Genomic DNA, 72,089 nt, shown 5'->3' on the forward strand with positions numbered 1-72,089 from the left:
TAACTTTGTTCACCTTCCTATAATCGATGCACCTTCGCATAGTACCATCTTTCTTTTTCACAAACACAACCGGTGCACCCCAAGGTGACACACTAGGACTAATAAACCCCTTATCAAGGAGTTTCGAAAGTTGCTCTTTCAGTTCTTTCAACTCAGCTAGTGCCATATGATACAGAGAAACAGAAATGGGTTAAGTGTCCGACACCAAGTCAATACCGAAATCAATATCTCTGTCGGGTGGCATACCCGGCAGGTCTGCGGGAAATACATCCGAAAAGTCTCGCATTACCGGTACTGAATCAATGGAAGGATTACCTACATCAACATCTCTCACAAAGGCCAAATATGACAAACATTCCTTCCCAACCATACGTTGGGCCTTCAAATAAGAAATTACCCTGCTAGGAACAAATTCTAAAGATTCTCTCCATTCAACCTTTGTCAACCCCGGCATCGTCAACGTCACAGTTTTTACGTGACGGTCCAGAATAGCATGACATGGAGACAAACAATCCATACCTAGAATTATAAATCAACCATATCGAGTTATAAAAGATCAACCCTAGTCTCCAGTTCCCCAATAGTTACCACACACGACTGATACACACAGTCTACAGTAATAATATCGCCCACTGGCGTAGATACACGAACATGTGAAACTGAGGACTCACGGGGCATATCCAGATAATGAGAAAAATACGATGATACATATGAATAAGTGGAACCATGTTCAAATAATATAAAAGCCTACCTGTGGGACACTGAAACAATACATGTGATCACTGCATCTGAAGAAACAGCATCTGGCCTCGCAGAAAAAGCATAAAATCGGGCATGTCCGCCACATGATCGGCCTCCCCCTCTTGGGCGACCCCTAGCTGACAGAGCTCTACCCCGAGCTTGGTGGGAGGGTGGTGGAGAAACTGGTGTGAGAATAGTAGCCGGACTCCTCTGCTGAACTGGACCTCGAGTAAGGAGGGGACAAAATTTCCTCACCTGACCCAGCTCTCCACACTCATCGCACTCTCTCTCGAAGAATGATGGTGAGTTCAGTGGCGGACCTCGAGAACTAGAATAACTACCAGAAGAACCTGATATGCATGATCCCTACCCCTGATGTGAACTGTAAGAACCATGGCTGAATGATACACCAAGGTGAACTGGACGACTCGTCTGGGCGTGTCTGTAAAAACGACCCCTGCCACGGTAAAATGACCTCTTGGCCTCCCTCTCTCCAAGTTCCTGCTACGAACTATATCTATCTACCGAGCAATGTCAACTACCTCATCAAACGTATCACCATATACCCTCTCCCTAGTCATAAGTAACCGCAGCTGATATGTGAGGCCATCAATTATAACGGCCCGGTCAGTCATTTTGAGTATTACAATCCTGTTCCCCTATTTACTACTCAATTTATACTTTACAGTTGTTATGTGACTTGCCGGGGTGATTAGTTCGGGTTCGGTGACGTTTTGGAATAAATTGAAACACTTAGTTCCAAGGTTTAAAGTTTAAGTTGAAATAGCGACCGGATGTCGACTTATGGGTAAATGATGCCGGAATAGAATTTTTGTGACTCCAAAAGCTTAGTTTGGTGATTTTGGACATAAGAGTGTGTTCGTAAAATTATTTGGAAGTCTGTAGTGGAATTAGGCTTGAAATGGCGAATGCTAAAGTTTTGGGAAGTTTGCCCGGAGAGTTGACTTTTTGATATCGGGGTCGAAATCTAGTTCTGAAAATTTTCATAGCTCCGTTATGTCATTTATGACTTGTGTGCTTAATTTGAGGTCAGTTGGACTTGATTTGATACGTTTCGGCATCGAATGTAGAAATTGGAATTTCTAAGTTTCATTAAGCTTGAATTTGAGCATGATTCGGGGTTTTAGCGTTGTTTGATGTGATTTAAAGTTTCTAATATGTTTGTTTGGTATTTTAGGATTTGTTGGTATGATTGGTTGAGGTCCCGGGGGCCATGGATGAGTTTCGGATGGTTAGTGGTTCGAATTCGGACGTGGAAGAAAATCTGAAAGTTTCTGCCATATGATGTAACCGCACTTGCGGGTGTAGGAGTGCAGAAGCAAGCTCGCAGGTGCGAGCTAGGATGCATAGAAGCAGAGGGAGAAGGTGTGGAAGAAACTTCACAGGTGCTGACTCACACCTGCGCGTGGAGGATCGCAGAAGCGGCATTTGGCTTGGGAGCCGCTGGTCTGTAGAAGCAGATATTTTTGCGCAGATGCGCACCCGCAGAAGAGGGATTTTGTCCGCAAAAGTGGGAATAGCCGCAGGTGCGAAAGCACTGATCAGAATGTTAAAAACAGAGGAGACCGAGATTTTTGTTATTTCTAACATTTCCAACACGGGTTGATGCGATTTTTGAGCTAACAATCACGGGGAAACTTGAGGTAAGTCACATGTGATCATTTTTAGTCAATAATATTGGATTATCATTGAGTATTTCGACTAGATTACATGTTTTCGAGATGAAATTAGAGGATTTGGGCCTAGGAATTCCAAAATGAGAATTTGAGATTTGGAAGTCGAGTTGATGTCGGATTTTAGTAAACGTTGTATGGTTGGACTCGTGGTTGAATGGGCGTTCGTATTTTATAACTTTTGTTGGGTTCCGAGACATGTGTCCCACGGGTGATTTTTGGTTTAATATTCCTATAATTGTATTGATTGAATCGAATTAATTATGGTTAGATTCGAGCCGATCGGAGTCGAAAAACCGAGGAAAAGGCATACTACATGACTGATTGAGCGCGGTTTGAGGTAAGTGACTTGTCTAACCTTGTGGGGGAGGGGGAATTGGGGGGGATTTTCCCTTAGGATTGATATTCATATGAAAATGTTGATGTGTTGAAAGTCGTATACACGAGGTGACGAGTGTGTACACGAGCTAAATATGGAAGATTTTGTCTTTAAATTGTGTAGATCACTGTTGCATATTAATTAAATAATTTTATTCCATTATATTTATCATCATTAATATATTTTCGTATTTTAAATTTTCCTGGCCTGTTCCTGCTAAGTGATTTACCTGTTTAGTTGAAACTCTGTTTCTTTTGTTTTGCGCATTATTTGAAGGTTGGATTTTTAATTTAAATATTATTAAAATAAAGTATTTTACATTTAAAAATTTGCTATTAAAGTAAGGTGTTAAATTTGTGAAATATTATTTTTGCTGAGTTATTCATTCTTGAATATTTTGTGAGATTTTGTACTCATTGTGATTGAGCCGTGAGCTCTTTATTATGGAAACTATTGTTGTTGTTGATTTATTTTGGCAGGTTGACATATTTGGGATATTGATACGCATGCGGTTGTATAAGGTCTGGGTGTTGAAACGCATGCGGTGAGATAAGGGTGGGTTGCTACGCGTGACTAGTAGGGGAACTACTAGAAGTCATGCGGTGTGGTAAGGGTGGCTAAAACGCGGCATACTATTTCGAAAAAATTATTTTCTTAAAAAATAATTAAATGTGAAGGCTCCCGCGATGATATAAGAAAATGAGATACTGTGAATTTATTTATGATTTGGGACTACGAGGCGGTACCTCAGGAGTGCCTTTGTTGATATTTCTTTATGACTGCATTTGCCTTTGATTATTGTTGTGATTTTTCTTAAAGTTGTAAATTTTTGTTTTCTTTCTGCGAGGTATTATTTACTCTTATTTTGTGTAATTTAATGATTACATACCACTTACTTGATTCATTCCCATATTCATTTTTATCATTATTTTATTGTTAATTTTTTCACCTTGTCTTTTATTATTCCAGTAGGGCCTGACCTGACCTCGTCACTACTCTACCGAGGCTAGGCTTGGCACTTACTGGGTACCGCTGTGGTGTACTCATACTATGCTTCTACACATTGTTTTGTGTAGATCCAGGTACTTCCTACCAGCCTAGATATCAGTGAGCTACCTATGTACGGAGACTTCGAGGTATATCTGCCAACGTCCAGACTCCGGAGTCCCCTTCTATCCTTATTTTGTTGTTTCTTTGTTTTCTTTAAATTCTGATATATAGAGACACTGAGGAAATATTCTTAGACGCTTGTGACTTATTTCTACCGGGTTTTGGGAGTTGTAATTTTGAGAATTTGCAGATTTATTTATTTCAGATTTCTATTGTTATTCCGCATTGATAGGCTTACCTAGTCTTAGAGACTAGGTGCCATAACGACGTCCTACAGAGAGAATTTGGGGTCGTGACAAGTTGGTATCAAAGCTCTAGGTTCATAGGTGTTATGAGTCACAAGCAAACTTAGTAGAGTCTCACGAATCAGTACGGAGACGTCTGTACTTATCTTCGGGAGGCTATGGAACTGTTAGGAAAATATTCACTTCTTTGATTCCTTATCGTGTGTATTTGTTGACTTCAAAAATTTAAACCATTGTCTTTATATTCTCTCACAAATGGTGAGGATACGCACAACTGGATCCGATGATTAGACACATGTGCCCCCTGTTGGAGGCACAAGAGGCCGGGGCCAGGGCAGAGGTCCTGCCAGAGGCCGAGGAAGACCACGTGGTGCAGCCAGGGCACCTACACGAGCTGCTGCAAAGGAGACATCAGTAGCTCCAGTTGGAGAGCAGGCACGTGAGACGCCTGTTACTACCCCTGCATTTCATGAGACTCTTGCCCAGTTGTTTAACATGTTTGGCACTCTAGCTCAGGCAGGGTTGATTCCACTTACTCCTGCCATATCTCAGGCCGGGGGAGGAGCACAGACTCCCGCCGCTCGTACCCCAGAGCCACAGGCCTAGGTTACCATGCCATAGAGGTTATACCAGTGCAACCACTTGTCCCAGTTCGGCCCGAGGTTAGGGCTGCAATTTCAGAGGGGAGCAGCTCAGGCTCGAGAGGTACAAGAAATACCACCCCCCATATTCAGTGTTTTAGCTTCAGAGGTTGCTTAGGGTTTTCTTAAGAAATTTCATTGTAACCTCCGTACTATGGGTATTGTGGATTCCAGTGGGGTTTCCTTCACGACATTCCAGCTTAGAGGAGTGGCCTACCAGTGGTGGAGGGCATACGAGTTGGATAGTCCGGCTGAGGAAGCTTCACTCACTTGGACTCAATAATTAGATATATTCTTGAGGGAGTATGTTATTCAGAGTCTTAGAGATGCATGGCGCATAGAATTTGAGCAGTTGCAGCAGCGTTCTATGACCGTGTCAGAATATGCAGTCCGATTTAGTGATTTGTCTAGGCATGAACCAGCCTTAGTTGCTACTGTTCGAGAGCGGGTTCGTCGATATATTGAGGGGCTCCACCCTAGTATCATATTCAGTATGGACCGAGAATTGGAGATGGACATCACATACAAACAGGTAGTGTCAATTGCAAGGAGATTGGAGGGTATACGAACTCGGGAGAGAGAAATGAGGGAAGCTAAGAGACCTAGGGATTCTGGCATATATAACAGTTCTCGTGCCCCAGCTACAACCCGTCATGGTAGAGGCTATGTTAGTCGTCCTATTCATTCAGCACTTCCAGCTTCCAGCGGTATTCCGGCTACTCCCAGACCTTAGTTTTTATATTATGCACTGCCAGTATCTACTGTACCTCCTGTACTGGGTGCTTTCAGTGGGCAGTCCAGTCGATTATGCCCAAGCTAGTGCCAAGAGTGACGTCCTTCGAGGGCTTGTTTTGAGTGTGATGACACTCGTCATATCATGGGCTTCTCAGGCCATGATCATTGCACCAGTTGCTACTCCACCTACACAGCCAGCTAGAGGTGGTGTCAGACAGGTAAAGGTCACCCTAGAGGGGGAAGTTGGGCCATATATTATGCTCTTCCTGCTAGGACGGAGGTAGTTGCATCTGATTCTGTTATCACGTGTATTATTCTGGTCTGTCATAGAGATGCATCACTCTTATTTGATCTGTGCTCCACTTATTCTTATGTGTCATCTTATTTTGCACCGTATTTGGGTGTATCCTGTGATTCCTTGAGTACTTTTGCTTATGTATCTACACCCATAGGTGAATCTATTATTGTTGACCGTATGTATCGGTCGTGTTTGATTGTTATCAGTGGTTTTGAAACCAGAGCTGATTTATTATTGGTCAGTATGGTGGATTTATATAATATATTGGGCATGGACTGGCTGTCGCCATATCACTCTATCCTTGATTGTCACACCAAGACGGTGACATTGGATATGCCAGTTTTACCGTGGCTAGAGTAGAGAGGTACCTCGAATTGTGTTCCTAGTAAGGTTGTTTCATTTCTTAAGGCTCAACGAATGGTTGAGAAGGGGTGTGATGCGTATTTGGCTTATGTGAGAGATGTTAGTGTTGATACTCCTATCGTGGAGTCAATTCTTGTAGTAAGAGATTTTCATGATGTATTTCCAGTAGATCTTTCGGGTATGCCACCCGATAGGGATATTGACTTTGGCATTGATTTGTTACCGGGCACTCATCCCATTTCTATTCCATCATATCGAATGGCCCCGACAGAATTGAAAGAATTAAAAGAGCAGTTACAGGAGTTACTTGATAAGGGCTTCATTCGGCCCAGTGTATCACCTTGGGGTGCTCCTGTCTTATTTGTGAAAAGGAAAGATGGTCCTATGCGGATGTGTATTGATTACCACCAGTTGAACAAGGTTATAGTGAAGAACAGGTTCCCATTGCCTCGTATTGATGACCTATTTGATCAGTTTCAGGGTGCCAGAGTGTTCTCAAAAAATGATTTGCGGTCAGGATATCATCATTTGAAGATTCGAGAACCTGATATTCCAAAGACTGCCTTCAGGACTCGGTATGGTCATTACGAGTTCCTTGTAATGTCATTTAGACTGACCAACACCCCAGCAACATTTATACATTTGATTAATAGTGTATTTTAACCCTATCTTGACTCCTTCATCATTGTGTTTATTGACGATATTCTGGTGTACTCCCGGAGCCGAGAGGATCATGAACAACACCTGAGGACTGTGCTTCAGACTTTGATAGAAAATAAGTTATATGCAAAATTTTTAAAGTGTGAATTCTGGCTTGATTCGATAGGATTTTTGGGTCATGTGGTAACGAACAAGGGGATCTAGGAAGATCCGAAGAAAATTGAAGCAGTATAGAGTTGGCCCAGACCGTCATCAGCCACTGAGATCCGGAGTTTTCTTGGCTTGGCGGGGTATTATCGCCGATTTGTAGAGGGTTTTTCTTCTATTGCTGCACCTATGACCAAATTAATCAAGAAGGGTGCTCCGTTCAGGTGGACCGAGGAATGTGTTGAGAGCTTTCAAAAGCTCAAGACAGCTTTGACTATAGCCCCAGTATTGGTATTGCCTACAAGTTTAGGGTCTTATACTATATATTGTGATGCGTCGCGCATTGGTCTCAGCGCAGTGTTGATGCAAGACGGTAGGTTGATCGCCTATGCGTCAAGACAATTAAAGGTATATGAGAAGAATTATTCGGCCCACGACCTTAAGTTAGCAGCTAATGTACATGCCTTGAAGATTTGGCGGCATTATTTGTACGATGTCCATTGTGAGGTCTACACCAATCACTGGAGTCTACAACATCTGTTTAAACAGAAGGATCGTAACTTGCGGCAGCGGAGGTGGTTGGAGTTGCTTGAGCATTATGATATCACCATTCTCTATCATCCCGACAAGGCCAATGTAGTTGTCGATGCATGAGTCGTACGATGGAGAGTTTGGGCAGCTTAGCATATTTACCGGCACCAGAGAGGCCTTTAGCCTTATATGTTCAAACCTTGGCCAACTAGTTTGTTAGATTGGATGTCTCCGAGCCAAGCTGAGTTTTGGCTTGTGTGGTTTCTCATTCTTCTCATTATGATCGTATCAGAGAGCGTCAGTATGATGACCCCCATCTGCTTGTCCTTAAGGACACAATTCAGCACGGGGATGCCAAGGAAGTCACTATTAGAGATGACGGTGTATTACGGATACAGGGCAGGCTATGTGTGCCCAATGTAGATGATTTGCATGAGTTGATTATCCAGGAGTCTCACAATTCGCTGTACTCCATTCATACGGGTGTTACAAAGATGTATCAGGACTTGCGATAACACTATTGGTGGAGGCGGATGAAGAAAGACATAGTGGAATATGTAGCTCGGTGCCTAAATTGCCAGCAAGTGAAGTATGAGCATCAACAACCAGGTGGATTGCTTCAAAAGTTTGACATTCCATAATGGAAATGGGAGCGGATCACTATGGATTTCATTGTTGGGCTCCCACGGACTCAGAGCAAGTTCGATGCAGTTTGGGTGATTGTGGATAAATTGACCAAGTCAGCTCATTTCATTCCTGTGGTTACTACTTACTCTTCGGAGCAGTTGGTTTAGGTTTATATTCGCGAGATTATTAGGCTTCATGGAGTACCGGTATCTATCATCTCTGACCGGGGTACGTAGTTTACATCACGGTTCTGGAGAGTCGTACAGTGAGTGTTGGGTACTCGGGTAGCGTTTAGTACAACATTTTGCCCTCAGACGGACGGGCAGTCTGAACGCACTATTCAAATACTGGAGGATATTCTTCGTGCTTGTGTGATATATTTTGGGGGTGCTTGGGATCAGTTTTTGCTACTTGCGGAGTTTTCTTATAACAACAGTTATCAGTCTAGCATTCAAATGGCGTCGTATGAGGCTTTATATGGTAGGAGGTGCCGGTCTTCAATGGGTTGGTTCGAGCCGGGTGAAGCTAGTCTATTGAGTACGGACTTGGTTCAAGATGATTTGGAAAAGGTTAAATTAATTCAAGATCGGCTTCGTACAACCCAATATAGACAAAAGCGTTATGCGGATCGGAAGGTTCATAATGTTGCATTCATGGTTATTGAGCGGGTCTTGCTACGAGTTTCGTCCATGAAGGGTGTTATGAGATTTGGGAAGAAGGGCAAGTTGAGCCGTAGGTATATTGGGCCATTTGAGATTCTTAAAAGAATTGGAGAGGTGGCTTATAGACTTGTACCGCCACCTAATATCTCTGCAGTTCATCCAGTGTTCCATTTTTCCATGCTCCGAAAGTATCACGGCGATCCATCTCATGTGTTAGACTTCAGCTCAGTCCAGTTAGATAAGGATCAATCTTATGTTGAAGAGCCAGTGGCCATTTTGGACAGACAAGTTAGAAATCTAAGATCGAAGAACATTGCTTCAGTAAAAGTAAAGTGGAGGGGTCATCCGGCCGAGGAAGCAACTTGGGAGACCGAGCATGATATGCGCATCCGCTATCCTCATCTTTTCACCACTCCAGGTATAATTCTAAACTCGTTCGAGGACGAACGTTTGTTTAAGCGGGGGAGAATGTAACGACCCAGGCGGTCGTTTTGAGTATTACAACCCCGTCACCCCATTTACTGCTCAATTTATGCTTTACAGAAGTTATGTGACTTGCCAGGGTGATTAGTTTGGGTCCGGTGAGGTTTTGGAATGAATTGGAACACTTAGTTCCAAGGTTTAAAGTTTAAGTTGAAATAGTGACCGGATGTCGACTTATGGGTATACGACCCCAGAATAAAATTTTGATGATTCCAATAGCTCTGTATGGTGATTTTCGACTTTGGAGTGTGTCAGGAAAATTATTTGGAAGTCCGTAGTGGAATTAGGCTTGAAATGGCGAAAGTTGAATATTTGGAAAGTTTGACCGGGGTGTTGACTTTTTGATATCATGGTCGGAATCCAGTTCTGAAAATTTTCATAGCTCCGTTATGTCATTTATAACTTGTGTGCAAAATTTGAGGTCAATCAGACTTGATTTGATAGGTTTCGGCAGCAAATGTAGAAGTTGGAATTTCTAAGTTTCATTAAGCTTGAATTGGAGCATAATTCGTGGTTTTAGCATTGTTTGATGTGATGTAAAGTTTCGACTAAGTTCGTATGATGTTTTAGGACTTGTTGGTATATTTTGTTGAGGTCCCGCGGGCATCGGGTGAGTTTTGGATGGTTAACGGATAGAATTCAGACTTGGAAGAAAATCGGAGAGTTTCTGCCATCTGATGTAACCGCACCTGTGGGCGAAGGAGCGCAGAAGCGAGCTCGCAGGTTCGAGCTGGGATTCACAGAAGCAGAGGGCACAGGTGCGGAAGGAACTTCGCAGGTGCGGACTTGCACCTGCGCGTGGAGGATCGCAGAAGCGGCATTTGTCTTGGGCGCCGCTGGTCTACATAAACGGATATTTTCGAGCAGATGCACACCCGCAGAAGCGGAATTTTGTCCGTAGAAGATGGATTTGCGGCAGAAGCAGCAGCTTGAACGCATAAGCGGAAGTCACAGAAGCGTCTTAATGAGTCGCACGGTGCAAAAGCACTAATCAGAATGTTAAAAACAAAGGATTCCCAAATTTTTGTCATTTCTAACATTTACAACATGGGTTGAGGCAATTTTTGAGCGAGAAATTATGGGAAAACTTGAGGTAAGCCACATGTGATCATTGTTAGTCAATAATATTGGATTCTCATTGAGTATTTCGACTAGATTACATATTTTTGAGGTGAAATTAGAGGATTTGGGCCTAAGGGTTTCAAAATGAGAATTTGAGATTTGGAGGTCAAGTTGATGTCGGATTTTAGTAAAATTTGTATGGTTGGACTCGTGGTTCAATGGGCGTTCGTATTTTGTAAATTTTGTCGGGTTTCAAGACGTGGTCCCCATGGGCAATGTTTGGGTTAAATTTTGGATTTTTTTAGAAAATTTATATTTGCATATGGAATTTATTCCTATAATTGTATTGATTAAATCTAATTAATTATGATTAGATTCGAGCCGATCGGAGTCGAAAAATCGAGGAAATGGCATACTACATGACTGATTGAGCGTGGTTTGAGGTAAGTGACTTGGCTAACCTTGTGTGGGGGAAATTTCCCTTAGGATTGGTATTGATATTAAAATATTGATGTGTTGATAGTCGTGTATACGAGGTGACGAATGTGTACACGGGCTAAATATAGAAGATTTTTTCTTTAAATTGTGTAGATCATTGTTGCATATTAATTAAATTATTTTATTCTATTATATTCATCATCATTAATATATTTTCGTATTTTAAATTTGTCTGACATGTTCCTGCTAAGTGATTTACCTGTTTAGTTGAAACTCTGTTTCTTTTGTTCTGTGCATTATTTGAAGGTTGGATTTCTTAATTTAAATATTCTTAAATTGAAATAATATTTAAATTTAAATATTATTAAATTATTTTATTCTATTATATTCATCATCATTGATTTATATTTGGTAAATTGAAATATTTGAGCACTTGAGGTGCAGATTGTGATATATTGTGATATTGATACGCATGCGGTGGTATAAGGTCTGGGTGTTAAAACGCATGCTGCGAGATAAGGGTGGCTTGATACGCGTGGCTAGTAGGGGAACTACTAGAAGTCATGCAGTGTGAAAAGGGTGGCTAAAACGCGGGATGCTATTTCGGGAAAAATATTTTCTTAATAAAAAATTATATGTGAAGGTTCCTGCGGTGATATAAGGAAATGAGATATTGTAAATTTATTTATGATTTGCGACTACGAAGCGGTACCTCTGGAGTGCCCTTGTTGATATTTCTTTATGGTTGCATTTGCCTTTCATTATTTGTTGTGATTTTTCTTAAAGTTGTAAATTTCTGTTTTCTTTATGCGAGGTATTATTTGCCCTTATTCTGTGTAATTTAATGGTGACATACCACGTACTTGATTCATTCCCATTTTCATTTTTGTTATTATTTTATTGTTAAACTTTTCACTATATCTTTTATTATTCCAGTAGGGCTTGACCTGACCTCGTCACTACTCTACCGAGGTTAGGCTTGGAACTTACTAGGTACCGCTGTGGTGTACTCATACTACGCTTTTGCACATCTTTTTGTGCAGATCCGGGTACTTCTTACCATCCCAAATACCAGTGAGCTACCTATGTACGGAAACTTTGAGGTATATCTGCCAATGTCCGCAGACTCTGGAGTCCCCTTCTATCCTTATTATGTTGCTTCTTTATTTTCTTTAGACTCTGATATATAGAGACATTGAAAAACTATTCTTAGAAGCTTGTGACTTATTTCTACCGGGTTTTGAGAGTTGTAATTTTGTGAATTTGCAGATATATTTATTTCAGATTTCTATTGTTATTCGACATAGGTAGGCTTACCCAGTATTAGAGAATAGGTGCCATCACGGCATCCTACGGAGGGAATTCGGGTCGTGACATCAATGAACCTCCTAATCCTCTCCCTATCAGTGGGAACCAACCAAACTGCATGACGAGCCAACATAGAAAATCTCATCTCATACTGCATCAAAGACATATCATCCTGACGTAACTGCTCAAACTGCCTGCGCAGCTTCTCTCTGCGGCACTGCAGCACAAACTTCTCCAAAAAGAGAACGGAGAACTCCTGCCATGTAAGTGGTACTGAACCAATCGGCCTGCGCCTAACATAAGCTTCACAACAACTGAAGGTTCGGCAGCCTCTCAAAGATAAGTATAGATATCTCCGTACCGATCCGCAAGACTCTACTAATCCTACTTATGACTCGTGAGACCTATGTAACCTAGGCTCTGATACCAACTTGTCACAGACCAAAATCTCACATGTCGTGATGACGCCTATATCAATACTAGGCAAGCCGTCAATATCAATAAACCACCATATCTTTTAAGTTTGAAAAACATAATAGTTAAATTCAACGGAAGAAATCTCATAATACAGATATAATCACTCCCAAAACCGAGTGTCACTGAATACATGAGCATCTAAATGAATACAAAGTCTAACTAATAAAATAATTGTCTGAAAATATAGAATTGTACAATAACTAAACAGGAAGGGAATCAAGTTTGCGGACGTCAAGCAACTACCTTGATAGTCCCCAACAGAAATAACTCCAAAATCTAGCAGCCATCGTATCCGGGAGCACCTGGATCTTCACACGAGGTGTACAGTGTAGTATGAGTACAACCAACTCAATAAGTAACAAGACTAACCTCTGGGCTGAAAGTAGTGACGAGTTCTGCAGGTACAGTCCAGTATAAATAATGGTACAAAAATGTAGGCATGCTTTCAAGTTCAACAGTTAAACTCAGTACAAGTGAAATAGATCAATATTGCATGATATGAGGAATATGACATCTTAGTATAAAGACCTCATATAAATACGGGTCACAAATTATTCGGTCACTCGGTACTGTTTATGGCCAATTCAGCCCAGGGAAATTCCATCACGTATATATACACACATCGACTGACATTCAGTCATTCAGTGTCGTATAAGGCCAATCCAGCCCTGGGGTAATTTATCTCCAAATGTAAATGTTACGGACAAGATCCATGTCTTCGAAAAATGCATCACAATATAAATAAGTAAGCCAAGTTCATCCCGAATATATAATCATCTACGCTTACTAGGGGTGTGTATAGACTCCCAGGGGCTCCTTCATCCCAAGCACTATATAAAGCCGATATGGCCTACTGCGGCGTGCAATCCGATCCCATAATAATAATAAATCCTATAAGGCCTGCTGCGGCGCACATAATAATGATAAAGCCTATAAGGCCTGCTGCGGCGCGCAGCTCGATCCATAAATATCCTCACAATGGATGAATATGACTGAGTATAAAATGTACATTTTTAAAATGTTTAATTTAACAGCAACACGACCCAATTATTTCCAAAATATCGGCACGTAACTTAAACATGATATTTGTTAAGAGCCTCAACTCAATTTCTCTAACACGTGGAAAAACATTTAGATAATAACATGATTCTTTAATTTTTACAACTTCACAGAATTTATTCAAGTTATTTCAATGGTGCACATCCACACGCTCGTCAACTATCGTGTGCGTCACCTCCAAACAATTTATATAACACCAATTCGAGAATTCATACCCTCAAAACGAAGTTTAGAAGTGTTACTTACCTCAAACCGTGTAATTTCTTACTCCGGTATGCCCTTGCCTCGTGAATTGGTCTCCGGAAGCCTCGTATCGAGCTACAATTAATTTGATTCAGTCAATACAAATTATTGGAATTAATTCCATATGAAAATACTAATTTTACAATAAAATCCGAAATTTAACTCAAAAATCGTCTATGGGGTCCACGTCTCGGAACCAGACAGAAGTTACAAAATCTGAAAGCCCATTCAACCACAAATCCAGACATACAATTTTACTAAATTTAGACATCAACTCGACCTCCAAATCCTCCAATCTTATTTTCAAATCTCTAAGTTCAAATCCCGATATATATCTCAAAAACACGTAATCTAGTCAGATTATTCGATGATAATTCAATATTATGAAGTAGAAATGATCACCAGTGACTTACCTCAAGTTTTCCTTGAATTCTCTCTGAAGATCGCCCCAAAAACCGTGCTTGAAGGTCCAAAAATGGCAAAACTCGGAACCCCTTTGTTTTTTACATTCTTCCCAGGATTTTCACACACGCGATGAGTTTTTTTTGCACCTGCAGTCCTCGCACCTGAGGCACAACTCTTGCGCCTACGGTGTCCGCACCTGCGATGATTTCTTCGCGCCTGCGGCATCGCACCCGCAGCATAATTTTTCGCACCCGCGGTGCCTGACCAGCCCATGCATTTTTCGATTCTGCGACTAATTCCTTGCATCCGCGAGCTCGCACCTGCGACCCTTTTTCGTGCACGTGCGATCACACCAGATGCCCAGCTGCTTCGGCTCCTCCTCCAAATCCAATTACCACCCGTTACGCATCCGAAACTCACCCGAGGCCCTCGGGACCCCGTCCGAACATACCAAAAAGTTCCATAACATAACACGGACCTACTCGAGGTCTCAAATCATATCAAACAATATCAAAACAATGAATCGCACCTCAAATAAAAAATCTATGAACTTTGAACTTTCAAATTCTATTTCTTGTGCCGAACTAAATCAAATCAATCCGGAATGACTTCAAATTTTGCACACAAGTTATAAATGACATAATGAAGCTATTCCAATTTCCAGAATCATATTTCGACCTCAATATCAAAAAGTCAACCCCCCGGTCAAACTTCCCAAATATTCAACTTTCGGCATTTCAAGCCTAATTCCACTACAGACCTCCAAATACTTTTCCGGACATGCTTCTAAGTCCAAAATCACCATACAGAGCTATTGGAATCATCAAAACTCTATTTCGGGGTCGTTTACACATAAGTCACCATCCGGTCAACTATTTTAACTTAAGTTCCACCATGTAATTTATTCTTCCAAGCTAACTCCGAAATATCTTAAAATCAAAACCGATAATTCACACAAGTCATAATACCTCGTAGGAAGTTATTCAAGACTTCAAATAGTTGAAAGGAGCGTGAATACTCAAAACTACCGGTCGGGTCGTTACAATCTCCCCCACTTAAACATATGTTCGTCCTCGAACGTGCCAAGAGCTGTTCTTAAGCCTTTAAATCATTGTTCCTCCTTACCATGAACATACCTGGGGTGATCCCACATCACCCTATTCTATATAGGCATGACAACCTAACACAACTGAAAATTATTAATTTAACCTTAGGCCAAAACTTTGGACTTCAATTTCCAACATTCAGAATTTCTTTTCAAGACCTGAATCTCACATCTACACGCTGTATGAGTTTGAACACGCTGTACCAAGCCATAACCGTAACCCTAGATATAATCGCATAACATACTACACAACTCGCTTACTTGTTGCACCATTTCTGATCACAATAACTACTCAAACCAAGTAAGTACTAGTATAAAACCCCGCATTCAACAGTACTTCAATCCAAAACCTCCGTACACTACCAATGATGAAAGAAACAATCAACAATTCATAACCTCTTACCAGATCAACAAGCCATGGAGCTCTCTCGCCCCAACCAGAACCACAATCCTCTCTTAAGCCTACTTTCAATATTATCCTCCCAATATACCGGAATCAAACCTGATAGTATCCATTCTAGGTCCAATGACCTTATACTATTAAACACAAATATCCTATTGACATGCCATACCAATACAATTCAATCCACAACTGTGCAACCTTGTACCCAAAATAGAAGATGTCTCAAAGTAGAGACCTGTTTTGTAAGTTCAATAAGCACCACCACAACTTTAATGTTATAAGATCATTATATATAGTTGAACCAAGACACATAAATTTAATAACAGTAACCAGCTCTTCTAGAGTTCCCATTAGCATCATTCGCACGGATAACTCACGTGCTATAGTATCAATATCTGGACCCACACGGATAACTCACATGCCAATAATATCAGTATATGGATTCGCACGGACAACTCATGTGCCAATAACATAATTCGCCTGGCATGGTCATAGGCCTCCAGTCCAAGCATATCATAGAGGAGAAATCAAATAAGTACACATGTATATGATAAATGAAACAAGATTCACATACTCCTGGACTGGTATAAATAGCACGCCATAGTGTAAGCATGTGCAAAGTCTGCTATCACACTTCCAATCGACAATTGTTTTTTAAAGCAAAATTAGTAACTGCCCCGTTTATTTAGGGAATCATCTTCTTTGTAACCTCAAGTATAGCCCAGATAGTTCTCAACAAAGGTACGAATACAGAAAACATTATAACTTTACGCTTAACAATCAACTCTAGGAATATAATAGCCTAAGTATTCTTTCGAGTATAAATACCTGCCCCGATGCCTGCACATTGGCTCAAACCTCACATATATGCACACTTATAGCGCATATCTATCACAAATAATTAATGCAACTAGTGCCTCCACCGAGTTTTAAATAAAATAGTAGCCTCAAATAGGCCGCAACCCTAAACAATATACTTTTGATAGCTCCAGTCTCCAAATTCATTGAACACATGAATCACCGTAACTCATCCCAACTCTAGCGCTAAAATGACTAACATACCTTCCATTCACGAAAATTCCATAAGGAATACTTTCATAATTCTTTCGTGCCACATAGCAATAATTTGAATATCAGCAGTCTATCAACCATGTGAGTACCGCAATACTAATTAAAGATCCGTGAGTCAAAATACAATGCGCCTTCTGAAATACGCACCCTTCTCATACAACACCAAGTAGTAGTAGTAGTAGTAGTAGTAGTAGTAGTAGTAGTAGTAGTAGTAGTAGTAGTAGTAGTAGTAGTAGTAGTAGTAGTAGTAGTAGTAGTAGTAGTAGTAGTAGTAGTAGTAGTAGTAGTAGTAGTAGTAGTAGTAGTAGTAGTAGTAGTAGTAGTAGTAGTAGTAGTAGTAGTAGTAGTAGTAGTAGTAGTAGTAGTAGTAGTAGTAGTAGTAGTAGTCTAAGGACGTTTCATTAACCTTCATGATACTCTGAAATATAAAATCCATAATGATATACAAAAATGCCACAAGTCTCGACACCATCCAACTTAAATCTCAGATTTTAGCCATAAACAAATCCGCCAAAAATTCTCAATTGTTACATATTAATCTCAAATCCATTAGAACTTTCTCGAGAGTCACCCCCTTTGTTCAATCCACATTACACCGCCCAAATGGGCCAAAATACACGTGCCCCATTAGCACAACACTCAAAGAAGTAATTCTACTTTAATACCACCTATCAAATTCATACTTCGTGCGCACTACATCATTCACAAATAACAACTCACTCATCCCAAAATTTTCATATACTCATAAAGCGCAATATAACCCTGTATCCAGAAATTTCCTTGCTCGAGTCATTCTCGAACTCCGCCTCTGCAAGTCATCACTGATTTCCAAGTATACTTCAGACCAAAATAAAATATTTTACACACAACCATGAATTAAATTGTCAATAGCAGGCTCTCCCACTTGGCTCAAAACCATAGATTAAAATACTTGATAACTCACAATACCCATACTTTATTACTGCCTTAATACCGCAGTCAGTTCAACAAAAATTCTTCTCAAGCTCAAGACACACCAACCATAGAATACCTCAATCATCTGCTAATCTCGCATTCATTCTCTTAACACTCAAGTCAACTTTCTCAACCAGATTCAAATTCAAGTCTCAACACATACACCCCGCTGGCAGAAAAGAAACTCTCTATTCAAATCATAAGAAACACATTAACATAAATTACTCCGTAGGAGATAACCCATCTGCTTAGTCTCAAATTGGCATCTTGTTATACCCTTTCGCAGCCACAATTACTATGAAATCACTTAATCTTTATGAGTCCAAACTCATTAACCACACACGAGAATTTAATTTATCCCAAAATTTAACAACGTGAAAGATCTTTCAAAACATTCACACTCGAGATTATACGTCACATCAAAATGAAAATAAAGCACCCAATGACCTTCCTTTACATTTCAAGGAAACAATTCTTGTCATATTCAAATCATCTTAACACATCCCGCAGTTACATCATACTCATCACAAAGCCATTCCACCGCACATAGAGCCACAAATTTCACTCGTAAGGACATTACCGTACATATGAGTCCAAATGTACAGGTTACAACTGAAGCTATAGAGTCTAAGCTGCGGTCTAAACCTGGCCTCAAGTCCTCCAGTCTGGCCCATTATCAAAACACATAATACATATCACAAATCTCGTTCATGGAATCACAAGCCGGTGATGCACAACTAATACTGAGCGCTCATATGCGCATACGAAATGCGTGGAAGGAATTCAAAGAGTTATGTTTCAAGATGAATCAATTATGCATGATAGAATACAAGAAAGTGAAATTTTCCTAAGGGTTCGGTAGCCTCTCGAAGATAAGTACAGACGTCTCTGTACTGATCCGCTAGATTCTACTAAACCTGCTCATGACTCGTGAGACCTATGTCACCTAAAGCTTTGATACCAACTTGTCACGACCCAAAATCTCAACTTTCGTAATGGCGCCTATCTAAATACTAGGCAAGCCGAAAACCTCAATAATCCACCATATCTTTTAAATTTGAAAACAAAATAATTAAATTCAGCGGAAGAAATATCACAATTTCAAATATAACACTCCCAAAATCCCGTGTCACTGAGTACATGAGCATCTAATATGAATACAATATTTGACTGATAAAAATCACTGTCTGAAAATATAGAACAGTACAATAACTGAAGGAAAGAGAGATAAGGTCAACGGATGCCAAACAACTACCTTGATAGTCTCCAACTGATAGTACTCTGAAATCTAACAATCTTTGTGTCCAAAAGTACCTGGATCTGCACACGAGGTGCAGAGTGTAGTATTAGTACAACTAACTCAATAAGTAACAAGACTAACCTCTGGACTGAAAGAAATAATGAGCTCCGCAGATACAGTCCAGTATAAATAATGGTACAGAAATGTAGGCATGCTTTCAAATTCAGCAGTTAAACTTAGTACAAGTGAAATAGATCAATACTGCATGATATGAGGCATATAACATCTTAGTAGAAAGACCACATGTAAATACTGGTCATAAATTATCCGGTCACTCGGTACTATTTATGTCCAATCCAGCCCAGGGGTGTTCAAACCCGTATATATTTATATACATCGACTGACAGTTAGTCACTCAGTACCGTATAAGGCCAATCCAGTCATGGGATAATTTATCCCTAAATATAAATGATACGGACAAGATCCATGTCCAGACAACTCATTATAATACAAATAAGTAAGGCAAGTCCATGCCCTGGAAAAATCCATCCCAAATATATATATAAGCAATAAGTAAGGCAAGTCCATGCCCTAGGAAGTCCATCCCGAATATGGATGATCATCTACGCTCACTAGGGTTGTGTACAGACTCCGGAGGGGCTCATTCAGCCCAAGCATAATACAAAGCCAATATTGCCTACTACAAGTGAGCAGTCCCGATCCGTATAATAACAAAGCCTATAAGGCCTGCTGCAGGCGGGCAACCCCAATCATAAAATAGTAAAGCCTATAAAGACTGCTGCAGGACGGCAGCCCCGATCCATAAAATAGTAAACCCTATAAGGTTTGCTGCAGGCGGGCAGCCCCGATCCATAAAATAGTAAACCCTATAAGGCCTGCTGCAGGCGGGCAACCCCGATCCATATAATAATGATGTATAAAGCCATTATGGCCTGCTGCATTGCGCAGCTCAATCCCAGAAATATCCTCACAATAGACAATTATTACTGAATATGAAATGTATATTTTTGAACAATTAATTCAACAACAACACAACCCCATGGGTCCCAAAATATTGGCATGTATCCTAAACATAATCTTTAATAGGAGCCTCAACTCAATTTCTCTAACTCGTGGAGAATGTTCAGATAATAACACGATTCATTAATTTTACAACTGCACAGGATTTATTCAAGACATAATTTATATGGTACACGTCCACATGCTCGTCACCTATCGTGTATGTCACCTCCAAATAATTTATATCATACCAACTTCGGGGATTCATACCCTCAGAACCAAGTTTAGAAGTGTTACATACCTCAAATCGTGTAATCCTTTGTCTCGTGAATTGGCCTCCAAACGCCTCAAATCTAGCCATAATTAATTTGATTGAGTCGATACAATTTATTGGAAATAATTCCATAAGAAAATACTAATTTCCCATAAAATCTAAAATTTAGCTCAAAATTTGCCCGTGGGGTCCACGTCTTGGAACCCGACAAAAGTTATAAAATACTGAAACTCATTCAACCACGAGTCTAACCATACTAATTTTACCAAAATCCGACCTCAACTCGACCTCCAAATCTTCAAATCTTATTTTCAAATCTCTAAGTTCAAACCCCCGATTTACACCTCAAAAACATGTAATCTAGTCGGATTATTCAATGATAATTCAATATTATGAAGTAGAAATGATCACAAGTGACTTACCTCAAGTTTCCCTTGAATTCTCTCTCAAAATCGCCCCAAAAACGGGCTTGAAGGTGCAAAAATGGCAAAACTCAGAACCCCTTTATTTTTAACATTCTGCCCAGGATTTTCGCGCTCGCGATGATTTTTTTCGCACCTGTGGTCCTCACACCCGCGGCATAACTCTCGTGCCTACGGTATCCGCAACTGCGATGATTTCTTCGCGCCTGCGGCTTCGCATCTGTGATGGATATCTTCGCGCCTGCGGCAAAATTTTTCGCACCCGCGGTGCCTGGCTAGCCCATGCATTTTCCGCTTCCGCAACTAATTCCTCGCATCCGCGAGCTAGCACCTATGGCCTTTTTTTGCGCATGTGCGATCACACCAGATGCCCAGTTGCTTCAGCTCCTCCTTCAAATTCAAATTCGATCCGTTATGCATCCGAAACTCACCCTCGGTCCTCGGGACCCTGTCCGAACATATCAAAAAGTTCCATAACATAACACGGACGAACAACATCAAAATGATGAATCGCACCTCAAATCAAAAATATATGAACTTTGAACTTTCAAATTCTATATCTTGTGCCGAAACATATCAAATCAATCCGGAATGACTTTAAATTTTGCACACAAGTCATAAATGACATAACGAAGCCATTCCAATTTTCAGAATCAGATTTAGACCTCGATATCAAAAAGTCAACCCCCCGATCAAACTTCTCAAAAATTCAACTTTCGGCATTTTAAGCCTAATTCCACTACGGACCTTCAAAAAAATTTTCGAACACGCTCCTAAGTCCAAAATCACCATACGTAGCTATTGGAATCATCAAAACTCTATCCCGGGGTTGTTTACACATAAATCACCATCCGGTCAACTATTTCAACTTAAGCTTTCAACATGAAATTTATTCTTCCAAGCTAACTCCGAAATACCTTAAAACCAGAACCGACAATTCACACTTTTAGTCATAATACCTCGTAGAAAGTTATTCTAGACTTCAAATAATTGAAAAGAGCGTAAATACTCAAAATGACCGATCGAATCGTTACATGCTGCCACCACCCTCAAAAATAGATTGGAAAAAAGGAACACAAAGGTCGCTCCAAGAAAGTGAAAGAAAAGAAACACAGGGGCTGAGGGCTCACCAGACCAACTATACGTTATGGCAATATCGATTAACAATCAATCAACTACGTCCGATCACAAATTAGTCAGGTCGGCTATAGCATTCTTTGTTACCACTCTTTGTTTCAGCTATATTAAGGACATTTCTTTTCAAAACCAAATAAGTAGTATTTTAAGTCAAGTAGGGATTATTTATAACACTAGTCTTAGGGTACGCGCTTTGCGTGTGTATCCTATTTCAATGAATATATAATTTTAAAAAATAATATGACTATTATTAAATAAAATATTTGAGTTATTGAACAAAAATTAAAAAATATTAGCTCTTAATAATAAATGTTGATCCAATTTAGCTAGTTCACTAAATAAAGAAATCTTGTCCAATAAAAGTCAGTTATGTCATATTCTGATTTATGAGAACTTTGGGAATATATTATGAAATTATTATTATTTTGTTACGTAATACTGAAAATAAGTAACAAATTAATACTATAATATAACTAATTTTGCTCAACTTTTTTAATTTCTACCACCGCTGATGCTCTTCTTATGGAAACAAATTTGTGTAACTTAAGAGTTTGATCAACTTGAAAAAATAACTTCACTAACATGAGATTTTGAAAAAGAATTAAATTGGATTCTTTTGCTAATTAATTAATTCAAAGTGTTGATTATTTATTATTAACATTAAAAGAATAATTGTTTTTGCATTGGGGATTTTTAATTTTATAATAATAGGGAAAATATAGATAGTTTTTTATCTTCTTATGTAATATTTAAAAAATATATTTGATAATTAAAATATTTATTAAGTATAAATATCTCACTATCCCTTAAAATTCTAAGTTATTACCTATAAAAAGAATGAATGCCTAAACATATTTCAAAGGGAATTGCCGTAAGAAAATAGAAGGAAAAGAAAACATATTCCTAGTTCTCGAAGACTATATTTATTTTGAAATTCTAAGTATTAAACTTTATACTAGTTTGAAAAGGAAAGATTTCATAACCAGAATTTTAGTTATGAGTCTTATATATTTTAAATAAGGAAAGATTTAATAAATAATATTTTATTTGATTTGAAAGTTCTACATATTAGGAAAATATTTAAATTACTATTTTGTCCAGTGTGAACCCTATTTTAAAAGGGTAATAAATGCGAACAACATATCGCTAAAGACTTTCGTGATTTTACTATAATACAGATAAGAGATTCTTTAAATCTCACGATTATCTCAGTTCAAGTTCCTAACCACTTTGAAAAGACTCCTCACAAACACCAGACCCAATGTAAGTGCAACAAAAAACTAATCCTTAAACCTGGACTATATAATGGAAATTTTGTGCTAAAATACAAAAATCTCACACATCAGATCACGTCATAGGCAACAGAGAGAATGCCAATTAGAATGTCTTCGATTACAAATGTCTTCGATTAAACCATGCAATGAAGAAAAGTGCAGTCAACAGAACAAGGACACAAGAACTCACCAGACCCTCAAATGCCTTTTGGATCAAGCACCAAGACTAATAAAAACTGAATCTTTCCGAGAAGTTTTACCACATAAGTTCTTGTCGACCTGAAAAGAAAATTTTCAAACTAAGGGAAAAACATTTAGTGTGTAGCAAATGCAAAAGTAGGACCAAAATCTTCACAATCTAAAACTAAAAGGAATTTGGGTTTACAAATTCTTCATGAAAAGGGAAAAAGACTAAATTAGACAACTGGGAAAACAAAACTAAAGCTAAACCCTAGAACAATTTCAACCTAAAAATGTTCTCAAAATAGGAAAATGAAAACCTAGTCAAGAATTGGATTACAGTAAGCCTAAAATGCGTAAAGTTCATATTTTTCTAACATATAAAACAAGAAATAGCACAAAAAAGATTGAATTAAACACTATATTGTAATTATGCAGCAAAACAATAAAGGAAAACACAATCACAGAAAGCAAAATATACTCGGAAAAAATTTCAACAATAATTGAGGTAACTAATAACTTTAAAAAAAGAAAAGACATGAACTTTACCTTGATTAGTTGGTTCAAAATAATTGGAAAACCCCCTAATTGAGAGCTTCACTTTGGAATCCCAAAAGCTCAAAGTTTTGCTTCTGCCTCCCAAAACAACTTGCTATATTTCTAATTGCTGGTAACTCTAAAACTCCTTTTCTGCTCTTATTCGAATTATTTAAAAACTAATTTTAGTGTACGTGCGTTGCATGTGTGCCGCGTCAATTGATAAATATACTAATATAAAACAATATTGTAAAGTAGAAATTTATATATATATATATATATATATATATATATATATATATATATATATATATATATATATATATATATATATATATATATATATATATAATGCAACATTTGCTTAATGAAATGATTTTTACAATTAAAATCTTGGGAATTTAACTTGGGTTACAAACTTAAAGAATTTGTCAAGTTGATTTCAAAGTCGTAAAATCCAACATGGAATTACTCTATGTTGGAATAGTTTGTGCTTTTATACAAAGTGTTGGATATATAAAGAAATAATTCAAGAGTTTTTATGTATAAAAATATTCCTAAAATTACTAAGTAAAAAAGGTAAAAATACATTCCTAAAATTTCTAAACTAAATAAAAAAAACATATTAATTGATCCCAAATTATAAATGTTAGGAAGATAATTGAATAATATATTAATTGATTCGAAGTCCTAAATATTAGGAAAATTACTAAATGGTTGTTTTATCTAATATAAAATTTATTTCTAAAAGGTAAAAAAGACGAACGACATTTCTCTAAGGGGCTTCGTACTATAATATAATATAGTTATTGAACAAAAATTAAAGAAAAAACTATAAGTTCTTAAATATGATGAACGTTGATCTCATTTAGCTAGTTAGCTCGATACATAAATGATATAAGATCTTTAAAAAAATAACTAATATTAGAGCTAATACTTTATAAAAGATAACTTAAATATAGGAAGTTATAATTTATTGAAATAATTATGAAAAGAGAGAAAAACAATAACGATAACATTTTTAATACCTTTTTTTCTTATGTTGTTATATTCTTGTTATTTCGGGTTTGTATTTTTAACATACTATGACTGATTTTTCTCTATTTTATTATTTCTTTCACTATCAATACTCTTTCTGTGAAAACGAATTTATGTACCTTAAAAATTTTATCTACTTGAATCCTAAGTAAATAAAGTAAACTTGTTTTTGGCGAATAATAGGTAAAAGATTTGTATATAAGAAAAATAAATTATGTATTATACCAATTAACATTTGAGTAAATGTAACATTTTATTCTTTAAAATGAATAAATGGCTATTATTATAGTGTTGATGTCACGACCCAAACTCTCTCCGTATAACGTCGTAACAACACCTAGTCTCTACGACTAGGTAAGCCTAACAAATTGCGGAAATAACGATACGAAAGTAAAACTTGGCAACTAACAGCAGTGGCTAACTGGATAACTAGTAACAATGCCGCTCGGCATGTACAATAACCAATACTCTATAATACACAGTCTTCCCGAAACCCGGAACATCGTAAGTCACAAGCTACAAAAGGAAACTAGTATCTTTATACACCAGAGTCTAACAAAAGAAGTACGGAAGATAAATGACAAAGGAGAGATGTAACGACCCTGCCGGTCGTTTCGGGAGTTATAGCCCCGTTTCCCCCATTTCTGCTTCTTTATGTGTTATTCAGTTGTATCATGTTATACCGGTTTAGTTTGTTTGGGTCCAGAGTAGTTTCGGAGTGGAATGAGAGACTTAGTCTCATATTTAGAAGTTTAAGTTGGAAAGTCAACTGAATATTGACCTATGCGTAAACAATCTGGGATTTGAATTTTTATGGTTCCATTAGCTCCGTTAGGCGATTTTGGATTTATGAGTGTGTCCGGAATGTAGTTGGAGGTGCGTAGTGGAATTAGGCTTGAATTGGCAAAAGTTAGAAATTTGGCGATTTCGGTCAGTAGTGAAAAATTTGATATCGGGGTCGGAATAAAATTTCGAAAGTTGGAGTAGGTTTGTAGTATCACTTGTGACGTGTGTGCAAACTTTGAGGTCATTCGGACGTGGTTTGGTTGGTTTCGGCATCGATTGTCGAATTTGAAAGTTTAGAACTTCTTAGGCTTGAATCCGAGGGTAATTTGGTAATTTGATATTGTTTTGAGTGATTCGAAGGATCGACTAATTTTGTATGTTGATATATAACTTGTTGGTATTTTTGGTTGAGGTCCTGAGGGCCTCGGGGTGATCCGGGTGGTTAACAGATTTTTTTGAAGTTGGAAAATGCAGCTGAAGCTGCTGCTACTGATATTTCCGCACCTGCGGAGGGGAGAACCGCAGGTGCGAGATCGTAGGTGCGGGCAGTGCTGGGCTAGGTAGGATGCGCAGGTGCGAGTTGGCCAATTTCCGCTGAAGCGGAATGTGAGTGCGCAGGTGCGCGATCCGTCCGTAGATGCGAAACCTGGGATGCTAAGTGAGTTCCGTACCTACGATGGATTTTTCGCAGGTGCGGTGGCGCAGGTGCGAGAATTGGTCTGCATGTGCGAAAGGCCTTGGCAGAAAATATAAAAAGGAGACTTTGCGGATTTTGGTCCATTTCTCACCATTTTCGGTAGGTTTTAAAGCTTTTGGGAGTGATTTTGAAGAGGGATTCAAGGGGATACCAGTGAGGTAAGTTGCATGAGCCCTAATACTCGTATATATAATGCTTTTCCGTTGTTTAATCATGTAATTGGTGGAAATCAGGGGTGCAAATGAGGGGTATGAAACCCTGGATTTAGTATCATTTACTATTTTGAGGTGACACACATGCTATGTGACGGGCATGTGGACGTGCACCATTGGGGATTGTGACTTGGTCCGTCTCGTTGCAACTGTAAAGTTGCATATTTTGTTGAAACTATATGATACTTATGAGTTTTATAAATGTGTTTCTGTAAATTGGGCGGAATGTCATATTTGGGCCTTGTGCTAGTGCTGCTTGGACCCTTAGGGGCCTTTTTCTTACTACCTTCTCACTGTTTTTTGATTAAAAATATATACTCAGTCATGGTTATACATGTTTACTGCATAACTCAGTTTTATTACTCTGTTTTGATGAATATAAATGTTGTTTTGGATTGAGTACCCTGTTTTTACTGAGAGCCCGAGTTACTTGAGAGGTTTATGACTGAGGGAGGCCGAGGGCCTGATTTGTGAGGATATTTATGGGATCGGGTTGCACGCCGCAACATGTTTGATATAGGCTGAGGGCCTGATTTATTTATGCCATGATTTGACTTGATGTAGCGCTTAGAGAAAGGAGGCCCTCCGGAGTCTATACACACCCCCAGTAAGCGCAGGTACCTACTAAGTGCGAGTGTCGAGTGCCGAGTGCTGAGTGATTGGGAGGCATGAGTGATTGTGAGGTATGCCCGAGAGACATGAGTGATTGTGAGGTATGCTTGAGAGGAATGCGTGATTGTGAGGTATGCTTGAGAGGAATGCATGATTGTGAGGTTTGCCTGAGGGGCCGTATAGGAGTGATGTTGCTAGAGGGGCTGATTATGATTTCATCTTTTTTTGTCACCTTTGCATTGAGCCTTTATTTGAAAAACTGTTGAAAAATATCTTTAAATTATTTTTACTGGAACTGGGTTTAAACGAGATGATTTGATTCCAACCCCGATTGTTTTTAAAGCATGTTGTATTTTACCGAGATTTCATGATATGAACTTTATATGCTTTATTGCTCGTCACTACTGCTTAGTCTTTATTTATTGTTGTTACTTAATTTGTTGGCGTATTCACGTTACTCCCTGCACCTTGTGTGCAGATCCAGGTATAGCTAGATACGGTAGCGGCTGTTGACTACTCCGATTGCAGATTTTCTCGGGGATAGCAAGGAAGCTGCCTGGCGATCGCAGCCCTGCTCTTCTCCCTCTTATCTTCCTTTAATTGTAATTAGCTATTTTCCAGACTATGTTAGTCTCGGTATTGTCAGACAAGTTGTAGTAGATGCTCATGACTAGTGACACCCCGATGTCGGGGTTTTCTTTTTCGTACTTGTGTTTTGATCTGAACTCCTTTACGAAGGTTTTTATGTTAAATAGAATTAAGATTATCCTTGAAATGAAAATATCGGTTTGTTTTGGAAAATGAGTCTGCTTGCCTAGTTCCACGATAAGCGCCACCACGACAGGGTTAGTTTGGGTCGTGACAAGTTGGTATCAGAGCCTAGGTTACATAGGTCTCACGAGTCATGAGCGGGTTTAGTAGAGTCTTGCGGATCGGTACGGAGACGTCAGTACTTATTTTTGAGAGGCTACAGAACCCCTAGGAAACTCCACATCCTTGAATTCTTGTCATGCAAATCTGTTAATTCTAGTAACTAAACATCTGTTGTTTCATTCTCTCACAGATGGTGAGGACGTGTACTACCGGCCAGGAGGGCCAGTCACCAGTACCACAGCCAGGGCCGCGAGAGGCCGAGGCCGCGGTAGAGGCCATGGTAGGGGTATAGGTGCAGCCCGTACAACAACTGGGGTAGTACATGTAAATCCCCTAATAGTCCCAGATCAGGACCAGGTTCCAGTTGTTGATGCACCAGCTCAAGCACGACCTGTGCCTATTGTGATTCCATGCCTTTAAGAGGCCCTAGCTTAGATTCTGACAGCATGTACTGGCCTTGCTCATACGGTCTCTATCTCGACGACAATAGCCACTTCTCAGGCCGGGGGAGGCACATGCACTTAGACTCCCATCACTCGCACACCCGAGCAGGTTGTTCAGGGACTCCACACACCAAGGGCACCACCAGCCCAGCCGGTTGCAGCTGCTCAGGATTATGTGGTTCCTACTATGCTTGAGGATGATCAACATAGGTTGGAGAGGTTTGGGAGACTCCAACCACCACCTTTCAGTGGCACAGAGACAGAGGATGCCTAAGACTTCTTGGACAGATGTCAGAGGATACTCCGTAAAACTAGTATTCTAGAGACTTGTGGGGTCTCATTCACTACAATTTTATTTTCTGGGGCTGCACTCAGATGGTAGGAGACTTACGAGAGGCGTAGGCCTGTTGGCGCAACACCCCTTAATTGGCAGCAGCTCTCCGTGGTCTTTTTGGAGAAGTTCGTGCCTCAGTCCCGTAGAGAGGATTTGCGTAGATAGTTTAAGCAGCTTCATCAGGGTGATATGTCTGTGACACAGTATGAGATGCGTTTCTCCGAGTTGGGCCATCATGAGATCTGGTTGGTTCCCACAGACCGAGAGAGGATTAGCAGGTTTATAGATGGCCTCGGTTTTCAGCTTCGGTTGCTTATGACCAGAGAGAGGGTGTCTGGTGCTACCTTTGATAAGGTTGTCGACATTGCTAGGAAGATTGATATGGTTCGCGGTCAGGAGAGGGTTGCGGATTCAACGGTGCTCCTTTTGGGGGTCCGTTTCAGCACGGTAGAGGTCGTCATTTCAGACAAGCTTAGTCAGCTTGGCCATTTTACCATGGTGCATCATCTGGCCATGGTTCTCACAGTTCTTATCAGGGCCACTCATCACTCGGTGCCCTTACAGCTCAGAGTTCATCCCGTGATCCACCAGTTTAGGGCTCCTTCATGCCAAGTTCTTCTACCAGTTATCCTGGTGCTAGGGGTTCCTTTCAATTCCTGCCACCAGCATTAGGGTTTTGAGTGTGGGGAGTTTGGCCATATGTGGAGGTAGTGTCCTCGCCATCATGGAGGTCTATCTCAGTAGAGGAGTCATACATAGACTTTAGCACTAGTTACTTCACCACCCGCCCAGTCAGCTCGGGGTAGAGGTCAGTCAGCTAGGGGTGTCTCTAGATAGGGAGGCAGATCAGGAGGTGGTCAGGCCCGTTTCTATGTCCTCCCTGCCAGACAAGATGCTATTGCTTTAGATGCTATGATTACAAGTATTGTATCAGTTTGTCACAGAGATGCCTCCATATTTTTTGACCCTGGTTCCACGTATTCATATGTTTCCTCGTATTTCACCCATTTTTTGGATATGCCCCGTGAGTCTTTAATTTCATCGGTTTATGTATCTAGTTATGTGGGCAACACTATTGTTGTGGACCGCGTATATCGGTCATGTGTGGTGACTATTGGGGGTCTGGAGACCCAAGTGGACTTTTTGCTGCTCAATATGGTTGACGTTGATGTGATATCAGGTATGGATTGGTTATCTCCATGGCATGCTGTTCTAGATTGTCATGCTAAGACCGTGACCTTGGCGATGCCGAGATTTTCGAGGGTTGAGTGGAGCGATTCTGTAGATTTTGTACCAAGTAGGGTGATTTCATATTTGAAGGCTCAGCGTATGGTTGAGAAGGGTTGCCTATCTTATTTGGCTTTTGTGAGGGATGTTAGTACATAGACTCCTACCATTGATTCTGTTCCGATGGTAGGTGATCTTCCGGATGTGTTTCCTGCAGACCTACCAGGCATGCCGCCTGATAGGGATATTGACTTTGGTATTGATTTAGTGCCGGGCGCTCAGCCCATTTCTATTCCACCATATCATATGGCATCGGCGGAGCTGAAGGAATTGAATTACAGCTTCAGGAACTCCTTAATAATATGTTTATTCAGCCTAGTGTGTCACCTTGGGGTGCACCGGTTCTATTTGTAAAGAAGAAGGATGGTTCCATGAGAATGTGCATTGATTACAGGCAGTTGCACAAGGTCACATTCAAGAACAATTATCCTTTGCCTCGTATTGATGATTTATTTGACCAGCTTCAGGGAGCGAGGGTGTTCTCCAAGATTGATTTGAGGTCCGGTTATCACCAGCTGAAGATTCGGGATTCATATATTCTTAAGACAACTTTATTACGAATTCTTAATGATGTATTTTTGGCTAACCAATACCCCAACAATGTTCATGCATTTGATGAACAGTGTATTCCATCCCTATTTGGACTCATTCATTGTTGTATTCATTGATGACATCTTGGTGTATTCTCGTAGCTAGGAGGAACATGCTTAGCATTTGAGGATTGTATTACAGAGATTGAGGGAGGAGAAGCTTTATGAAAAGTTCTCCAAGTGTGAGTTTTGGCTCGGTTCAGTAGTATTCTTGGGGCACGTGGTGTCCAGTGAAGGTATTCAGGTGGATCCGAAGAAGAAAGAGGCGGTGCAGAGTTGGCCTAGACCGTCCTCAGCCACGGATATTAGGAGCTTTATTTGTTTGGCGGGTTATTATTGTCGCTTTGTGGAGGATTTTTCATCTACTACTCCTCCTTTGAACAAATTGACCCAAAAGGGTGCTCCATTCAGGTGGTCGGATGAATGTGAGGAGAGCTTTCAAAAGCTCAAGACTGCCTTGACCACAACTCCAGTGTTAGTTCTGCCATCAACTTCAGGTTCTTACATTATGTATTGTGATGCCTCGAGGGTAGGTATTGGTTGTGTTATGATGCAGGAGGGTAGGGTGATTGCCTAAGCCTCGCGCCAGTTGAAGACCCATAAGAAGAACTATCTTGTCCATAATCTTGAGTTAGCAGCCATTGTTCACGCCTTGAAGATTTGGCGTCGTTATTTGTATGGGGTTCATTGTGAGATCTATAAAAATCACTGGAGTCTGCAACATCTATCTAAGTAGAAGGATCTTAATTTGCATCAGCGGAGATGGTTGGAGCTTCTTAAGGACTATAATATCACTATTTTGTACCATCCGGGTAATGCCAATGTGGTGGCCGATGCTTTGGGTCATCGGGCGGAGAGTTTAGCATATCTTCCAGCAACAGGGAGACCTTTGGCATTAGATGTTCATGCCTTAGCGGACAAGATTGCGAGAATGGATATTTCAGAGCCGAGTCGGGTGTTGGCTTGTGTGGTCTCCAAATCTTCTCTTTATGACCGTATCAGGGAGCGTCAGTATGATGACCCCCACTTGCTTCGGAAGTTGATTCTTGAGGAGGCCCACAGCTCACGGTATTCCATCCATCCGGGTGCCGTGAAGATGTACCAGGATTTGAGACAACACTATTGGTGGAGGCGGATGAAGAAGGATATAGTTGGGTTTGTAGCTAGGTGACTCAATTATCAGCAGGTTAAGTATGAACATCAGAGAGCGAGTGTCTTGCTTCAGAGATTAGAGATCCCAGAGTGGAAGTGGGAGTGGATCACCATGGACTTCGTAGTTGGGCTCCAACAGACTTCGAGAAAGTTCGATGCTATTTGGTTAATTGTGGATTGGCTGACCAAGTCCACGCACTTCATTCCAGTTGGTACTACTTATACTTTAGAGTGGTTGGCGGAGGTTTACATCCAAGAGATTGTTCGCCTGCATGGTGTCCCAGTTTACATCATTTCAGATAGAGGTACTCAATTCACATCGCAGTTTTAGAGGGCCGTGCAGCGAGAGTTGGGTACTCGGGTTGAGTTGAGCACAACGTTTCACCCTCATACTGACAGGAAGTATGAGCGCACTATTCAAATATTGGAGGACATGTTGCGCGCTTGTATCATTGACTTTGGGGGTTCATGGGATCAGTTTCTGCCACTCGTGGAGTTTGCATGTAAAAACAGTTATCAGTCGAGTATTAAGATGTCTCTGTGCAAGGTTTTATATGGGAGGAGGTGTAGATCTTCAGTTGGATGGTTTGAGCTGGGTGAGGCTAAGCTCTTTAGTACAGACTTGGTCCAGGATGCATTAGATAAAGTGAAATTGATTCAAGAGCGGCTTCGCATTGCGTAGTCTAGGTAGAAGAGCTATGCGGACAGGAAGGTCCGTGATGTATCTTTCATGGTTGGGGAGAAGGTTTTGCTGAAGTTATCACCCGTGAAGGGTGCTATGAGGTTTGGGAAGAGGCGCAAGTTGAGCCCCCGGTTCATTGGGCCTTTTGAGGTGCTTTAGAGGATAGGGGAGGTGGCCCTTGCCACCCAGCTTGTCGAGTGTGCACCCAGTATTTCATGTTTTCATGCTCTAGAAGTATATTGGAGATCCGTCCCATATTTTGGATTTCAGCACGGTTCAGTTGGAGGGTGATATGACTTATGATATAGAGCCAGTGGCTATTTTGGATCGGCAAGTTCGAAGGTTGAGGTCAAAGGATATAGCTTCGGTGAAGGTGCAGAAGAGAGGTCAGCCTGTGGAGGAGGCCACCTGGGAGACCGAGCGGGAGATGCGGAGCAAATATCCACGCCTATTCAAGACTCCAGGTATGTTTCTAGACCTGTTCGAGGACGAATAATTGTTTAAAAGGTGGAGGATGTAACGACCTGGCCGGTCGTTTCGGGAGTTATAGCCCCATTTCTTCTTCTTCAGGTGTTATCCAGCTGTATTATGTTATACCGGGTTAGTTGGTTCATGTCCGGAGTGGTTTCAAGGTGGTTTCGGAGTAGAATGAGACACTTAGTCTCCTATTTAGAAGTTTAAGTTGGAAAAGTCAATCGAATGTTGACCTATGTGTAAACGATCTTGGATTTGAATTTCTATGGTTCCGTTAGCTCCGTTAGGTGCTTTTGGACTTAGGAGTGCATCCGAAATGTGATTTGAAAGTCCGTTTGGCGATTTCGACCGGCAGTGAAAAATTTTATATCGTGGTCGGAATGGAATTTCGAAAGTTGGAGTAGGTTTGTAGTGTCATTTGTGACGTATGTGAAAATGTTGAGGTCATTCGGACGTGATTTGGTTGGTTTCGGCATCGATTGTCGAATTTAGAAGTTTGAAGTTCTTAGGCTTGAATGCGAGGGTAATTTGGTGATCTGATGTTGTTTTGAGTGATTCGAAGATTCGACTAAGTTTATATGTTGATATATAACTTGTTAGTATTTTTGGTTGAGGTCTCAAGGGCCTCGGGGTTATTCCGGGTGGTTAATGGAATTGTTTGAAGTTGAAAAATGCAGTTGAAGCTGCTGCTACTGATATTTCCGCACCTGCGGAGGGGAGAACCGCATGTGCGAGGTCGCAGGTGCACGTGGGGAGTTCGCAGGTGTGGGCAGTGCTGGGATAGGCAGGATGTGCAGGTGCGAGTTGGAGGTCGCATCTGCGAGCCCGCAGATGCGAGACGTGGGGCGCATATGCGATAGGGCAGAGTTGGCCAGTTTCAGCTGAAGCAGAGTGTGAGTGTGCAGGTGCGCGATCCACAAGTGCGAGGTTCGTCTGTAGATGGGAAACCTGGGATACTAAGTTGGCCTCGGCAAAAAATATAAAAAGGAGACTTCGCGGATTTTGGTCCATTTCTCACCTTTTTCATTCGGTTTTAAAGCTTTTGGAAGTGATTTTGAAGAGGGATTCAAGGGGATATCAGTGAGGTAAGTTGCTTGAGCCCTAATACTCGTATATATAGTATTTTCCCGTTGTTTAATCATGTAATTAATGGAAATTAGGGGTGAAAATTAGGGGTTAGGGCTTGGGATTTTGGAGAGTTTGATTTATGGATTTGTGGAACCAAAAGAACTCGGATTTTGATAAATTTCGTATGTATGGACTCGTGAGTGAATGGGATTTTTAGTTTTATAAATTTTGTCGTATTTTGAGTTGTGGGCCTGGGGGCCATGTTTGAGCCATTTTCGGGTTTTGGGCTATTTCGATAGTTGTTTCTTGTGGAATTCATTCCATTAGCGTATATTGATGGTATTGTACTGATTGTGAATAGATTCAGAGCATTTGGAGGCTGAGTAGAGAGGCAAGAGCATCGCGGAGTAGGGATTTGATCGGTTTGAGGTAAGTAACGATTGTAAATCTAGTCCTGATGGTATGAAACCCGGAATTTCGTATCATTTATTATTTTGAGGTAACGCACATGCTAGGTGAAGGGCATGTGACCATTGGGGATTGTGACTTGGCCCGTCCCATAGAAAATGTAAAGTTGCATATTTTGTTGAAACTATATGATACTTATGAGATTTAGAAATGAGTTTCTGTAAATTGGGCGGAATGCTATGTTTGGGCCTTGTACCAGTGCTGTTTGGACCCTTAGAGGCCTTTTTCTTACTACCCTCTCACTATTTTCGATTGAAAATCTATACTCAGTCATGGTTATACCTGTTTACTGCAAAACAGAGTTTTATTACTCTGTTTTGATGCATATAAATGTTGTTTTGGGTTGAATGCCTTGTTTTAACTGAGATCCCGAGTGGCTTGAGAGGTTTATGACTGACTGACCGAGGGCCTGATTTATGAGGATATTTATAGGATTGGGCTGCATGCCACAACATGTTTGATATAGGATGAGGGACTGATTAATTTATGCCATGATTTGGCTTGATATAGCGTTGGGCTGAAAGAGCCCCTCCAGAGTCTGTACACACCCCTAGTGAGCGCAGGTACCTACTGAGTGCGAGTGCCGAGTGCTGAGTGATTGGGAGGCATGAGTGATTATGAGGTATTCCCGAGAGGCATGAGTGATTGTGAGGTATGCCCGAGAGGCATGAGTGATTGTGAGGTTTGCCCGAGGTGCCGTATACGAGTGATGTTGCCCGAGGGGCTGATTTTGATTTTATCATTTTTGCTCACCTTTGCATTGAGCCTTTGTTTGAAAAACTGTTGAAAAATATCTTTACATAGTTTTTACTGGAACTGGGTTTAAACGAGATGATTTGATTCCAACCCTGATTGTTTTTAAAGCATGTTGTATTTTACCGAGATTTCATGATATGAACTTTATATGCTTTATTGTTTGTCACTACTGCTCAGTCTTTATTTATTGTTGTTACTTATTGAGTTGGCATACGCATGTTACTCCCTGCACCTTGTGTGCAGATCCTGGTATAGGTGGACAAGATAGAGGATGTTGACCTTTCCGGTTGCGGATTTTCTCGGGGATAGCAAGGTAGGTGCCTGGCGATCGCAGCCATGCTCTTCTCCCTCTTATATTCGTTTAGTTGTATTTAACTATTTTTCAGACTATGTTAGTTTCAATATTGTGAGACAAGTTGTAGTAGATGCTCATGACTAGTGACACCCCGATGTTGGGCTTTTCTTTTCCGCACTTTTGTTTTGATTTGAACTCCTTTACGGAGATTTTTATGTTAAATAGCATTGATATTATCCTTGAAATGAAAATATCGCTTTGTTTTGGAAAATGAGTCGGCTTGCCTAGTTCCACGATAGGCGCCATCACAACAGGGTTAGTTTGGGTCGTGACTAGAGAATAGATGGGGGACTCCGAGGTCTACGGACGCAACAGATGTACCTTGAAGTCTCCGTACAACAACAAGTGCTCTTTGCTAGTAGTGGGGCTGATAAAAGTACATGGATCTGCAGACAAAACATGTGCAGAAGAGTAGCATGAGTACACCACAACGGTACCTAGTAAGTGCCAAGCCTAACCTCGGTAGAGCAATGACGAGGTCAGGTCCGGACCCTACTGAGATATAATAAAATGACAGATAATATAATAAAATAAAGTAAAACAGAGAATTTAACAGAAGGAATTCACAGAGAAATAACAACACACAAACAATGTGATAACACAGGGGCGCTCCGGAGATACCGTCTCGTAGTCCCAAAATTAAATACTCAACAGGGGATCTCCCGAAATACCGTCTCGTAGTCCCAAAAGTAAATATTCAGGGAGAACTCCCGAGGAACCGCCTCGTAGTCTCATAAGTAAATGTGCAGGGAGAATTCCCGAGGAACAGCCTCTTAGTCTCAAAAATAAATGCGCAGGGAGAACTCCCGAGGAACCGCCTCGTACTCTCAAAAGTAAATGTACAGAGAGAACTCCCGAGGAACCACCTCGTAGTCTCAAAAGTAAATGTGCAGGGAGAACTCCCGAGGAACCGCCTCGTAGTCACAAAATAAACACACAGCTCGAAACGATAAATACCATAGTTAACAACAAGATTTCTACAGTTATACTGATAAAGAACAAGAAAAAACAGGAAATAAACTAAGCATGCTTCACGGAGTTCAAATAAGCAATTAAAGCACGTAGACATACGATATTAGACAAAACAGGATAGCTACATATGTTGGAATAGCTCAATTGAGAATGAAAATAGACTAATACTCATTTAAACGGTATAACTCAAATTAAAGGAAAAACAGATTACTTAGTAAAATAAATCGGGTTTTACAACAAATAGCCCGTGTACGTACTCGTCACCTTACGTATACGGTGCTCACATATCACAACAATACCAAATCCTAAGGGGATTTCCCCCACACAAAGTTAGGCAAGACACTTACCTCGAACCAAGCTCAAATCAATCTGTAACAAAGCGTTTTCCACGAATATCGACTCTGAATGGCCCAAATCTAGCCAAAATCAATTACATATTATAAATATAACTATAAGAAACTAATCTAGTTAATAAAATCAAAGCTAAAGCAAGAAATTGGAAAATCGCCCCAAAAAGTCTCCCCGGGCCCACATCACAAAATCTGGTAAAAGTCACAGAATACGAACACCCATTTACTCACGAGCCCAACCATACAAGAATTTCTCAAATCCGACCTCAAATCGCCTTCCAAATGGCAAAAACTTAGTCTAGAAAATTTCTACCATTTTTACCCAATTTGCAACTCAAATCCTTAATTAAAAGGGTGGAATCAACTATAGATTAATGAGATATAACCATAAAAGAGTTAAGAATCGTTACCCACAAGCGTTCTCTGGAAATCCCTCGAACGTTTTCCTCAATCCGAGCTCTCTAGGTCCAAAAATGGAGAATGAAATTAAACCCTCGCACTTAGCCCTTTACTGCCCAGCGATTTCGCACCTGCGGAATTCCCATCGCAGGTGCGAATTGCACTTAAAACCTCAGTGTCCACTTCTGCGATCAAAGGGTCGAACCTGCGTGTGCGCACCTATGGACCCATGTCCGCTTCTGCGGTCTTCTCCGCTACTGCGGGTCATTGAGCGCTTCTGCGGGCATCACAGATGCGGTACCTCCTCCGCACCTGCGACCCCAGACAGCTCCTCTTCTTTCCGCCTCTGCGCTTGCCTCTCCGCACTTGAGATCCCGCACCTGCCGTCTCCCCACCGGAGGTGCGAAAACACCAGAACTCAGATAGCTTCAGCAATTGCATAAGTTCAAAACTCTATCCGTTAAGCATCTGAAACACACCCGAGGCCCCCGGGACCTCAACCAAACATGCCAACTAGTCCTAAACCACCATACAGACTTAGTCGGGCCCTCAAATCACATCAAACAATACTAAAAATACGAATCATCCTCCAATCCAAACTTAATGAACTTGTAACTTTAAATTTCTACAACTGATGCCTAAACCTATCAAACCACGTCCGATTGACCTCACATTTTGCACACAAGTCGTATTCAGCACGACGGACCTACTCCAACTTCCGGAATCAGATTCCGACTCCGATATCAAAAAGTCCACTACCGGTCAAAATCTCCAAAAATTCGACTTTCGATATTTCAAGCCTAAATGAGCTACAGACCTCCAAAACACAATTCTGACACGCCTCTAAGTCCAAAATCATCCAACGGAACTAACGGAACCGACGAAATTCTATTATGAGGTTGTCTTCACCCAGTTCCGACTACGAATAATATCCTAAGGCTTAGGCTTCCGTTTAGGGACTAAGTATCCCAAAATACTCTGAAACCAAAAATAAAACCTCCCGGCAAGTCACATACGCAGAAAAATATACGGGGCAAGCAGTTAATAGGGGATCAGGGCTATTACTTTCAAACCGACCGATCGGGTCGTTACAATTGATGTTGTAATTAATTTCAAAATATTCAATATCTTCTGAACCTGAAAATTTAAGCAATTTAATTTAATTAACTATTATATAGTAAACTTAGTTATGATAGTTAGCAAACAAATTAGATTGCCATCTATTCTCTACTTTTGAGAGGTGGTTTCTTCTTTTTATTTTCATTTTTACTAAAAGCAAGATGATTTTTCTCTTCACTTTAGACAAGTTTCAACTTTTTAAGAAATTTGGGGCGTTCATTTCATTAATTCTAAACCCCCGTTTGGTCATAGATTTTGCCAATAATTTTCTAAATTTTAGCAAATATCTATTGTTTTATAGATTTAATCCATATTTTGGAAAATTTTCAAATCCCAAAACTCAAAACCATCTCAAGAGTTATTTTGGCCCAAAATATTACCTTTTGATTTTTTAAAAAAAGGTCAAAAATTGTCCTAAACTTTTGTATTTTATAAAAAATTTATTTTCTATTATTATGACCCAACTAATCCATATCTACCCAACTTTTCCCTCATTAAACTCACGCGGCTTTGCCCTTCTCTATAAACAGTAGAAATCCTTCGCCAAAGTTGTTGTGTCAGTATGTGGCAATCCACCGTAAAGATAAAATTTGAAGGTGATTTGCCAAAATCTACTAATGTTTGTATAAATTTTCTTCAGATTTGTTCCGCTTGTGTTGTATGAATTTTGTTCATATTTTTTCGCTTGTTTTGTAAGTATTATCTTCAAAGTTGTTGGATATTTTTGATAGATTTTAAAATTTATGGATATAAGTCGCATTTCGTATTAAAACACACACTAATATCAAGAAAGCATGACGATTAGCAAGTTGTAGCCTAATAAATAGGGAATATGGATAAACATAAAAAACACATATGACAGAATCACTAATGAAAAGCATCATTTCAGTGCAAACAATCTTTTTTTTTTAACAACAAAATTGTGAGACATTGTAATAGTGAAGAACAAAATAGTAATATTGTACAACAAAACATGCACTATGCGAAATATAAAACTTAAAAGTAAACACATATCACAACAATGAAAGGGATATGAATGGGTAATATACCTCATAGGCCATTTAATAAGGGTCAATGTCATCCAAAATCTTGCAAATTACAATATAAAAGGAGGAATTAGCATATCCCAAAGTAATAACATACAGATGAAGTATCCATCAACTCACTAAGTTGATGTAAAATCCCTGTGAAAATATATCCAAATAGTTGGATTATTATTTGTCAAGATTTAACGAAAAAAAGAGCTAGATAGTATGAGAATGCTATGTCATGATCAAGTGGAAGACATATGCTAACGGAAATAAGCTTTTATATTCGGAACGAAAGATATCGGTATCCTCTGAAAAAAAAAAAAAAAATCAAGATGTCTGTATATGTGATAAATTCAATTTAATCTCTAGACCTTTACATAGATAAATAATGACGTAATTAAGGTGAAAACTGTTTCCAATCAAAGACAATTAATCTAAATGAAATCAAATTGTGTTCCTAATTAGCGTTGGAGGTCTCTACTTTTCCGGAAACAACCGATTGGATATAGAAATTTTCAAGACCAATTGAAGTTTTTTTCTTATTAAAAGTAAATCGGAACAATCCTGTCACGACCCAAACTAACTCCTGTCGTCATGGCGCCTATCGTGGAACTAGGAAAGCCGACTCATTTCAAAATAAACCGATATATTCATTTCAAGGATAATTTCAAGGCTATTTAGCGTTAAAAAACCTTCGTGAAGGAGTTCAAATCAAAAATAAAAAATGCGGAAAAAAAAGCCCGACATCGGGGTGTCACTAGTAATGAGCATCTGCTACTATTTGTCTGACAATATCAAGACTAACATAATTGGGAAAATAGCTAAATACAACTAAAGGAAGATAAGAGGGAGAAGAGCAGGGATGTGGTCGCCAAGTAGCTACCTTGCTCTCCTTGAGAAAATCTGCAACCAGAATAATCAACAACCACTACCGTGTCCAGCTACACCTGGATCTGCACACAAGGTGCAGGGAGTAACGTCAGTACGCCAACTTAGTAAGTAACAACAATAAATAAAGACTGAGCAGTAGTGACTAGCAATAGAGCATAAAAAGTTCTTATCATGAAATCTCAATAGAATACCACATGCTTTCAAAATCAGGATTTGAATCAAAACATCTCGTTTAAACTCAGTTCCAGTGAAATCATTTAAAGATATTTTTCAACAGTTTTCAAACAGAGGCTAAATGAAAAGGTGAGAAAAATGATGAAATAATAAACAGCCCCTCGGGCAAAACATCACTCATATACAGCCCCTCGGGCAAACCTTACAGTCACTCATGCCGCTCGGGCATACCTCACAGTCACTCATGCCACTCGGGCATACCTCACAATCAATCATGCCACTCGGGCATACCTCCTACTCGGGCATACCTCACAATCACTCAAGCCTTCCAGTTACTCAGCACTTGTCACTCGGCACTCAGTAGGTACCTGCGCTCACTGGGGTGTGTACAGACTACAGAGGGGCTCCTTCAGCCCAATAGCTATATCAAGACAAATCATGGTATAAATCACTCAGGCCCTCGGCCTGTATCGAACATGCTGCGGCGTGCAGCCCGATCCCATAAATATCCTCACAAATCAAGCTCTCGGCCTCACTCAGTCATAAACCTCTCAAGCCACTCGAGCATTTTAGTAAAAATATGGCATTCAACCCAAAACAACATTTATATGCATCCAAATAGAGTAATAAAACTGAGTTATGCAGTAAACAAGTATAACCATGACTGAGTATAGATTTTCAATCAAAAATAGTGAGAGAATAGTAAGAAAAGACCCCTAAGGGTCCAAACAGTACTGGCACAAGGCCCAAACATGACATTCTACTCAATTTATAGAAACTCTTTCTAAAACATATAAGTAGCATATAATTTCAACAAAATATGCAACTTTACAGTTGCTACGGGACGGACCAAGTCACAATCTCCAACAGTGCACGCCCACATGCCCGTCACCTAGCATGTGCGTCACCTCAAAATAGTAGAATGATACGAAATCCGGGTTTTCATACCCTCAAGACTAGATTTACAATCGTTACTTACCTCAAAACGGTCAAATTTCTACCCTGCAATGCTCTTGCCTATGGACTCGGCCTTCAAATGCTCCAAATCTATTCACAATCAGTACAATACCATCAATATACGCTAATGGAATGAATTCCACAAGAAAAATTATCCAATTAGCCCGAAATCCGAAATTGGCTCAACCTCGGCCCCAGGCCCACATCTCAAAATCCGATAAAAATTTACAAAACTAGGAAGCTCGTCCATTCACGAGTCCATACATACAAAATTTATTAAAATTCGACAACAAAATCCCCTTCAAACCTCAAAATTCCATCTTAGAAACTCTTCCACTTTTCTCCAACTTTTCACCCCAAATCACAATTTAACCAAAATCAAGTGAGAAACACTTACCCCAATCAACTCCCTTAAAATCCCTTCAAACATCGCCTAAATCCATGGTCTCTAGCTCAAAATATGAAAAATGAGCCCAAACCCTCGATTTTGGAATTTAACACTGCTGCCCAGATTTTCCTTAATCGCGATCGCGGAAAAGTCCTCGTGATCGCGAAGAAAAACTTTGCCCCCTCAGAAATCTACTCTACGCGAACACGTAACACCTCACGTGACTGCGATGCACTAACTGCTCAAACCTAAGTGATCGCATCCTACCTCACGCGATCGTGTAGAGCAATCACCTCACCTCTTCACCAGCTCGATACCTCTATGCGAACGAGACACTGGCCACACGTTCGCAAAGCAAAACTTCACACACTCATGCGATCGGGTACCAGACTATTCGATCGTAGAGAACAACTCGCCTTTGCCCCAAATAAGCCTACGCGATCGAGGACTTGACCACGCGATCGCATATAAGGAAACCAGAAAGTTCATACCAGCAGATCAGCCATTTTGCAAAGTCTAAAAACGATTCGTTAACCATCTGAAACTCACCCGAGGCCCCCAGGACCTCAACCAAACATACAAATTAATCTAAAAATACCATATAAACTTAGTAGAACCTTTGAAGTACTCAAAACAACATCAAAATATCAAATTTTCCTCGGATTCAAGCCTAAGAACTTCTAAATTTCCAAATTCGGCAACCGATGCCGAAACCAACCAAACCACGTCGGAATGACCTCGAAATTTGTACACACGCAAAAATGACTCTACAAACCTACTCCAACTTCCGGAATTCCATTCCGACCCCGATATCAAATTTTTCACTGCCGACCGTAATCGCCAAATTTCCAACTTTCGCCAATTCAAGCCTAATTCTACTTCGGACCTCCAAATCACATTTCGGACGCGCTCCTAAGTCCAAAATCACCTAATGAAGCTAATGGAGCCATCAGAATTAATTTTCGAGATCGTTTACACATAATTCAACATCCAGTTGACCTTTCTAACTTAAGCTTCTAATAAACAGACTAAGTGTCCCAATTCACCCGATATATCATAATATAGCTGAAGAACACAAAAATAAGTAGAAATGGGGGAAACGTGGCTTTAACTCCCGAAATGACCGGCCGGGTCGTTACATCCTCCCCCTCTTAAACAATCGTTCATCATCAAACGGGTCTAGAAACATACTTGGAGTCTCGAATAGGCGTGGATATCTGCTCCGTATCTCCCACTCGGTCTTCCAGGTGGCCTCCACCACAGGCTGACCTCTCCACTGCACCTTCATTGAAGTTATATCCTTTGACCTCAACCTTCGAACCTGCCGATTTTAAATAGCCACCGACTCCACATCATAAGTCATATCACCCTCCAACTGAACTGTTCTGAAGTCCAAAACATGGGACGAATCTCCAATATACTTCCGGAGCATGGAAACTTGAAACACTGGGTGCTCATTCAACAAGTTGGGTGGCAAGGCAAGCTTATAAGCCATCTCCCCAATCCCTTGAAGCACCTCAAAAGGCCCAATGAACCGGGGGCTCAACTTGCCCCTCTTCCCAAACCTCATAACACCCTTCATGGGTGATACCTTTAGCAAAACCTTCTCCCCAACCATGAAAGATACATCATGGACCTTCATGTCCGCATAGATCTTCTGCCTAGACTGCGCCGTGCGAAGCTTCTCCTGAATAAATTTCACCTTATCTAATGCATCCTGCACCAAGGCTGTACCCAAGAGCCTAGCCTCACCCGGCTCAATCCATCCAACCGGAGATCTACACCTCCTCCCATATAAAGCCTCGTACGAAGCCATCTGAATACTCAACTGATAATTGTTGTTATATGTGAACTCCGCGAGTGGCAAAAATTGGTCCCATGAACCCCCAAAGTCAATGACACAAACGCGCAACATGCCCTCCAATATCTGAATAGTGCGCTCGGACTGCCCATCCGCCTGAGTGTGAAAAGTTGCGCACAACTCAACCTGAGTACCCAACTCTCGCAGCACGACCCTCCAAAATTGCGAAGTGAACTGATTACCCCTATCTGAAATGATGGAAAATGGGACACCATGCAGGCGAACAACAATCTCGAATGTAAATCTCAGCCAACCGCTCTGAAGTGTAAGTAGTACCAACTGGAATGAAGTGCACGGACTTGGTCAGCCGATCTACAAAAACCCAAATAGCATCGAACTTCCTCGAAGTCCGTGGGAGCCCAACTACAAAGTCCATGGTGATCCGCTCCCACTTCCACTCCGGAATGTGTAATATCTTAAGCAAGCCACCCGGTCTTTGATGCTCATACTTAATCTGCTAATAGTTGAGACACCGAGCTACAAACCTAACTATATCCTTCTTTATCCGCCTCCACTAATAGTATTGTCTCAAATCCTGGTACATCTTCACGACAACCGGATGGATGGAATACCGCGAGCTGTGGGCCTCCCCGAGAATCAACTCCCGAAGCCCATCTACATTAGGTACACATATCTGACCCTGCATCCTCAACACACCATCATCACCAATAATCACATCCCTAACATCACCTCTCTGAACCCTGTCCTGATGAACAAGTAAGTGGGGGTCATCATACTGACGCTCCCTGGTATGGTCATAAAAAGAAGAACTGAAGATTATGCAAGCCAATACCCGAATAGGCTCCAAAATATTCAATCTAAAAAATTGGCCCGCTAAGGCCTGAACATCCAATGCTAAAGGTCTCTCTGTTGCTGGAAGATATGCTAAACTCTCTCCGGTGACTCAAAGCATCGGCCACCACATTGGCCTTGCCCAGATGGTATATAATAGTGATATCATAGTCCTTAAGAATCTCTAACCATCTCCGCTGACACAAATTAAGATCCTTCTGCTTGAACAGATGTTGCAGACTCCAATGATCAATATAGATCTCACAATGAACCCCATACAAATAATGAAGCCAAATCTTCAAGGCGTGAACAATGGCTGCTAACTCAAGATCATGGACAAGATAGTTCTTCTCATTGGTCTTCAACCGGCGTGAGGAATAGGCAATCACCCTACCCTCCTGCATCAAAACACAACCAATGCCTATCCTTGAGGCATCACAATACACGGTGTAAGAACCTGAAGCTGATGGCAGAACTAACACTAGAGTTGTGGTAAAAGCAATCTTGAGCTTCTGAAAGCTCTCCTCACACTCATCCAACCACCTGAATGGAGCACCCTTTTGGGTCAATCTGGTCAAGGGCGAAGTAATAGATGAAAATCACTCCACAAAGCGACGGTAGTAACCCACCAAACCAAGAAATCTCCTAATCTCCGTGGCTGAGGACGGTCTGGGCCAACTCTGCACTGCCTCTATCTTCTTCGGGTCCACCTGAATACCCTCACTGGATACCACGTGTCCCAAAAATGCTAATGCACTGAGCCAAAACTCACACTTGGAGAACTTTGCATAAAGCTTCTCCTCCCTAAATCTATGTAATATAATCCTCAAATGCCGAGCGTGCTTCTCATGGCTACGAGAGTACACCGGGATGTCATCAATGAATACAACAACGAATGAGTCCAAATAGGTCTGGAATACACTATTCATCAAATCCATGAACACTGTTGGGGCATTGGTTAGCCCAAAAGACATCACTAAGAACTCATAATGGCCATATCGGGTCCTGAAAGTTGTCTTAAGAATATCTGAATCCAGAATCTTCAGCTGGTGATAACCAGACCTCAAATCAATCTTGGAGAAAACCCTCGCTCCCTGAAGCTGGTAGAATAAATCATCAATACGAGTCAAAGGATACTTGTTCTTGACTATGACCTTGTTCAACTGCATATAATCAATACACAATCTCATGGAACCATCCTTCTTATTTACAAATAGAATCGGTGCACCCAAGGTGACACACTAGGCCGAATAAACCCCTTATCAAGGAGTTCCTGAACATGCTCTTTCAATTACTTCAACTCCACTGGTGCCATACAATATGGTGGAATAGTAATTGGCTGAGCGCCCGACACCAAATCAATACCAAAGTCAATATCCCTGTTAGGCGGCATGCCTGTCAGGTCTGCAGGAAACACATCCGGAAAATCACGTACCACCGGAACAGAAACAATGATAGGAGTCTCTGCACTAACATCCCTCATAAAATCCAAATAAGATAGGCAACCCTTCTAAACCATACGATGAGCCTTCAAATATGAAATCACCCTACTTGGTACATAACCTACAGAACCATTCCATTTAACCCTCAGAAATCCCGACATAGCCAATGTCACCATCTTAGCGTGACAATCTAGAACAACATGACATAGAGATAACCAATCCATACATAATATCACATCAAAGTCAACCATACAGAGCAGCAAAAAGTCCACTTAGGTCTCCAGACCCCCAATAGTCACCACACATGATCGAGATACGCAGTCCACAACAATAGTATCGCCCACATGAGTAGACACATGAACAAATGAAACTAAACACTCACAAGGCAAATCCATAAAATGGGCGAAATACGAGGAAACATATGAATATGTTGAACCAGGGTCAAATAATACTGAGGAATCTCTGTGACAAAGTGAGACAATACCTGTAATCACAGCATCTGAAGCAATAGCATCTGGTCTGGCAGGGAGGGCATAGAAATGCTCCTGGCCACCCCCTAATCTACATCCCCCTCTAGGGCGACCCCTAGCTGACTGACCTCCACCCCGAGCTGACTGGGCGGGTGGTGAAGTAACTGGTGCTGAAGTCGAAGGCCGACTCCTATGATGAGATAGACCTCCATGACGACGAGGACAATTCATCCACATATGCCCAAAATCTCCAATCTCAAAACAACTCCCTGGTGCTAGTGGCGGGAACTGAAAGGGGCTCTGAGCACCGGGATAACCAGTAGAAGAACCTGGCATAGGGGAGCCCTGAACTGGTGGAGCACAGGACAAACTCTGAGCTGGTGGAGCACTAAGTGATGAGTGGCCCTGGTAAGAACTGTGAGAACCATGGCCTGATGATGCACCACGGTGAAATGGCCGAGCTGACTGAGCTTGTCTGAAATAACGACCTCTATCGTGCTAAAACTGACCCCCAAAATGAGCACCGCTGAATCCACCCGGACCAAAAGGCCTTTTTGCCTCCCTCTCAATCCTCTCCTAACCGCGAACAATCCCAATCTATCGAGCAATGTCGACAATCTCATCAAAGGTAACACCAGACACCATCTCTCTGGTCAAAAGCAACTGTAGATGAAAAGTGAGACCATCAATAAACCTCATGATCCTCTCCCTGTCCGTGGGAACTAACCAGATCGCATGACGGGCCAACTCGGGGAACCGCATCACAGACATATCACCCTGGCGAAGCCGCTCAAACTATCTGCATAGTTCCTCTCTGTGAGATCGAGGCACGAACTTCTCCAAAAAGACCACGAAGAACTGCTACCAAGTAAGGGGTGCTGCGCCAACAGGACTACGCCTCTCATAAGTCTCCCACCATCTGTGTGCAGCCCCGGAGAACTAAAAAGTAGTGAATGGGACCCCACAGGTCTCCAAAATACCAGCAGTACGGAGTATCCTCTGACACCTGTCCAAGAAGTCCTGAGTATCCTCTCTCTTTGTGCCACTGAAACGTGGTGGCTGGAGTATCCCAAACCTCTCCAACCTACGCTAATCATCCTCAGGTATAGAAGGAACCACATAATCCTGTGCAGCTACAACCGGCTAGGCTGGTGGCCCCTCTGGAGTTTGAAGTCCCTGAATAACCTACTCGGGTGTGCGAGCGATGGGAGTTTGAGTGCCTCCCCCAGCCTGAGAAGTGGCTGCGGTCGTCGAGATAGAGACCGCCTGAGCAAGGAGGGTACACGCTATCAGAATCTGAGCTAGGGCCTCTTGAAGGCTTGGAATCACAATAGGCAAAGGTGGTGCCTGAGCTGGTGCATCAACAACTGGAATCTGGTCCTGATCTGGGACAACTGGTGGATTTGTAGGTACTGCATTGCCCCAGCTGCTGTACGGGCTGGCTCCTTTGCCCCTACTACGGCCTCGTCCTCTCGCGGCCCTGGCTGGTGGTACTGGTGGCTGGCCCTCCTGACCGGTAGAACGAGTCCTCACCATCTGTGAGAGAATGAAACAACAGATGTTTAGTTACTAGAATCAACAGACTCGCATGACTAGAATTCAAGAATGTGGAGTTTCCTAAAGGTTTTGTAGCCTCTCGAAGATAAGTACAGACATTTCTGTACCGATCCGCTAGACCCTACTAAACCCGCTCATGACTCGTGAGACCTATGTAACCTAGGCTATGATACCAATCTGTCATGACCCAAACTAACCCCTGTCGTGATGGCGTCTATCGTGGAACTAGGCAAGCCGACTCATACCTAAATAAATCGATATTTTAATTTCAAGGATAATTTCAAGGTTATTTAGCGTAAAAAACCTTCGTAAAGGAGTTCAAATCAAAAACAAAAATGCGAAAAAGAAAAGCCCGACATCGGGGTGTCACTAGTCATGAGCATCTACTACCATTTGTCTGACAATATTAAGACTAACATAGTCTGGAAAATAGCTAAATACAACTAAATGAAGATAAGAGGGAGAAGAGCAGGGGTTGTGGTCGCCAAGCAGCTACCTTGCTATCCCCGAGAAAATCTATAACAAGAATAATCAACAACCGCTACCGTGTCCAACTACATCTAGATCTGCACAAAAGGTGCAGGGAGTAACGTGAGTACCCTAACTCAGTAAGTAACAATAATAAATAAATACTGAGCAGCAGTGACGAGCAATAGAGCATAAAAAGTTCATATCATGAAATCTCAATAGAATACCACATGCTTTTAAAATCAGGATTTGAATCAAAACATCTCGCTTAAACCCAGTTCCAGTAAAATTATTTAAAGATATTTTTCAACAGTTTTCAAACAGAGGCTAAATGCAAAGGTGAGAAAAATGATGAAATCATAAACAACTCCTCGGGCAAAACATCACTCATATACAGCCCTTCGGACAAACCTCACAGTCACTCATGCCTCTCGGGCATACCTCACAGTCACTCATGCCACTCGGGCATACCCCACAATCACTCATGCCTCGCAGTCATTCAGCACTCGGCACTCGCACTCAGTAGGTACCTGCGCTCACTGGGTGTGTGTACAGACTCCGGAGGGGCTCCTACAGCCCAAGCGCTATATCAAGCCAAATTATGGATTAAATCACTCAAGCCCTCGGCCTATATCGAACATGATGCGGCGTGCAGCCCGATCCCATAAATATCCTCACAAATCAGGCCCTCGGCCTCACTCAGTCATAAACCTCTTAATCCACTCGGGCATTTTAGTAAAAATAGGGCATTTCAAACCAAAACAACATTTATATGCATCGAAATAGAGTAATAAAACAGAGTGATGCAGTAAACAAGTATAACCATGATTGAGTATAGAATTTCAATCGAAAACAGTGAGAGAATGGTAAGAAAAGGCTCTTAAGGGTCCAAACAGCACTGGCACAAGGCCCAAACATGACATTCATCCTAATTTACAGAAACTCTTTCTAAAACATATAAGTATCATATAATTTCAACAAAATATGCCACTTTACAGTTGCTACGGGATGGACCAAGTCACAATCCCGAACAGTGCACGCCCACACGCCCGTCACCTATCATGTGCGTCACCTCAAAATAGTAGAATGATACGAAATCCGGGTTTTCATACCCTGAGGACTAGATTTTCAATCGTTAGTTACCTCAAACCGGTTAAATCTCTACTCCGCAATGCTCTTGCCTCTGGACTAGGCCTCCAAATGCTCCAAATTTATTCACAATCAGTACAATACCATCAATGCACGCTAATGGAATGCATTCCACAAAAAAAACTATCAAATTATCCCAAAACCCGAAATTGGCTCAACCCCGGTGCCCGGTCCCACATCTCAAAATCCGACAAACATTTATAGAACTAGGAAGCTCGTCCACTCACGAGTCCATACATACAAAATTTATTAAAATCCGACAACAAAATCCCTTTCAAAACCTCAAAATTCCATCTTAAAAACTCTTCCACTTTTCCCCATTTTTTCACCCCAAATCACAATTTAGATAATACAAATCAAGATATAATCATGGAATTTAATCAAAATCAAGTGAGAAACACTTACCCCAATCAACTCCCTAAAAATCCCTTCAAACATTGCCTAAATCCGTGGTCTCTAGATCAAAATATGAAAAATGAGTCCAAACCCTCGATTTTGGAATTTAACAATGCTGCCCAGAGTTTCCTTAATCGCGATCACGAAGAACAATTTCGCCCCCTCAAAAATTTACTCTACGCGAACGCGTAACACCTCACGGGAATGCGATGCACTAACTGCTCAAACCTACGCGATTGCATCCTACCTCACATGATCGCATAGAGCAATCACCTCACCTCTTCACCAGCTTGATACCTCTACGCGAACGCGGCACTGGCCATGCATTCTCGAAGCACAACTTCACACACTCACGCGATCGCATCCCAAACTATACAATCGCACAGAACAACTCACCTCTGCCCTAAATAAGCCTACGCAATTGCAGACTTGACCACGCGATCGCGTATAAGGACAGCAGAAACTTCATACCAGTAGATCAGCCATTTTGCAAAGTCCAAAAACGATCCGCTAACTACCCGAAACTCACCCGAGGCCCTCGGGCCCTCAACCAAACATACCAACCAATGCTAAAATACCATACGAACTTAGTCAAACCTTCGAATCACTTACGGATTCAAGAATAAGAACTTCTAGATTTCTAAATTCGGCAACCGATGCCGAAACCAACCAAACCACGTCCGAATGACCTCAAATTTTGCAAAAACATCACAAAAGCCTATACGAACCTACTCCAACTTCCAAAATTCAATTCCGACCCCGATACAAATTTTCCACTACCGACTGAAATCGCCAAATTTCCAACGTTTGCCAATTCAAGCCTAATTCCACCTCGGACCTCCAAATCACATTCCGGACACTCTCCTAAGTCCAAAATCACCTAACGAAGCTAATGGGACTATCAGAATTAAGTTCCAAGATCATTTACACATACATCAACATCAGGTTGACCTTTCAACTTAAGCTTCTAATAAAGAGATCAAGTGTCCCAATTCACCCGATATATCATAATATAGCTGAAGAACACAAAAAGAAGAAGAAATGGGGAAAATGAGGCTATAACTCCCGAAATGACCGGCCGAGTCGTTATAAATTCATAAGTAGGACAAAATGTTTCTTCCAAAACTCAAAGGTCTAATACATGTATTATCTTAAAAGCCAGAAATTTGATTTCCAATGAAGGAATTTAAGAATCTATACCTATCATAACTCCTATGATTTTAGAAAAAACATAGTTCATTAAGTACATGTACACTATTTAAAAAATGATTTTTATATCTTAGAATCCCAAATTATTTATAGTCAATTTCCTAAAGCCATAAACCAAACAATACACCTAAAACACCATGGAGGTATCAAGAAAGAAGAAACAAAAACACATAATATAAGAATAATGATTGTCACGACCCAAAATTCCCACCTTCGGGACCGTGATGGTGCATAACATTTCACTTGCTAGGCGAGTCAACGTTAGAATAATATTAGCCATTTTAACACAAATTTTAAATTAATTAATAACAAAGAAACAAATGCGTAAATAAAGTCTGAAATAAAGTGAATACTCCATAATACTAGCGATGTATGAATACAACCTCATAACTGGTGTCACAAGTGCACGAACTTCTAAAATAATACAACAAGGGTCTAAACGAAATATAGTTGTCTGAAGGAAAACACACAACTAAAATAAAGTAGAAAACGACTTCAGAGCTGCGAACGTTGTGCAACTATACCTCAAGTCCCCACTGGTAGCTGAATCTAAGAAAATCTACGGTACGCCGCTGGGACCAACTTCGAAATCTGCACAAGAAGTGCAGAGTGTAGTATGAGTACAACCGATCCCATGTACTCTGTAAGTGTTGAGCCTAACCTCGACGAAGTAGTGACGAGGCTAAGGCAAGTCACTTACATTAACATGTACGCAATAATAATAGAAATAAAAGAAGTAACTCATTTCAACAATTGAAGCTAACTCGATAGTCATAACCAACAATATAATTCTTCAATAAATTTCCGTTGTAGCGTGCAACCCGCTACAACAATATAATTCTTCAATAAATTTCCGTTGTGGCGTGCAACCCGCTTCAACAATATAAACTTAAAATATAATCTGTTGCGTCGTGCAAACCGATCCCCCAATATATTTCTTTTCATTTCCGTTGCGGCGTGAAACTCGCTCTAACCATATAATTTAACAACACTTATATATAATAAAAATACTCCAATAAATACCACATTTAGTAAGAAATTATTAGGCAACAATGCACACAATATTTACAAATTATTTAGGAACAAGTAATGATAAGTAACAATTAAGTCACATAAGTCAATTAAACATGTAACAATTATAACATGGATTCAAGGCATAATATTGAGCAAGGAATATGAGAGAAACAATTAATATAATAATTAATTCATGTCTTAAAATAATTTATGAATTCAAATAATTATGCAAACAATTAATTTGACGACGTATAGACATTCGTCACCTCGCCTATACGTCGTTTATATGACTTTCATATAACAAATCATTCAAGGGTTCTATTCCCTCAAGTCAAGGTTAACCACGACACTTACCTCGCTTTGCAACCTGATTCTAGATTCCAATAAACTTTTTCCTCACAAATTTGTGTCTGAAATCCTTTAATCTAGTCATAAGCAATTCAATATACTCAATACAAATCATTGGAATTAATTTCATATGAATTTACTAATTTTTCGGATTAAAATTCGAAATTCATTTTAAAAATCGATAGTGGGACCCATGTCTCGAATCCCGAAAAACTCACAAAATCTGAACACACGTTCCGATACAAGTTCAATCATACAAATATTATCAAATTCCGACATCGTATTGACCTTCAAATCTTTATTTTACATTTTTGGATGATTTTATAAAAAAATGATTTTTCTTCAATAAATTTACGGATTCATGATATAAATGAGTATGGAATTATGAAATATAATCAATATAGGATAAGGAACACTTATCCCAATGTTTTCCTATGAAAATCGCCCAAAACTTACCTTACCCGAGCTCAAATTCATGAATAATGAAAAATGGGGCGAGATCCCATTTCCAAAACTTAAGTTCTGTTGTCCAGGTTTTTACTCATCGCGATCGCGGGAATCTATTCACAATCGCGTAGAACAATTTCTGACCAAGTCCATTTTTCTCTTCGCGATCGCGGGAATGGCTTCGCGATCGCAAAGCACAAATTGCACAGGCTGCCAATTTCCATTACACGAACGCGATATCCCATACTCGAACGCGAAGCATAACCCCGCAGACTTCGCGATCGCGGACCGCTTCATGCGAATGCGAAGAACAAATTTGAGCGCCCCAACTTGTGCCTCATTTCCTCTTCGCGGACGCGATCAATTCTACGTGTTTGCGGTGCACTGGGAGCTAACCTTCCGTGATCGTGTGCCTATCTTCGCGAACGCGAAGGGAAAAAATCACGGCTCACAATTTCTTCTTCGCGATCGCGAAGCACCATGCACCAGATGACAGCTGAAGCTCAAAAACCAGATTTTTCCAAAGTTCTCCATTTGAGCATCGTGATGGAACCTAGTCTTAGGGACTAAGTAAGCCTAACATTAATTGAAACAACATTATTTAAATAACATCTAACAATTTGAAATAGAAATTTCTTAAAATATACAATTTCCAAAACCCGGTAGTACAAGTCATAAGCTCTACAAAGTATTTACTAGAAATCTTCTAAATAAAACTATCCAGAAATAAGAATTAACAGTGCAAAATGAAAACTTAAAGGTGACTCCGAAGCCTGCGAACGCAGCAACCGGTTTACCTTGAGTCTCCATAGCAACGAACCGCACAACGACTAACTAATAATACTTGGATCTGCACAAAATAATGTGCAGAAGTGTAGAATGAGCACACCACAGTGGTGCCCAGTAAGTATCAAGACTAACCTCAGTGGAATAGAGATGAGGTATAGTCAAGACACTCACTAGTCTAATAACCTGTGCAATATAATATATAAAATAATAGGAACCAAATAATAATAAGGAAAATATTAAATAACCAGTGATATGCACAGTAAGACAATAAAATCACCGTAAATATCTCTCAACAATTGATATATGTAATTACACCCGTCAAATGAAGTTCTTCAATTAAATATCTTTCACATATAATTCTTACAAATAAAACTCTTTTTCAAATATAATTTCCTCAAATAAATATCTTTCAAATACAATTCTTTCATATAGTTCTTTTTTTTTTTGAATAAAAACCCTTCCAAATAATATTTTGAATATAATTCTTTCAATTAAAAAGTCACCATGTGACACCTCATTTCATAATCATAAAAATACGGGTCTCAGCCCATTTTTATATTTTTGGTAAACACGGGTCTCAACCCATTTCCATATTTCCACGGCACCTCGTCCCATAATTAAATCATCATATTTTTTCGGTACCCCATGCCCACTTTTCATATTACAGCTGCACGAACAGTTCACGTACCAATATTATTATCGTATATAAGATCTACATGATCAATTTATTCCCAATAAAGTATTTTTAAATTATTTTAAATCAAGTAGGAAATCAACAAAGGAATGAATTTATTTTAGAAATCATTTGGGTGGAGAAAAATAACATTTCAATTAAAATAAAATACCCGATAGTTGCTGATTTGGATGTAAAACTTATAAGAATTAAAGCATACAATAATTTCTTTTATTCAAAATAACTTAACCTTAACGATTAGTAAAAACTAGAAACACAAATCCTTAGAGTCTCATACAAGAGCCAAAGCCAACACATTACAACCAGGAATACAAATACATAATAAAATCAAATAATACCTCACAGAAGAACAGAAGAATTTACATATCACGAAAATATAAAATAACCAAAGGCAAGTGCAACCATAGAAAAATATCAACAAAAGGGCACTCCCGAGGTACCGCTTCGTAGTCCCAAGAGTAAATATGCAACAACATCAACAATACCCCCAGGCCATCACAAATCAATCCCCGACATATCTCACCTTGTCTCGCCTTGTGCGCAATAGTAAAGTGAATGCCCGCCTTGTCTCGCCACACGCGCACAATAATGCTCCCATCTTGTCTCGCCATATGCGCAAACCCACACACACACACACACACATATATATATATATATATATATATATATATAGAGAGAGAGAGAGAGAGAGAGAGAGAGAGAGTCCGCCTTGTCACGCCGCATGTGCATAAATCAATAGTAATAATAGCACGGCAGAAATCTCGTGCAAACACCCGAACAAAACTTCCCAACAATATAACGTGCCAATATCATATCCCATAAATTGCACTTCAAGTGCTCAAATATTACAACATATCACATATTTGCACATCAAATGCTCAAATATTATAATTTATCACAGATTGCACTTCAAGTGCTAAAATATTACAATTTATCATAAATTTCACATCAAGTGCTCAAATATTACAATTTATCACAGATTGCACATCAAGTGCTCAAATATTACAACTCGACACCAAATTCAACAATACATTATTTTCCACAATAAGGAGCCAATGGCTCAACCATAATGTGCACAAAATCTTAACAAATATATCTAGGAGTAAACAACTCAACAAAATAATATTTCATATAAAAATCAAGGTGGCAATCACACTAAATCATCATATAAAAATAAATCCAACAAAACAAGGATTTAGGTAAGACGATTAACGGATTTAATAAGTGCCAAAAATTTCCAATTTTAATATATAAGTGCTTCTAAGGATTTTTAACCAATATAATTTGCACATATAACCCAAGTACGTGCTCGTCACCTCGCGTACATGGTATTCAATTATACAAATTGCACATAACCTCGTCACCTCGAGGTTAGGCAAGATACTTACCTTTTTGAAGTTATGCCGATATTCCAAAATTGCCTTTTTGCTTAAATTGACCTCCGGACAGCTCAAATCTATCCAATTCAATTGTATAACTTCATTAAATTTCATCGAAAATAATTCCGAATAATAAAACGTCGACTTAAAAATTTATTCCAAAAAGTCAAGAAAAGTCTATAGGGGGACCCGCTTCTCGGAACCTGACAAAAGTTTCTTGAAATCCGAATACCCATATCGATATGAGTTCAACCATACCAATTTTATCGAATTCCAATAACAAATTAACCTCCAGATCTTAAATTTAAACCAAGAGGGTTTGTCACAATTTTTCCAACTAAATTCACGGATTAAATGTTAAAAACAACAATGGATTCGGGTAATTTAAGCAATATTGAGTTAAGAACACCTACCCCGTTGTTTCCTCTGAAAATCTCCCAAACATCGCCTCTTCCCGAGCTCCAATCCGTCAAAAATGGAAAATGGGACGAAGTCCCATTTTCAGAACTTAAACTCACTGCCCAGTCATTTGCTCTACGCGATCGCGGACAAACACACATGATTGTGAAGCACAATTTTCCATTGTCCAGAAAAGATCCTACGCGATCGATGTGTCCTTCACGCGATAGCGATGCACAGGATCCCAGCTCTACACGATCGCATCCCTTTTCACATGAGCGCATAGAGCAAAAGCATCACCCACCTTCCTCTAAAGTTCCCCTATACGAACGCGGCCTTCCCCACGCGTTCACGTAGCACAGACTGGCCCAACCTACACGATTGTGGTTGACCACACGCGATCGCGAAGAACAAAATCTACACTGCCTCAATAAGCCTACACGATCGTGAGTGCCTCACGCGATCGCATAGAACAATTCTCACCTCTGCCAAAAAAAGCCTATGCGATCGCGAAGCTTCTTACGCGATCGCATAGAAGGAAACCAGTGGCAGAAAACCAGCATTCTTCAGGAGTTTACCATGTCCAAATTTCGATTCGTTAGCCATCCGAAACTCACCTGAGACCCTCGAGACCTTAACCAAATATACCAATAGGTCCTAAAACATCATACGAACTTAGTCGAATTCTAAAATCACCTCAAACAACATCAAAACGACAAATTGTACCCCAAATCAAAATCTATGAACTTTGAATTTTCAAATTCTATATCTTATGCCGAAACACATCAAATCAATCCGGAATGACTTCAAATTTAGCACACAGGTCATAACTGACCTACCGAAGCTATTAAAATCTCCAGAATCGAATTCCGACCCCAATATCAAAAAGCCACACCCCGGTCAAACTTCCCAAAAATTCATTTTTTGGCATTTCAAGCCAAATTCCTCTACATACCTCCAAATAATTTTTCGAACATGCTCCTAAGTCCAAAATCACCATACGGAGCTATTGAAACAATCAAAATTCTATTCTGGAGTCGTTTTCTCAAAAGTCAATTCTTAGGTCAACTCTTTCCATTTAAGCTTCTAACTAAAGATTGTTCTTATAATTTAGTTCTGAATCTTCAGTAATTCAAACTCGACCACATCCGCAGGTCATAATACATATTGCGAAGTTGCTCGAGACCTTAAGTCACTAAACGGGGCGTAAATTCTTAAAATGACAAGGCGGGTCGTTATAGTTCAAAAGGTCTGTAGGCTACCCAAAACTCACCCGAGCCCTCATGGCTCTAAACAGTACATATGAACTTGCTCGCACGATCAAAACACCAAAATAATTCCTAGAACTACGAATACGACTTTAAATTAAATGAAATTTGTAAGAAGACTTTAGAATTTCTATTTTAACAATCGGGCATCCGAATCACGTCAAACCAGCTCCGTTTCTCACCAAATTTGGCATTCATAAATATAGTAATGGAGCTATACCAGGTTTCGAAACCAAAATATGGACCCGGTATCAAAAAGTTCAAATATTAGTCAAATCACTTAAGTCATTAAACCTTTAAACCTAAAACTTTCGACAACATGCGATAACTCGAGCTAGGGACCTCCGAATTCGATTCCGGGCATACGCCCAAGTCTCAAATCACGATATGAACCTACCGGAAGTGTCAAAATATTGATCCGGGTTCATGTTCTCAAACTATTGACCAAAGTAAACCCAATTGCGTTTTAAAGCTCTATTTCATATTTTAATCAATGTTTAACGTAAAAACTTTCCGAAAAATTATACGGACTACACATACAAGTCGAGGGATAATTAATAGTGCTATTTGAGGTTTTATAACACAGAAATAATTATGAAATTTAAATATGACCTATCGAGTCATCACATTCTCCACAACAAAAACAAACGTTCGTCCTCCCTATTGCTAATGTATATCTACTATGCATGTACGACTCGGACTCCCAGGTAGATGCTTCTACCGGCTGAACTCCCTATTGCACCCTAACTAAAGGATAACTCTTAGACCTCAACTGTCGGGCCTGCCGGGCTAGAATAGCTACCGACTCCTCTTCATAAGTCAAATATTTGTCCAATTGGACTGAGCTGAAATCTAATACATGGGACAAATCACCATGATATTTTCGGAACATAGACATATCGAACACCAGATGAACTGCTGATAAACTAGGTGGTAGTACAAGCATGTAGGCTACTCCACCCACCCTTTCAAGAATTTCAAAGGGTCCAATATACCTAGGGCTCAACTTTCCCTTCTTTCTGAATCTCATTACACCTTTCATAGGTGAAACCCGGAGCAATACTCTTTCTCCAACCATGAATGCAATGTCACGAACTTTACGGTCGGCATAACTCTTTTTCCTAGACTGTGTTGTACAAAGTCAATCCTGAATAATCTTTACCTTACCCAAGGCATCCTGTACCAAATCGGTACCCAACATCCGAGTCTCTCACGGTTCAAACCAGCCAACTGGCGAACGATACCATATCCCATATAATACTTCATATGGAGCCATCTGAATGCTAGACTGGTAGATATTATTATAGGCAAACTCCGCAAGTGGCAAGAACTAATCCCAAGAACCTCCAAAGTCTATAACACAAGCGTGAAGCATATCTTCTAATATCTGAATAGTGCATTCTGATTGTCCTTCTGTTTGTGGATGAAATGTTATACTCAACTCAACTCGCGTGCCTAACTCACATTGTACAACCCTTCAAAAGTGCGAGGTGAACTTTTTACCTTGATAAGAAATGATAGACACGGGCACACCGTGAAGGCGGACAATCTCGCAGATGTAAATCTATGTTAACCGCTCTGAAGAATAGGTAACTGCTACTGGAATGAAATATGCTGACTTGGTTAACCTGTCCACAATGACCCATACTGCGTCAAACTGTCTCTGAGTTTGTGGGAGTCCAACAACAAAATCCATAGTGATACGCTCCCACTTACACTTATGAATTTCTAACTTCTGAAGCAAACCACCAAGTCTCTGATGTTCGTACTTAACTTGCTGACAATTCAGACACCGAGCTACATATGAAACTATATACTTTTTTTATTCTCCTCCACCAATAATGTTGCCGTAAATATTGATACATTTTTTGCGGTACTTGGAAGAATAGAATACCGGGAACTGTGGGCCTCTTCAAGAATTAATTCACGAAGCCCATCCATATTAGGAACACAAATACGACCCTGTATCCGCAGAACTCCATCATCTCCCACATCAACCTGCTTGGCACCACAGTGTTGCACTTTGTCCTTAAGGACAAGCAAATGTGGATCATCATATTGTCGCTCTCTAATGTGCTCATATAAAGAAGGCTGAGCGACTATGCAGGCTAGAACTCGACTGGGTTCTAAAACATCTAACCTCACGAATTTATTGGCCAAAGTTTGAACATCTGCAGCTAACGGCCTCTCACCAACCGGAATATACGCAAAGCTGCCCATACTCATGGCCTTTCCACTCAAACCATGGGCCACCATATTGGCCTTTCTGGGGTGACTCAAAGATCTTAATTGAGGCAGCTAACGGCCTCTGTAGGCTACAACCATCTTCTCTACCTCAAATTGAGATCTTTTTGTTTGAACAGATACTGTAGACTACGATGATCAGTAAATACCTCACACGAGATACCATAAAGGTAATGCCTCCAAATCTTCAGCGCATGAACAATGGCTGACAATTCTAAGTCATGAACATGATAATTCTTCTCATGAACTTTCATCTGCCGTGACGCATATCCAATCACCCTACCATCTTGCATCAATATTGCACCAAGCCCAACGCGAGATGCATCACAATACACCGTATAAAATCCTGAACATGTGGGTAATACCAACATTGGCGTTGTAGTCAAAGCGATCTTGAGCTTTGGAAAGCTCAACTCACACTCGTCTGACCATCTAAGTGGGGCACCCTTCTGGGTCAATTTGGTCTTAATAGTTGTTCATAATCAATTATAGAATCATCAATTAATTTAATGCTAACAAAATTCTCATTGCAAACCTTCACAATACTGATAACGAGATGCGATGCATGAAGACCTCATAATTATTTACCCTAATTAACGAGTCACATTTAACGCCACCTGGGTGGGTACCTACCTCATAGGTTAAAACTCAATAGTTACAACATGAATTTGGCAAGTATGCACAGAGAATTTCATACAAGAATTTTTAAATAAGCCTAACAGGCATGACTCCTTATTATTGCAATAGCACAAATTTAATTTCACAAGGGAGAACTTAAACACAAGAATTTTCCTCACAAGGATCTTGTCCTTACATAACTTCCAACGTAGCTCGTTGCCCGGTTTAAACATATCAATTTATATTAAAATGCGAGGATCTTGTCCTCAGTTTTGAATCACGAGTAATATGCACATTGTGCCAATCGCAAATTTCCATTTTCTCCCTTTAAATAATTTCGGTTACACAAAATCACAACACATAATGAACCCCACGCCGGTAGGGCATATAATTTACAATTTATAATTAATTATCCATAAATTACATCAAAACTTACCGAAATGAGTAACAGAAAGCCACCTTTAGCCTCGCAACTCTTATTAGTGACCAACACAGAAAGATAGGTGTAGTTATCTCCATAGAATCTCCCAACAGGAGTAAACACAAAAGTAGATTATAGAATTACGGATCTCATCATAAGTGGAGCACAATAGGAGGACTCGTCTCGATACTCGGAACACAATCAAGTTAGAGAAATTATTCCTTTTTATTAAATTGAGGTCATAGTTGTAACGACACCATCTGATGTAGTGACCTCCGCCATACCATAAAACAAATATATCAATGGTTGGGCCTCCACCTCTAGGACGCCTTCTACCCGCCTGTTCTCCACCCCTAACTGGTCGTGCGGGAGGTGTAGTAACTGCAATAGGGCACGTAGCCTGAGTGCTTTGATAAAATATGTCTCTCCCAAGTCTGGGATAATTTTCTCATGATGTGCCTAGTATCATCGCATTCATAACAACCCCTTTGCGGGTTTGCTCATACTGAGTCTGTGCCAGATAACTATTATAACCATTGTAGGAAACTCATACCAGTTATGCATTAAAAGAACTTACGGGAGCACTCCGAGTAATCCGATGTGCGGACTGGGCTGGCCGACTGCCCTCGCCCTCGCCATAATGATTTATACATGCAGAGTAGAATCCACTGAATCCCCCAAAACCTCGAGACATCTTGGTCTCCTTAGTTTCCTTTTTCCTCACCCCGAAAACGTTCTAATATCTTGGCAATTTATACCACTAGCAGAAATGAAGTATCAGCCTGTAGCTCCCGAGTTGTACAAAATTTTATGATCATAATTGAGTCCTTTAATGTGTTTGTGGACTCACTCTCTGGCTGTTGGAAGAAAAGTAGGAATATGACAAGTTAACTTATTGAACCTGATGGAATATTCTGACACTCTCATGCTGACCTGACGCAACCGTTCAAACCCTATACGCCACGCATTACGGAGAGTCCAGGAAACAAACTCGTTTAAAAGTGTTTCTGAGAACTAAGCCAAGTGGGCGGTGTTGCATTGGCTAGTCTGCCCTCTTCATATGCTTGCCTCGAACACCTGTGGAGAATTATCTAATCCAAGGCCAATTTCTTCTTTTGTTATGTTGACTCAACAATGTTGAGTTCACCCATTACTTAACATACTCTTCGCTTCTTATTTTGGGTAACCCTTACCCCTATTTATACATAACGATCACAAAAGTAGAGCTCCATACAGACAAATCATGGAACGAACCACAGAGTCCATAATCTCGTCAACCACTGTACTTCCTCTAAAGCAACCCAAAATCCGCAACCATGACGTCCACGCTGAGTAGACCTTCTGTAAATTTAAAGTTGTTTCTCTAACTCCTTTGGTACTGAAGTATAGGATTATTAAGTAGGCGGACATACCGCAAGTCCCAATCTTATCCTCTACAACATCTCAGTCCTTAAACATGTGTAAATTGTTTTTTTGGGAACCTTTTGGTACCACATATATACATTTATGGCCAAACCTGATATAACACATGACCTCGCAATCCATCCATTGATAGTGGACTCCCCTACTCAACGAGAAGTCATAGTTTACCACGTTCGGTGATCCATAATATTAACCTTCACAGCTCATATAAATCAACCAGATGCCAAGGTCTGTTACCCCCCACATGATTCATTGGGTGATCTCTTGTGATGACCCAAAATGTCATCTTTAAATTTAATAATTAATTATATTTTCTAAGACCTCGAAAATCACTATTTATCATTCCTCTACTTGCTTGCACGATTCGTAAAATTTTCCGGAAAGTTTTTATGTGAAAAATGGATTAAAATGTGAAATAGAGATTTAAAACTCAACTGAGTTGACTTTGGTCAATATTTGGGACTTGGGAGTATGCCCGGAATCAAATTCCGAGGTTCCTAGCCCGATATATGGAATTTTGATGAAAATTTAAAAGCTTGAAAGCTTAATGATTTTTAATATTTTATTGATGTTGGATTGATTGATACTAGATCCGTATTTTGGTTCTAGACCCCGGTATAGGTCCACTATAATATTTATGGCTTGTTTGCCAAATTTAGTGCGAAACGGACTTGATTTGACATGACTCGGACGCCCGGTTGTGATAATATAAGTTTTAAAGTTTTCTTGCAATTTTCTTTGATTTGGTGTCTGATTCGTATTTTTAGGTGTTATTTTGGCAATTTGATCGTTGAGCAAGTTCATATGAGGTTTTTGGATTTGTGTGCATGTTTAGTTTGGAGCCACGAGGGCTCGGGTGAGTTTCGGATGGTTAACAGGTTGAATTTTTGACTTGGAACTCTGCTGGAATATTTTCTGATGCACTGTCTAGTTTCCTTCTTTGCATTCGCGATAGAGGAATCGCGTTCGCGAAGAGGAACTTAAGGCAAGTGAAAATTACACTTCGTGTTCGCGAAGAGGGGGCCGCGTTCACGAAGGGTAGAGGGAAGTATTCTTCGCGAACGGGTGGAAGCGTTCGAGTTCGCATAAAAGGCGAGGCCTGGCCGGGCATCAAGCGATAAAGCTTCGCGTTCGCGTAGGGTGTATCACGTTCGCGAAGTCCAAATTTGGTAAGGCTTCGCATTCGTGAGGTTGCCTTCGCGTTCGCGAAGAGCAAAGTTTTGGAAGCACAAAAATGTGCTTCGCGAACGCGAGGCACTGACTGCGTTCGCGAAGGGTAAAAAATCATAAAACATAACTTAAGTTCTCGAAATGGGTTTTTGACTCATTTTCAACCATTTCCAATTTTTGAGCTCGGATAAGGCGATTCTTGGGCGATTTTTATAGAAAACATTGGGGTAAGTGTTCCTTATCTTATATAGATTATATTTCATGATTCCATATTCATTTATATCCTGAATCCGTGAACGTTTGGGAGAAAAATCAGATTTTTATAAAATCTTCCATAAACGAAAATTTAAGGTTTGAAGGTCCATTTGACATCAGAATTTGATAATATTTTTATGGTTGGACTCGTATCGGAATGAGTGTTCGAATTTCATAATTGTTTCCGAGATTTGAGACGTGGGCCCCACCGTCAATTTTTAAAGTAAATTTTGGATTTTATCCGAAAAATTAGTAAATTCATATGGAATTAATTTCTACAATTTGTATTGAGTATATCGAATTGTTTGTGAATAGATTTGAAGCTTTTGGAGTCAAATTTAAAAGGAAAGGTTGTGGTTGAGTAATTGATTGAAATTGCAAAGCGAGGTAAGTGTCGTGGTTAACCTTGACTTGAGGGAATAAAACCCTTAAATTATTTGTTATGTGAAATGCATGCGAACGACGTATAGGCGAAGTGACGAGTGTCTATACGTCGTCCAAATTAATTGTTTGCATAATTATTTGAAAATCATACATTATCCTAAGAGACAAATTAATTGTTATAATAATTGTTTCTCTCATAGTCTTTGTCAAATATTAATTCTTGAATTCATGAAATAATTGTTACATGCTATTTGATTTATGTGACTTAATTTTTATTTGACATTTAGCATACTAAATATTAAACTGTCTATTTTCTCCACGATTTTCATAATTTATTTGCTAATTTCCATTGTTTGTTAATAAATAAATTATAATTATTATGTGCCTTAATGCTTAATAGTTTCTCATTGGACTTGGTATTTATTGGAGTAATTTTATTACATTTATGAGTTGTTTAAAGTTATATTGGGGAAACGGATTAGATGCCGCAACAGACTTATTTAAAAGTATATATTGGCGGATCGGATTGCACGCCCCAACAGACTTATTTAAAAGTCTATATTGGGGGATCGAATTGCACGCCGCAAAGACTTATTTAAAAGTCTATATTGAGGGATCGTATTGTACGCCGCAACAGACTTATTTAAAATTCTATTTGGGGGGATCAGATTGCACGTCGCAACAGACTTAGTTAAAAGTCTATATTGGGGGATCGGATTGCACGCCGTAACAGACTTATTTAAAAGTGTATATATACTTGATTAAAATATATATATATTTGAGGGTTGAAAATGAATATATTGTGGTAACGGGTTGCACGCTTCAACAAAAATTGGTTGAAATAATAATTGGTTATGACTGCTGAGTTGGCTTCAACTATTAAAAATGAATTACTTGATTTATTTCTATTATTGTTGTTGTTACTAATATTGCGTACAGGTTACTGTAAGTGACCTGCCTTAGCCTCGTCACTACTTCGTCGAGGTTAGGCTCAGCACTTACCAGTATATGGGGTCGGTTGTATTGATACTACACTCTACACTTCTTGTGCATATTTCGGAGTTGGTCTGAGTGTCGTACCATAGACTTACTCAGATATCAGCTACCAGAGGAGACTTGAGGTATAACTGCATGGCGTCCGCAGTTCTGAAGTCCCCGTCTACTTTACTTTATCTGTGTGTTTGTTTTCAGACAGCCTTATTTTATTTAGTCCTTTATTTGTATTATTCTAGAAGCTCTTGCACTTGTGACACCAATTCTGGGATGGTATTTGGACTCCGTTATTTCTATGGATTATTCACTACATTTCAAAATTTACTTCCGCATTTGTTTATTTGTTATTCATAAATTTAAAAATTGTTTAAAAATAGATTAGATTATTCTAACATTAGCTTGCCTAGCAAGTGAAATGTTAGGCGCCATCACGGTCCCGAAGGTGGGAATTTTGGGTCGTGACAGTTGGTATGAGAGCACTAGGTTATATAGGTCTCACGAGGCACGAGCAAGCTTAGTAGAGTCTGAAGGATCAGTACAGAGACGTTTGTACTTATCTCTTAGAGGCTATGAAGTTTAGGAACAATATCACTTATTTCTTATTCTGTCGTGCGATTTCATTCTATCATCGATAATTGAACCATTCTACTCTTATTCTCTCGCAAATAGTGAGAACACGTAATACCTCTACCGATGGACATGGGCCAGAGCCCCCGGTGGCAACTATGGCCAGGGGTAGAGGTCGAGGTTGAGGTTGTGCTAGAGGCCGAGGTAGAGGCAGAGATAGAGCTCAGTCTAGAGCTCGAGTAGCTGCACCTGTTGTAGAACCTCAGGATCTTCAGGAGGAAGTTCCAGTTCAGAATGTAGCAGTTAGACCAGTTTAGGTCCCGGAATTATTCATAGCCACTCCAGTGCTTCAGGATGCTTTAGTCCGGTTGGTGAGTCTTATGGACGGCGTGACCCAGAATGGTACATTTTCAGTGGCGGCAACCATCTCACAGGCTGGGGGAGGAGCACAAACTCCCACTACTCCCGCTCCGGAGTAGATGGCTCCCCAGAATCATGCTCCAGCAGTGCCGCCAGTTGGGGTAGTTCAGCCAGTTATTGAGGCACAGGCCGGTAATAGGCCTGCCATGTATTTTGGGGCCTTATTGATACTGGATAAGTTTACTAAGCTCTTTCTAGTTCACTTCAGTGGTACACCTCCTGAGGACCCACATGACAATCTTGACCACTGCCATGAGGTGCTGCAGAACATGGGTATAGTCGAGACCAATGAGGTTGATTTTGCTGTATTTAAGATAACGGGTTCCGACAAGAGGTGGTGGAGAGATTATACATTAGCCAGACCAGTTGGATCGCCTTCACTTATCTGGGAGCAATTCTCTCAGCTATTGCTGGAGAAGTTCCTCCCTATCACACTGAGAGAGGATTACCGCAAGCAATTTGAGCGTCTACAGCAGGACAGTATGAATGTTACTCAGTATGAGTCCCGTTTTGTGGATTTGGCTCGTCGTGCTCTCCTTTTACTACCTACTGAGAGAAAGAGAGTGAGGAGTTTTATTGAGGGACTCACTTACCCTATCAGGCTTCATATGGCCAAGGAAACCGAAAGTGAGATTTCTTTTCAAGCAGTTGCTAATGTCGCGAGGAGTATCGACATGGTTCTTGAACAGAAGAGAGGGCAGAGGTCTGATAAGAGGCCTCGTCAGTTCGGTGGTTTCAGTGGTGCCTCGTCTAGAGGCAGGGGTAATTTTGGTATGGGTCATCCTCCCAGGCCATTTCATTCAGCACTTCATGCATCTCACGGTGCTTCAAGGAGTCACGGTCCTATTATGCCTTACTATGGGCAGCAAACATTTAGTGCACATTTAGCTCATATCAGTGCAACACCACTCTAGAGTTACTACAACGGTTATCCGGCCCATTCGGGTCAGCTTCAGCTTCAACAACCATGGCATCAAGATGGGTGTTATGAGTGTGGGAACATATGTCACATCAATAGATATTGCCCTAGGTTGGTGAGTAACAGATCTCGACAGGATTCTCGTGCCATCATACCGGTACTAGTTGCTTCACCGCCTGCTCAGCCATCTAGAGGTAGGGGTCAGGCAGCTAGAGGTGGAAATCAGGCCATTAGAGGTGGAGGTCAGGCCATTAGAGGTGGAGGTTAGACCGTTAGAGGTGGAGGCCATCCAGTTAGAGGCCATCCCAGGGACGTAGTTCAGAGTGGTGGGGCTTAGCTCCGATTTTATGCTTTTCCATCTAGGGGTGAGGCCAAGTCATCTGATGTTGTGATCACATGTAGTATTCTAGTTTACCAAAGAGATGTTTCATTCCTATTTGATCCAGGATCTACTTATTCCTATGTGTCCTCCTATTTTGCTTCATATTTGGTTGTGCCTTGTGATTCTATGAGTGCTTATGTGTGTGTATCTACACTAGTGGGAGACTCTGTTGTAGTAGATCATGTCTATCATTCATGTGTGGTTACTATTGGTAGTTTTGAGACTAGTGTGGATCTTATACTTCTTGATATGGTAGATTTTGATGTCATCTTGGGTATGGATTGGCTGTCACCTTATCATGCTATATTGAATTGTCATGCCAAGACAATGACCGTAGCCATGTTGGGGTTACCTCGGTTAGAGTGGAAAGGAACTCCTGGTCATTCTTCCAGCAGGGTTATTTCTTATATGAAAGCTCGGCGCATGGTAGAGAAACGGTGTCTAGCCTATTTGGCTTATATTCGCGATCCTAGTGAGGATGTTCCTTCTATGAATTCAGTACCAATTGTTCGTGAATTTCCAGAAGTATTTCATGCAGATTTGTCGGGGATGCCACCCAACAAGGATATTGGCCACTATCAAAAACAAATATCCGCTACCAAGAATTGATGACTTATTTGATCAGCTTCAGGGTGACAAGGTATTTTCAAAGATCGATTTGAGTTCTGGTTACCATCAGTTGAATATTAGGGCATCTGACGTCCCTAAAATAGCTTTTTGGACTCGGTATGGGCATTACGAATTCCTAGTGATGACATTTGGGTTGACAAATGCCCCAACAATATTTATGGATTTGATGAATCAGGTATTCAAGCCCTATTTGAATTCTTTTGTGGTTGTATTCATTGATGATATCTTGATTTACTCCAGCAGTCGAGAGGAGCATGAGCAGCATCTTTGGAGTGTGCTTCATACTTTGAAGAATAATTAGTTATATGCCAAATTTTCAAAATGTGAGTTTTGGTTAGACTTAGTTACCTTTTTGGGGAATGTTGTATCGGCAGAAGGCATAAAGGTGGATCCTAAGAAGATTGAGGATGATCAGAATTGGCCTAGACCTACTTCAGTTACAGAGATTCAGAGTTTCCTGGGTTTGGCAAGTTATTATCGTCGGTTCGTGGAAGGCTTTTCATCTATAGCAGGCCCATTAACCAGACTGACCCAGAAAGGTGTCCAATTCAGATGGTCAGATGGGTATGAGTTGAGCTTTCAGAAGTTCAAGACTCCTTTAACTACGGCGCCGGTATTTGTATTACCCACAAGTTCAGTATCGTATACGGTATATTGTGACGCATGTCACATTGGGCTTGGTGTAGTATTAATGCAAGATGGCAACTTAATTGCATATGCGTTGCGGAAGTTGAAAGTTCACGAGAAGAATTATCATGTTCATGACTTAGAACTGGCAGCCATTGTTCATGCGCTGAAGATTTGGAGGCATTACCTCTACGGTGTCTCATGTGAGGTATTTACTAATCATCGTAGCCTTCAATATCTGTTCAAACAAAAAGATCTTAATTTGAGGCATAGAAGATGTTTGGAGTTCTTGAAAGAGTATGATATCACCATTTTGTATTACCACGGAAAGGCCAATGTGGTGGCCGATGCTTTGAGTAGAAAGGCTGTGAGTATGGGCAATCTTACATATATTTCGGTTGGTGAGAGGCCATTAGCTGCAGATGTTCAAACTTTTGCTAATCAATTCTTAAGGTTAGATGTTTCAGAACTCAGTCGGGTTCTAGCTTGCACAGTCACCTGGTCTTCTTTATATGAGCGCATCAGGGAGCTGCAGTATGATAAGCCTCACTTACTTGTCCTTAAGGACACGGTGCAGAATGGTGATGCCAAGCACGTTGTTGTGGAGGAAGAAGGAATTTTGTGAATGGAGGGTCGTATTTGTGTGCCTAATGTTGATGGGCTTCGTGAATTAATTCATGAAGAGGCACACAGTTCCAGTTATTCTATTCATCCAGGTACCGCCAAAATGTATCAAGATTTGCAGCAACATTATTGGTGGAGGAGAATGAAAAAGGATATAGTTGCATATGTAGCTCGGTGTCTGAATTGTCAGCAAGTTAAGTACGAGCATCAGAGACCTGGTTGTTTGCTTCAGAAGTTAGAAATTCCTGAGTGGAAATGGGAGCGTATCACTATGAATTTTGTTGTTCGACTCCCACAGGCTCAGAGAAAATTTGACACAGTTTTCCTCATTGTAGACAGGTTGACCAAGTCAGCACATTTCATTCCAGTGGCAGTTACCTATTCTTCAGAGAGGTTAGGTGAAATTTACATTCGTGAGATTATCCGCCTTCACGGTGTGCCCGTGTCTATTATTTCAGATCGAGGTACGCAGTTTTCCTCATACTTATGGAAGGTTGTACAACGTGAGTTAGGCACGCGAGTCAAGTTGAGTACAACATTTCATCCACAGACAGACGGACAGTAAGAGCGCACCATTCAGATATTGGAAGATATGCTTCACGCTTGTGTTATAGACTTTGGAGGTTCTTGGGATCAATTCCTGCAAATTGCGGAGTTTCTTTATAATAATAGCTACCAGTCGAGTATTCAGATAGCACCATATGAGGCATTATACGGAAGGCGATGCCGTTCGCCAGTTGGATGGTTTGGACTGGGAGAGGCTCGGTTGTTGGCTACCGATTTCGTACAGGATGCCTTGGATAAGGTCAAGGTTATTTAGGATCGACTTCACACTGCTCAATCTAGGAAAAAGAGTTATGCGGACCGTAAAGTTCGTGATATTGTATTCATGGTTGGAGAAATAATATTACTCTGGGTTTCACTGAGACGTGGGTCCCACTATCAATTTTTAAAGTGAATTTCGGATTTTATCCGAAAAATTAGTAAATTCATATGGAATTAATTCCTACGATTTGTATTGAGTATATCGAATTATTTGTGAATAGATTTAAAGATTTTGGAGTCAAATTTAAAGGAAAGGTTGTGGTCGAGTAATTGATTGAAATTGCAAAGCGAGGTAAGTGTCGTGGTTAACCTTGACTTGAGGGAATAAAACCCTTAAATTATTTGTTATGTTAAATGCATGTGAACGACGTATGGGCGAGGTGATGAGTGTCTATACGTCGTCCAAATTAATTGTTTGCATAATTATTTGAAAATCATAAATTATTCTTAAATACAAATTAATTGTTATAATAATTGTTTCTCTCATATTCTTTGTCAAATATTAATTCTTCAATTCCTATAATAATTGTTACATGCTATTTGATTTATGTGTCTTAATTGTTATTTGACATTTAGCATACTAAATATTAAACTGCCTATTTTCTCCAAGATTTTCACAATTTATTTGCTAATTGCCATTGTTTGTTCATAAAGAAATTATAATTATTGTGTGCCTTAATGCTTAATAGTGTCTCATTGGATGTGGTATTTATTGAAGTAATATTTATTACATTTATTTGTTGTTTTAAGTCTATATTGGGGGATCAGATTGCACGCCGCAACAGACTTATTTACAATTCTATATTAGGGGGTCGGATTGGAGGGTTGAAAATGAATATATTGTTGTAACGGGTTGCACGCTGCAATGGAAATTGGTTGAAATAATAATTAGTTATGACTGCTGAGTTGGCTTCAACTATTAAAAATAAATTACCTAATTTATATCTATTATTGTTATTGTTAATAAAATTGTGTACAAGTTAATGTAAGTGACCTGCCTTAACCACGTCACTACTTCGTCGAGGTTAGGCTCAGAATTTACCAGTACATGAGGTCGGTTGTACTGATACTACACTCTGCACTTCTTGTGCAGATTTCAGAGTTGGTCCCAGTGGCGTAGCATAGACTTGCTCGGATTTTAGTTACCAAAGGAGACTTGAGGTATAACTGCATGACGTCCGCAGTTCTGAAGTCCCCGTCTACGTTACTTTATCGGTGTGTTTGTCTCTAGACAACCTTATTTTATTTAGACCTTTATTTGTAATATTCTAGAAGCTCGTGCACTTGTGACACCAATTCTGAAATGGTATCTAGACTCAGTTATTTCTATGGATTATTCACTACATTTCAGACTTTACTTTCGCATTTCTTTCTTTGTTATTCACAAATTTACAAATTGTTTTAAAATGGATTAGATTATTCTAATGTTGGCTTGCCTAGCAAGTGAAATGTTAGGCGTCATCACGGTCCCGAAGGTGGGAATTTCGGGTCGTGACATCTCTTAATACGTCCTCATCTTCAGTCGGAACCACACATTGAGGCAATGTTTGAGAATCTCTAGCTCCCTCGTAGTCCATCTACGGCATCACGAACCTTCGATGCACAACTGATACTGAGTGTGCAATGTCATGCACGAGTGGATACAAAGGAATATGAGATATATGTTTCAAGCTAATTCAATGTCGCACGATAAAGAAATGAAATAATTGAAATTATTCCTAAACTTTGTAGCCTCTGAAACATAAGTACAGACGTCTCCGTACCGATCCTTCAGACTTTACTAAGCCTGCTCGTGACTCGTGAGACCTATGTAACCTAATGCTCTAATACCAACTTGTCACAACCCAAAATTCCCACCTTCGGGACCGTGATG

General features: G+C 40.3%; 1 protein-coding gene across 1 annotated transcript; it reads left to right on the top strand.

Moving 5' to 3' along the window:
- The first annotated feature begins 5,177 nt into the window (after nucleotides 1-5,177).
- Nucleotides 5,178-32,631, top strand: LOC138910537 (uncharacterized). Its single transcript, XM_070201779.1, has 7 exons — nucleotides 5,178-5,517; nucleotides 5,600-5,763; nucleotides 6,252-6,643; nucleotides 8,608-9,160; nucleotides 29,125-29,337; nucleotides 30,522-30,706; nucleotides 32,349-32,631. The coding sequence occupies exons 1-7, from the start codon at nucleotides 5,178-5,180 to the stop codon at nucleotides 32,629-32,631; spliced, it is 2,130 nt and encodes a 709-aa protein (XP_070057880.1).
- Nucleotides 32,632-72,089: the final 39,458 nt, after the last annotated feature.

This window comes from Nicotiana tomentosiformis, chromosome 4 (assembly GCF_000390325.3).
Source record: "Nicotiana tomentosiformis chromosome 4, ASM39032v3, whole genome shotgun sequence".
NCBI lineage: Eukaryota > Viridiplantae > Streptophyta > Magnoliopsida > Solanales > Solanaceae > Nicotiana > Nicotiana tomentosiformis.

Coding starts and splice junctions, on each gene's coding strand:
- LOC138910537 (XM_070201779.1), top strand. CDS start 5,178: ATGACCGTGTCAGAATATGCAGTCCGATTTAGTGATTTGTCTAGGCAT. Junction 5,518..5,599: donor AGCACTTCCAGCTTCCAGCG/GTATTCCGGCTA, acceptor GGGTGCTTTCAG/TGGGCAGTCCAGTCGATTAT. Junction 5,764..6,251: donor CTAGAGGTGGTGTCAGACAG/GTAAAGGTCACC, acceptor TCATTTCTTAAG/GCTCAACGAATGGTTGAGAA.